Source organism: Nicotiana tomentosiformis, chromosome 2 (assembly GCF_000390325.3).
Source record: "Nicotiana tomentosiformis chromosome 2, ASM39032v3, whole genome shotgun sequence".
Taxonomy (NCBI): Eukaryota; Viridiplantae; Streptophyta; class Magnoliopsida; order Solanales; family Solanaceae; genus Nicotiana; species Nicotiana tomentosiformis.
The window spans coordinates 91167225-91237032 of record NC_090813.1 but is presented as its reverse complement, the minus strand read 5'-3'; the positions used below and the strand labels follow the sequence as shown (position 1 = coordinate 91237032).

General features: G+C 35.2%; 7 protein-coding genes and 1 pseudogene across 21 annotated transcripts in view; 3 read left to right on the top strand and 5 right to left on the bottom strand.

Moving 5' to 3' along the window:
- Positions 1 to 6438, top strand: part of LOC104116175 (CSC1-like protein HYP1) — a 10128-nt gene extending 3690 nt beyond the window's left edge. For both annotated transcript variants that reach the window (XM_009626980.4, XM_009626979.4), the window contains exons 4-11: positions 966 to 1029; positions 1115 to 1324; positions 2096 to 2281; positions 2871 to 3169; positions 3276 to 3552; positions 4106 to 4381; positions 5415 to 5648; positions 6058 to 6438. In XM_009626980.4, coding sequence (XP_009625275.1) covers positions 966 to 1029; positions 1115 to 1324; positions 2096 to 2281; positions 2871 to 3169; positions 3276 to 3552; positions 4106 to 4381; positions 5415 to 5648; positions 6058 to 6225 — 1714 coding nt within the window. In that variant the 3' untranslated portion in view covers positions 6226 to 6438. The remainder of the gene's footprint in view (positions 1 to 965; positions 1030 to 1114; positions 1325 to 2095; positions 2282 to 2870; positions 3170 to 3275; positions 3553 to 4105; positions 4382 to 5414; positions 5649 to 6057) is intronic.
- A 4715-nt stretch (positions 6439 to 11153) lies between these two features.
- Positions 11154 to 12737, top strand: LOC104116176 (ethylene-responsive transcription factor ERN1-like). Its single transcript, XM_009626982.3, has one exon. It carries the CDS (start codon positions 11208 to 11210, stop codon positions 12444 to 12446), a length of 1239 nt encoding a protein of 412 aa, XP_009625277.1. The 5' UTR covers positions 11154 to 11207; the 3' UTR covers positions 12447 to 12737.
- Positions 12738 to 12990: 253 nt separating this feature from the next.
- Positions 12991 to 21107, bottom strand: LOC104116177 (SNF1-related protein kinase catalytic subunit alpha KIN10-like). 2 transcript variants are annotated; one of them, XM_009626983.4, is made up of 11 exons: positions 20877 to 21105; positions 18999 to 19192; positions 17367 to 17551; positions 17102 to 17284; positions 16860 to 16991; positions 16207 to 16392; positions 15354 to 15443; positions 15183 to 15266; positions 14831 to 14968; positions 14272 to 14508; positions 12991 to 13472 (listed from the first exon to the last, which is right to left on the bottom strand). In XM_009626983.4, exons 2-11 carry the CDS (start codon positions 19186 to 19188, stop codon positions 13359 to 13361), a joined length of 1539 nt encoding a protein of 512 aa, XP_009625278.1. In that variant the 5' UTR covers positions 19189 to 19192; positions 20877 to 21105; the 3' UTR covers positions 12991 to 13358. The 2 variants fall into 2 exon arrangements, with proteins under 2 accessions (XP_009625278.1, XP_009625279.1); XM_009626984.4 differs by lacking the exon at positions 16207 to 16392 and having other exon boundaries at positions 20877 to 21107.
- A 7565-nt stretch (positions 21108 to 28672) lies between these two features.
- LOC104116180 (protein ENHANCED DISEASE RESISTANCE 2-like) lies at positions 28673 to 34150 on the top strand. 4 transcript variants are annotated; one of them, XM_009626985.4, is made up of 11 exons: positions 28673 to 29047; positions 29965 to 29995; positions 30596 to 30938; positions 31240 to 31323; positions 31728 to 31808; positions 32031 to 32166; positions 32257 to 32419; positions 32506 to 32634; positions 33033 to 33227; positions 33353 to 33475; positions 33825 to 34150. In XM_009626985.4, exons 3-11 carry the CDS (start codon positions 30686 to 30688, stop codon positions 33936 to 33938), a joined length of 1278 nt encoding a protein of 425 aa, XP_009625280.1. In that variant the 5' UTR covers positions 28673 to 29047; positions 29965 to 29995; positions 30596 to 30685; the 3' UTR covers positions 33939 to 34150. The 4 variants fall into 4 exon arrangements, with proteins under 4 accessions (XP_009625280.1, XP_009625282.1, XP_009625281.1 ...); XM_009626986.4 differs by having other exon boundaries at positions 28906 to 29047; positions 29965 to 29999; XM_009626987.4 differs by lacking the exon at positions 29965 to 29995 and having other exon boundaries at positions 28792 to 29047.
- Positions 34151 to 36050: 1900 nt separating this feature from the next.
- LOC104116181 (protein IMPAIRED IN BABA-INDUCED STERILITY 1-like) lies at positions 36051 to 43011 on the bottom strand. 5 transcript variants are annotated; one of them, XR_011414094.1, is made up of 10 exons: positions 42245 to 43011; positions 40567 to 40851; positions 40092 to 40409; positions 39648 to 39875; positions 39324 to 39421; positions 37886 to 37985; positions 37349 to 37804; positions 36994 to 37117; positions 36642 to 36764; positions 36051 to 36516 (listed from the first exon to the last, which is right to left on the bottom strand). XR_011414094.1 is itself a non-coding variant. In XM_009626989.4 (9 exons), exons 1-9 carry the CDS (start codon positions 42632 to 42634, stop codon positions 36757 to 36759), a joined length of 2007 nt encoding a protein of 668 aa, XP_009625284.1. In that variant the 5' UTR covers positions 42635 to 43010; the 3' UTR covers positions 36051 to 36756. The 5 variants fall into 5 exon arrangements, 1 of the variants encoding a protein (XP_009625284.1); XR_011414095.1 differs by having other exon boundaries at positions 36051 to 36488; XR_011414092.1 differs by having other exon boundaries at positions 36605 to 36764; positions 42245 to 43010.
- Positions 43012 to 44474: 1463 nt separating this feature from the next.
- LOC104116182 (probable WRKY transcription factor 3) lies at positions 44475 to 48932 on the bottom strand. 6 transcript variants are annotated; one of them, XR_011414090.1, is made up of 5 exons: positions 48612 to 48932; positions 46721 to 47268; positions 46459 to 46611; positions 45862 to 46034; positions 44736 to 44955 (listed from the first exon to the last, which is right to left on the bottom strand). XR_011414090.1 is itself a non-coding variant. In XM_070195743.1 (5 exons), the coding sequence occupies exons 2-5, from the start codon at positions 47173 to 47175 to the stop codon at positions 45302 to 45304; spliced, it is 936 nt and encodes a 311-aa protein (XP_070051844.1). In that variant the 5' UTR covers positions 47176 to 47268; positions 48612 to 48932; the 3' UTR covers positions 44883 to 45301. The 6 variants fall into 6 exon arrangements, 4 of the variants coding, with proteins under 4 accessions (XP_070051846.1, XP_070051847.1, XP_070051844.1 ...); XR_011414091.1 differs by having other exon boundaries at positions 48618 to 48911; XM_070195743.1 differs by lacking the exon at positions 45862 to 46034 and adding an exon at positions 45560 to 45725 and having other exon boundaries at positions 44883 to 45463.
- Positions 48933 to 56198: 7266 nt separating this feature from the next.
- Positions 56199 to 60129, bottom strand: LOC104098169 (probable WRKY transcription factor 3; annotated as a pseudogene).
- Positions 60130 to 62201: 2072 nt separating this feature from the next.
- LOC104098171 (uncharacterized) lies at positions 62202 to 68569 on the bottom strand. The gene is made up of 7 exons (XM_009604836.4): positions 68252 to 68569; positions 68021 to 68115; positions 64897 to 65014; positions 64647 to 64765; positions 63519 to 63705; positions 63234 to 63377; positions 62202 to 62677 (listed from the first exon to the last, which is right to left on the bottom strand). The coding sequence occupies exons 1-7, from the start codon at positions 68525 to 68527 to the stop codon at positions 62387 to 62389; spliced, it is 1230 nt and encodes a 409-aa protein (XP_009603131.1). The 5' UTR covers positions 68528 to 68569; the 3' UTR covers positions 62202 to 62386.
- Between the last annotated feature and the right edge of the window lie 1239 nt (positions 68570 to 69808).

Sequence of the window (69808 nt, the reverse complement as noted above, 5' to 3'; positions counted from 1 at the left end):
CATTGTCTAGAATTTATGGTACCCTTGATACTTGTGCATGTTTCTTGATTTTTCAATTTGGATATCAATTTCTAAAGAATTATAAAGGAATCATTTTTTTCAAAAAAAAAAATGATGAGAGTGTAGTGTACTGAAAAAGAGCCCTATATTTTTATAAATGGTCATGGAACTAGGTGGCGATTTTGTGTTTTGTCCTTTAGGAGATGCTGATAGACTAAGAAAAATTGTTCTTGTAGGTTGGTTTTGTATTAAATGTACAGGATACAGATGACGTTAATCCAATATGCTGTGAATGACCACCAGGCAAGCAGAAATCAAGCATTTCCCTTTTAATAATTTAAGGAGCAGAAGTGATAAAAAGAGACACATTAGGATTCTGCTAGAAGTAAATACTAAGTGACTTTCTTACACTAAGTGACTTTCTTGACCTTGTTAGAGGGTTAGTGAGTATCAGCCTTCAAAGTAAATGTTATGCTGTTGGGTTTCTTCTAGAAGTGCGAGCGAATAATGGCTTAAATATTGTTGGGTTAAATCGTCTTTTGTCAACTGTTAGGTTTTTTCTTGGTCATAAGAAATATCTTTTTCTTTCAGCTCTGCTCAAGATAGCACATTGCATGTCATAAATCACATACATCCTAAATTTCTCACCTGGTCACCAGTTACGCTCAGACACTTGAAGCTATACGATATTTATCTACAGAATGCTCAAAGTGGGTCCCCCAAAGAATAACATCGTTATCAGAGTGTATCAGAGTGTTCAGTAAGAGCTCCACACCTAATATTCTGCATCTTATACATCAACATTGTTATGGTGTCAATGTCTTGAACTAAATGTACCTATAAATCATTTACTAATTACTAATGGAAGTTGAGAGAGGATCACGTGATGAGTTGGAGAAATAATTTGATATTGGTAGTTGGCACTTAACTAAATTCTGAAAGAGTTATTTGTTTTGTCTTTCAAGGTTATGGATTCATTTCTCAGCTGTATATATCTTCACGGCAGTGGTCTGCTATCTTCTTTACTTTGTAAGTGATTTGCACATTCTTTCTTTTGTTTCTTGTTCATCATTGCTAAAGTTCAACTTACAATGAGATGCCACCTAATTTCCAGGAGTATGACTATATTTCATCAAAGAGAGTTTCTTACTTTTATTCATCAAAACCTCATCCACATCAGTTTACCATTTTAGTTCGAAGTATACCAGTTTCATCAGGAAGAAGCTACAGTGAAACAGTTGAAAGTTTCTTCACGGAGTACTATCCTACAACATATCTTTCACACTGGGTTGTCCGGCGAGCAAGCAAACTACAAGGTCTCATTGTAAGAATGATAGCCACTCTAACTTCAATTCAGTAACTTCAGTTATGATAGTGTAGTTTCTCATTTACCGCTTGTCATCACTTGTTAGTGATATTTTCCCTTTTGAGTTGGCATATTTCTTTTATTATTCCCTTGTTAAACAAAAGTTGTGTGTGCTTGTACCCTCTTATTGTTACCTGTTAAAACAGAGGTTGGTGTGTGCTTGTACCCTCTTATTCTTGCCCAGCCAATGCTCTTTTTTCGATTGCTGAAGTTGCTTTTTTATTTATTTTATTTTTTATTTATTATTTATAAGGTAGCTGAAGTTGCTTGACTATACCTTTATCTGATAAAGCATGGTAGAATGCGATTCATGATACAGCGGAAACACATTGGTGAATGACATGCATTCATCTATTATTAAGCCCTATGTTCCTCAAAATAAATTTCGTCCCAATTCCCAGGATTTAGGTAATATCTTTATGTGCACTCCACATTCTGTTGTACTTCACGGGTCCATATTATCATGCGTTATTTGATATTGCATTGGACAAAAAATTTCAACATGCAAGAAAAGAAGTGACGTGAATGTAGAATGCAATATTGAAAATGAAGTGATTACAGGAACAATACTTTAAACTTTATGACATTTTGATCTGTCATTATCTTAATGAGTTTGCTGTGAAGCCGAGTCTTCCACAATAGTAGTGCAAACGGAACTATAATTTGGAAGCCAGAACATATTGACCAATTTGTTGTTTGCTGTGGTGGGCTCTCCAATCTTTCGTGCAGAAAAATGCTGATAAGTTAAGAAGGCTTGTGCGATTGAAATCAGCAAACCATAATCAAGAAAGGTCCAGGCGTGCTGGTTTCATGGGTCTTTTTGGACACAGAGTTGATCTACTTGATCACTATGAAAAGAAGCTGGAAGATATAGAAGACAATGTGAGGGCCGAACAATCTTCAACTCTGGGAAAGGTAATCGTCAGGATTTACATATTCTTATTCTGTATGCAAGATGTATGTTTCACAATACGGAATTTGTATCTGGACATGGCTAGCACTCTTCTTTTAGTACTTAGTTTTTGTCTACATGAGTGTCTATTTTTCTTTATGTGTATAGAATTATCAATACATTCAACTGTATGGATTTAAGTGCAGCTGGTCATAGATGCATTTTAGAAGCAAGCTTAACCAAGTTATGTAATTAAACTACGTGATTCATCCAGCCGATAAATTTGCTAAATCCTGAGAGCATTTGGAACCAACAACACCTGCTGAAGAATTTTGAATTCAAAATGTGACAGAAGTTCCAAAAGGAGCATGTGAAGCCGTTCCACCACCCGCATGTTATTGCTTACTTCACATATATGTTGTAACAAAGAGCCTTAGGTAAATTATAGAAGAAAATTAGTTTCTTCCAATTTGTTGGTCTCTAACAATGTTAGATTTCATGCTCATCTACATCATATTATTTTTAAGTTAAGGCTTCACAAATGTCTGGTTGCCTTCAATTATTTTTTTGGGGATCAATTTGTCTTCAATTAATGCATATCCTATATAACAGGAGGTAGGAGCTGCCTTTGTATCTTTCAGGACACGTTTTGCTGCAGCTGCAGCTATACACATGCAGCAAGGTGTAAATCCCACACAATGGGTCAGTGAGCCAGCTCCTGATCCAGAGGATGTGTATTGGCCTTTCTTTTCAGCATCATTTCTAAAGAGATGGATTAGCAACTTGGTTGTCATTGTAGCATGCGTCCTCATTACAGTGTTATTTCTTATACCCGTTTTAATCGTCCAAGGGCTTACACATCTTGAGCAGTTGGAAACCTGGTTTCCCTTTTTGAAAGGTGTACTTAGAATGTAAGTGGTAAAACTGAATACTTCGGAATTTTTCTGCTTAACGAGCATGTTACTATACTTATTGATGTCTTTGCGTGGTGGTAAAATAAGTTAATGTCCCTTGCAGAGCATTTGTTAGCCAAGTGATTACCGGATATCTTCCTAGTCTTGTACTTCAGCTGTTTCTATATCTTGTTCCATCCATAATGATTATGCTCTCATCCATACAAGGGTACATTGCTTTGAGCCAGATAGAGAAAAGTGCATGCATCAAAGTTCTGTGGTTTACTATATGGAACATTTTCTTTGCAAATGTGCTCTCCGGAACAGCTCTCTATCGTGCTGAAATTTTTCTTGAGCCCAAGAAAATACCTGCTGTATTAGCTGTAGCAGTTCCTGGACAGGTGAGTGTTTCAGTTATTATGTCAATCATCTTATTGGAACAGAAGAAGTTGATCCTTAAAATGTGTTTCGGCATTTTGTACAATATCAAGAATAGCTCAATCTATTATTTTTGGCTAAATTGCTATCAACTTTTGAGTGAAAAATGGAAGGAGCCTTTTGGGACAAACAAGCTACTTTGACAAGCAACCATAATAAGATACCACTATTTTTAAGCTAAAAAAAGAGTTGGGTGAAGAGAAGATAGGAACTGTTTAACAAAGAGAAGATAGAAACCAAGTGTGTCAGTCAAGCATATGCCCTGGTTGAGAGGATAAGCTGCAAGTCCTTGCAATTCAGACAAAACAGGAAGGAAATGTAGTAGAATGCTAATTGGAAGGCAGAAAATTCTGACACCTCATATGTGTGGATCTGACATGCTTGTTTTCGTACTATTTGTTATGCTGAATGACTCTAATGGGAAAGATGACGAAGGTTCAATGTTTGAATGATACATACTCATTGAATAATCAGCAGTTACTACTAGAGAAGATTGATTTCCTATTGTTCTTGCAGGCAACTTTCTTTATTGCATATGTGGTTACATCTGGATGGACCAGCACTTCTTCAGAACTTTTTCGTCTGACGACCCTCATTTTCAATTTTATAAAGAGAAATATTTGTAGGAAATTTGATGATGAGTTTGAGGTCCCTTCAGTTCCTTACCACAGTGAGATTCCCAGGATTCTTTTATTTGGCCTCCTTGGTATAACATACTTCTTCCTCGCTCCCCTAATTCTGCCATTCCTCTTGGTTTACTACTGTCTGGGATATCTCATCTACCGGAACCAGGTTGGTTGCACATTTTCTTCTGATTCTTTGGGTACATAAAAATGATGAATTCTATATTCTGGGAACTAGGAAGTATTAAAAAGAGAAAATGAAATGTTGAGATCTTCAAAATATTTACCAAATATTCCTCTTGTAACATGCCATGTTTATGTCAATTCTCAGAGTTGATGGATTAGTTTTCCTACTAGGTCAGGACCAATTTAGTCACCTTTTCATGTTCCAATTGAACACTGTCCATTTTTTATAAGGATAAGATTATTCTCTTTACCAAACATATACGGATCCAATCACGGTCTTATATAGAAGAACAAAAGATCTTTCTTGATCAATCCCTTTGCCCCTCATTCTTCAAGAATAAGGAAGATCCTTTTCAAATTTGAATTTGTTCATTTGGAATATGGGTTCTTCTACTTCATACTTATTTAATATGAATAAATTCCCTCTCTTTTTTATATCATTCCTTAAGTCCCATAGGTTTGATCTACTGTCTTTTGAAATGATGCCAGGTTGAAGCGTATTGTTTTCAGTTGCTTTATGTTCTTTTGGATCGCCTTACACCTTATTTTGTGCTTTTTTAAGTTCAGTGCTAGTTATTTCTTTCTTTTCAATTTAAATCCACTGAAGGCGGTGAGACTTGAACTCATGACTTCTACTGCTCTGCTCTGGTACCATGTTAAATTATGTGACCACCTCATCAAAAAGTTTATGATGTTAGAGAGAGGACACATTTATTTATTTCTATTAGGTGCGACTACATTAATATGGTCACTGAAAAACTCCGTAAAACCTATTGTTAGTGTGCTGTATGTCAGGGCAAGTCATGATTAAGTGTCAGTATGTATTAAAGAGCAGAGCAGGTTGCTTGACTTTTTAGGACCTCAGAGTTCTTTGTTTTAAGAGTTTTGTCCAAGGTGACTGCCTGAAAATTACTTTTATTTGTTTTATTTTGGCTGTTGGAGAGATCTTTGTGAAGTACCAAAATTCTATTGGCCTTGCTTTGGCATTGATTATGTTTTATTATTTTTCCGAGCAGCTGCTTAATATTTATGCACCCAAGTATGAGACTGGTGGAAAGTTGTGGCCTATAGTACACGATTCGATGATCTTCTCCTTGATACTGATGCATGTTATAGCCATTGGAATATTTGGGCTAAAGAAACTTCCTCTTGCTTCAAGCTTAATAGTTCCCCTTCCAATCCTTACTCTTGTGTTCAACAGCTATTGTCGGAGACGTTTCCTACCTATGTTCAAGTCTTATTCTGTCGAGGTACATCTGCCTAGTTCAGTACTTGTTATCTAGCTCTTGTTTTTTTTAGTTTTTTTTCCTAAATCCTGTTAGTTATTAAGTAAGCAACTAGTGCGGAAGTTATTTCTTTTCTTTTAGCCATTGTTAATATGTTAGTCCTATTGGTGCCTTTATAGAAACGAGTGGACTTGACAAACTTTTCAATTTAACAATTGACTTATTCGGTAACTTTGTGATAACTAGTTGTGTTTTGCTAATGTATAGTGATGTTAAAAAAACACTACTGGCACTTAATCTGATAAGTGATTGATTCTTAACCATAGTGATCGTTGATTCTTAATGCAGTCTTCTCAGTTCTTAAAGTTCTATTGGCTCCTTACATGAGCGGTCCTTTCCTAATTCTTTATCTGCCTTTCCACAAACACTACAGAGTTTGCTAAAAAAGGATAGAGAGGAGCAAAATGATCCTACAATAGCAAGTTTTCATGATAGATTAGCCACAGCTTATCAAGATCCAGCACTAATGCGTGCCCGATATTCTGGAAATAGTGAAAGTATCAATGCTCCCCTTCTACGTACTTCTGAAGCTGATACTTAGAATGTAATTGAGGTTTTGCTAGCTGTAGTTATGTTATACTTTTAGTTGGCAAACATGTGAATTTTACAGGTTTGTAAGATGATCTGATTATGGGACTCACCAATAAGTAGTTTTGAGTTCAATCTGCTACTCTGTATAACACCATCTTTTAGTTGTGCGATTGTTCAATGATTTAGCTTGAGTAATAAATTATATAGTTTGAGATTTGTATGATACTTTGGATAAAACCATATTCTAGTTGACATTGCGCTCTATGTACCTTGAAACCATGATGTTGCAACTAATTTCTGTTTTTCACATGCTTATGTTCCTTTCAGTTTTTCCATGACCAACTCTTAACTGACCAATCATCACTTTATGGTCTTAATTTTTCTGGACATCTGGGGGGGGGGGGGGGGGGGTTTATGCCTGAAGAAAATTTTCATTTTTATTTCTTCTTTTCAGAGCTAAAACCACAATGTACCGCAAAAGCAAGCTTATGTCCGGGGAAAAATTATTCATCTTTATTTGTTCTTTCCAAGCTAGATTGATATAGTTTAAGTCGTTGGAATTAGAAACAAGTAATAAAAAAAATTGCTGCAGAAGTGTCCTACGGTAAGTGTTTATAGTATTTTTATTTATTGTCAAGAGACTTGATCAAGAATCTTCACGATGCAAGCAAGGTAGTCCCACAACTAATTGAAACAGGCTATTAAAGTTGGCAACCAACTGGAAAACCTTTTCCTTTTGAAATTAATGTTCATGTCCCATTTTTAAAATATGGACGAACTAGAAAGTGCCAAATGTGTATAACACACAAAGTTCAACTTTAGTTACTTGATTTGTCAATTGTTTGATAATTGCATTAAAAATATTCATCTTTTTGTCTGACGTCTCCGTTTGTGTGTGATTCCAGTTTTTAGCTCCAGTTCCTTTTAGTACCTTCTTTTGGAATGTTATCAGTATTTATTTGATCTTTGCCATTCTGGCGTGGAGAATTGTCCGAGTTAACCCGATCTCTCGTTGATTCCTTTGACATATGGCCTCTTGCTGATTGATTCATATATGGCTACTTTGAGTGGGACGTTTTTAGCGTTTGTGCTTAAAACAGATGGAGGAAGTCAAGGAGACCGTAGACATAGGGTAGGGGTTGAAAGAAAAAATCATAATTAACAAACTACTAAGTATACGAGAAGTTATGTCCATGTAGGTGTAGAAGTGTTATTGATTGTTTTGGAACTTCCATGTGGAGGATTCTTTTTTTTTTTTTTGGTTTCCGTCCGTTTGTTCGGTGCCATTTTAAAACCCGACTATATTCGGATTCGCGTCACGTAGGATCCCATTCGGGGAAGTACTCTCTACCTAAAAGATTTCTACATTCAGAACTCGAACCCGAGACCAAGTATTACTGATTGTTTTGGAACTTCCATGTGGAGGATTTGTGTGGCCGTTAACATCTCTTTCTTGATTTTGTTGAAAAAATCAGCCATTCTTTACTTTCTGCGCTAGTTCATAATCATTTCACCGTATGACCTTTTCTGAGGCCACTCTTTAATTAAACTCTATGCTTGTTATTTGAGTGGCTAGTTTTAACCTTTAAAAGTAGTTGGATAAATTTTGATATTTGCAGAAAAGTTTGATGCGGAAGGAATTTAAATAGTAGCCTCATAAAAGGCCATTTGTGCAAACGCGACATTCAAATATGCATAAACCCTCGTTACTGAAAGATTTTCTATGTCTGTAGTTCGAACTCAAACATCTAGTTAAAATAATTAAAAATGAAGGTATCTTAATTATTCCACCATACCTATGTATTCCACTTGGCATTCAACTACTAGTGGGAGTTTTACGGCTATTTAGCAATGAATGAAATAAATGAAACCAGACGCAAGGGACATCTTTGTCGCCTTTTAAAGCTGTTTTTTGTTTTGCCTTTTGTTGTTTGTCTATAGGCGTTAGACGCCAAAAGAAAAGATCAAAACCAAACATTGATTCAATTTTATCGGGTTTTCAGATTTTTTGTTACTTAAATATTATTTTAATTTTATTTTGTTAAATTTTTGATAAATAAATATATATTTAGTAAAAATAGAAAAAATTGACAAACATATTATCTATTAAAATATTCTTATGAGAGAATTTTCTTAATAACACATAATAGTTATTTTTAATCGTTCGATAATAATTTTTCGTTGATGCACGCTTTCATAGTTAACCAAATTAGTAATTAAACATAAAAATCAATATGATACCTAATTAATAATAATCACTTCACATTTGAAAAATATATAAGAATTTAATAGATCTTAACATATGATATGAATATGAAAGAACAAAGAGATTAACGAATTTCAGTAACACTTGATGAGAAAGCGATCATAAAACCCATTATTTAGGGTTAATAAATATGGAGCACTTCATATTCTATTAAATATTATATTCCGGAAGAGAATCACAAATATTTCTAGATATTTTTTAAAGAAAATTATATATAAAATCTTAAAAGTATATATATAAATTATATATTTATATGTCGGTTTGGTTCGAGTTTTTTTACTCAATACCAAACCAAATCAAACCAAACCTAGTCGAGTTTTTTATTGGTTTGACTTTTCGATTTGGTGAGATTTTACGGTTAGGTGTGTACACCCCTAACAAAAGGAACCATTTTCTTCATTCTTCTGTGTCTTACTTTCTTTTCTTTTTTTCCTTTCTCTATCCCTGATTTTTGAAAAGACTTTGAAGAAATCCACCAATTTGGCATCGCGTTAAGCAATTTGTATGTTTGAGTTTTAAAAAAAAGGTAGTGAACAATTTGTAATGTTTTTTTCTAACAAATTATTGGTGTATAAACTACTTAATTACCATTTGTTATAAAGAATATTGTTCAAATAAAGTTACATACACTACCTTTTAACTGATTTGGTTGTATAAATATTTTTATATTATCATTGTATAAAACTTAAACTCCAGCAGTGAACTCAAGATTGAGGCTAATGATGGGGAGGGAGTCCACTGGCTTATCGTTGGCCGCTTTGGGGAGCTCAATTTCCTTTGTCCTTACATCTGGAATTGACAAATTGCTCTTTGTTAAGTTTCTTCTTCTATTTATTTTTTCTGTAAAACATATGTTTTTGACTGTTCAGTTAATCATATACATGAATCAAAAGCAAAAGGCATAAGTAAAACTTTACTGATTTTTGTTCGGCTAGTCATACAAAGTTTAGTTATTAACCTTTCAACTTGTGGTCCCTCGGGGGCATCGATCCAACAAAAAAATCATTTTTAACTTACGCAATTTCATTCGTTTATAAGCACCTTTTAATTTATTTGCGCAATTAAAATGCAAATAAGTCATGTGCTTATAAGTCAAATCACCGAAAAACAAAAGTTGGTTACCCTAGCCTTTAACTTATGATTATTCAACTTATGACCACTTTTAATTTGCCCAAAAATTTTAACACATGATCAAAGAACTGCAATGTATCATTAGAATTAGCTTTGTGCGATTAAATTTAAAAAGCTTTATTTCCGCCGCTATTAGTTGGTAAAACATCAAGGAATTCGGTTGTTCGATTTCAAATATCTCAACATTATCTTTAACATATGATCAAGGAACTGCATGGTATCATAAGAATCATAGACAAGAGACCAGTGGCGGAGGCAGGATCTCCTGCGAAGGGGGTTCAAGAAAAAAAAGATCATAGCTAGTGGGAATCGAACCTATGACCTTTCAAAGATTTTGAACCCCTTGATCACTAACCTACACTTTTGGACTATGTCAAGGGGGTTCAAAACTTAATATATAGAGGTAAAAAATATATTTTGCCTTATATATACAGTGTAATTTTTCGACGAAGGGGGTTCGGATGAACCCCTCCGCCCCCCTAAATCCGCCCCGGCAAGAGATACATGTACAACTACTTTTATAGTTTCAGCACAAACACAACTACTACTTTTATAAGATAATTTATGAATTAATTCTTAGAATGTAGTACAATATTTTGGCCGTGAAAGTGTCACATATGTTATCTTCTCTTGAACACGTAACATAACACACAAAAATATTCCCAGTTAAAATAGAATTAATGACAAAGTATTATACAATATCATCAGTGTATACAATTATTTTTATACCATTAAGTCGTCAAAATAATGTTTATGGATAAGCCTTCTTAAAATGAAGATTTATAATCTCAACTTATGATCTGCTATAATAGGTAAAGATGACCTGATTTGTACACCGACAATGTATATTACTTAAACTCATTAAATAGGGCAAATAATAACATGAGAGCGTGCCGAAGAGTAAATGACCAAATGGCTATTTTGAGAAGATGATCAATTAAGCATCATTCTGCACCATGGTTTCCTGTGTGTTTCATGCACGGAACAATGATGCACCAAGTCTCTTTCATAACTGATAATTTCAATGTCAATCGCCTTGAAGATCAGAAACAAAAAAAATTATTAATAAATGTATTGATAAGTGACATATAATCTGAATTAATTATCTTCATGTTGTAGTTTATATAATAAGAAGACAAGTGACATATATTGTAGTGACCAACTCATGCCGCATACTTTATCCTAGAAAACAAGTTACATCTCTTAAAACATAAACAAAGAAGAAGAATCAAGAAACTGCACTCTTTGGCTGGGTCAAACTGACTATTAAATCTTATTATTTACAACTCCCTCTCCAAATTTAATCCTTTTTATTCTTGATTTCTGTATAACAAACAGAAACCCTCCATATGTTATCACAAGAAGCATAAATAATTAAAAAAAGAACAAAAAAATCCATCTTAACAAGTGCAAAGAAACTTCCTACCTCTATTTATCATTTGACAGGATCTTCCCTTCTCTCTTCATATAAATACATACCATTTCACCAACCTAGTTCTGCATAAAAACTATCACAAATCCATGACTTTAATTCACAATTCTTCACTCTTGTGATCTATCTAATTTTACTTATCCCAACACTTAACATTCGCAAAATGGCAAGGAAAAGACGGGCCAGTGTGGGACTTGGTGAAAATAAAACTCGCAATGATGATCAAGCTGGGAATGCAGCCTGGAACGAGATGGTAAAGGAAGCAGCGGCTGCAGCCGCGCTCGGGGGAGCGCGGCGAGCACGAAAAAGATTTGTGGGTGTTAGACAGAGGCCATCAGGTAGATGGGTTGCTGAAATAAAAGACACCATACAAAAGATAAGAGTATGGTTAGGGACTTTTGACACAGCTGAAGAAGCAGCAAGGGCATATGATGAAGCTGCTTGTTTACTTCGTGGAGCCAATACTCGAACAAATTTTTGGCCTAGTTCTTCATCTTCTTCTTCTACTCCAGCTCTTCCTTCAAAAATTACCAACCTTCTTCTTAATAGACTCAAAGCTAGAAATAATTCCTTAGCTGCAGCTACCTCTGCTGCTTCTTCTGAGCCTGTGGAAATTCGTGATCAGGACAAACAGTTAGAGGAATACAGAGATGAAACAGTTTATTTTTCGGATTCACAGTTTATGGAGTATCTCAAAGACCCTGAAGATCAGATAACTGATAACAACATGATAAGCAATACGAGTGCAATTAACACGAACAATTTCACAAACACCTTGGAGGCATGCTTGACTGAAAACGATTACAGCATAGTTCAGCCTGTGATGAAAAGCGATGAAATTAACTGGAGTGGTGGAGAGATTAATAATAATCTTGTGGAAGACGAAGAAGAGATTGAAGAGGAAAATGATAGTACTGATATAGGAGATGTAGAGCCAATTAATTTCCACTTTGTTGATGAAATTGGATCGTCATGTTATTATTCACCATTTGAGATAGCTGAAGAGATTAATTCAACAGACACAATGGATCAGCAGGGGATATTTTACGGAGACGAGTCATGTATAAGTGAGGCTATGAGGAGGATGAATTACGAGAGGAAATTCTCAGCATCACTTTATGCATTCAATGGGATTACAGAATGCTTAAAGTTGAAGCTGAAATCAGGAGGAGTTGTGCAGAGAGAAAGATGTGAACAATTAAGCAGACTCAGAAATGCATGCAAAAGGAATCGTAAAGAGGAGGAAGAGGATGAGAAGAAAATTAATGAAGAAGGAATTAGCACAAAAATGGGTGAAAGAAAGGAAACTGAATGCACTTCTCAAAGTTCGATTACTTATGAAAGTGAATTGTCTCTCTGGAGCTCAATTGATTTACCACCAATATGCGCCTTTTTTACTTAGAAAACAACAACCATTGTTGTAGGGATTTTCTTGATTTCTGTTCTTTTTAGTAGTTGTCTGATCAGGTAACTTTTGTTTTCACTGGGTCAAGATGAAGATTACTCTCTCTTCTCGTTTATCTTTTTCAAGATCAGTAGACACTGACTGATCTTGGTCTCGGCAAAACAAAATGCATCTTAAGCAAAATCTAGATGTTATCTTAGAATTCATACGAGTTGGTTTGTGGAATATAATGTGCGACTTATTGTCCAACTTTTGATCTCTTCAAATTTGAATTAGGTCAATTCCTCATGGTTTTCCAATGAGTTGTATGTGGATAAAAAGAAAAAGGGACATTGTTGTTTACATTTTTCGAATTAATATAATGGAAGCACATATGAAGTTCGAAAACTATTACTATGTTCTTGAAGCCTCATTTCATCTCAAAATTATCATGTTCTTACGCAACATATTGTCTAAATATTATCATAAAGTGGTTTTATCTTAGAGTGATCAAGGTCTGTAAACTTACAGATTGTCAGAACATAAAGAAAAGAAAATCCTCTGAAACCTAAAAGAATAATAAATTAAGTAGGAGAGAGGTGCACGAGAGCACACTAATAAATTAAAGCCAAACAATACAAAAGGTGTCAAATGACTCTTCATCTTGTGAATGCTTCCCATTAGTTCAGTCTGTTAACTGAACACCAGGAAACCGAGAACAATAGAACACTATAGTAAGCACGTTACAGATGGGAAAAGCTAGAACTCCTAGAGAGTCGACAAAAAGATTTGCTAGGCACCTCTGACAAAACAGGGTGGAATTTAGCAACAGAAATTTTTGCAACTGAGCTGGTATACCAATTATATACATGGACTAGCTCTCTAGGCAAGCATCAATAGTTTTCCAGGTTAGATTAAGATTGCCAGACTTTAGAGAACCCGAAGCTGAGCAAGGAAAGCAGCACAGAGATCCAAGAAAAGGAACTGTGGACCCTGTACTCTTTGAAGGTCAAGCAGGTATTTCTCCTCCCGAGTTTTATAAAGCTGCAATCGTTCACAAATTTAAAAGAACTCAGTTTAAAGGAATTTCAACAATATCCAAGCTGATTAGCTGATATTTAAAGCAGTATAAAAGAGAAAAACGGTCATCCAAACAATGTACTGTCACTCAAGCACCACAGCATAGACTAACTGGATTATAGTGTTCAAAAGAGAGAAATACTAACACAAGACCTTCAATAGAAGTCCAAGACTATATTATTCAGTAAGGTTTGTGCTTTAAGTAAAATCTATCCAGATTTGCTTCTAAAACATACTGGAATACTAACTAAAATCAAGCAAGAAATTTGAAACAATGCCACAAACATCGATTAATTCACTGAAATTCAGGGATATGCTCTAAACACACAACAGCACTCACAAAATCTGCTTCAGGACCTCCATAGTAAGCCGTCCACCGATCATGGACATTATACTTCACCATCTTTACATGGAGAAGATTTCTTTCTCACCTAATTTATTCTGTGTTGTTTGCTTATCAAAAATAAAAATAAAAATTATTTGATGCCGTTTACATCATAATTGAGCTCTAACATTCATTTGTATGCCACAACATAGACTATCCAATGACCTTCAAGATAATCATACTTTTTGTTGGGTTCTCTAACTCTTTTAAACCCTTGTATGTGGGACTTTTCACTTTTAAATCATATATTACTACATGTAAAAATATGCAAAATCTTCTTAACACAGTCTTAAAGGCTAAAGCAGCATCATACGACCATATACCGTAGCGCTTCACGGTCATATGAAATCTAGATACAGATGGCAGGATATTCATTACCTGAACTTCAAACTTCACTGCATTAGGTATAGTGACACCACCGTTCTCAATGACGGTTGAATCATCTCCAAAGAATGGATTGTGTATGGAATTATTACTCATGCCTTCATGATGGCCAGGTACGCCAGGAACCCATTGGCATTTCATGTTGTAGGGTCCGATCTTCTTCCAACGTACATTCAGTCCTTGCAGAGCTTTCAGAACCTCTGTCATTATCTCACGTGGATGCGCTCGAGACTAATGCAAAGCCAAAACAAATGGTGTAGCATATTGTTTATCAGAATAAAGACCTAGATTGAGTTAAAGGAGTTCAATTGAGAACTCATTCAATTGGCAAATGTCATAAATGGAACAATAACTGATTTTGACCGATGAATCAAGATCTTCTCGATGTTCGTAAGAATTTTGATACACGTTCCACATGAACCTATGAAGAACCAAGTTCTCAAACACTGTCTTTCCCTCCCTCCACTGGTTAACAAGAACCAATTTCCGCACATTTTTATGGTAATAACTAAATAAGATAAATGTATAGTGACTTGCTTGAAAGTCCACAAACCTGGAGTCCAAGAGCCCATTTCCTTTCGACGGGAAACTGCCTCGCACCAACTTGTTGAAAATCCATTATTCCAGGCAAGTGTTGCCCAACAGGGGAAGCAACAGCTTCACTTGAATTTATTTGATGATAACCGTATTCCTGTAATGGCATATTAAAACATCCACAAGCAAAATTGTTTCAGAGAAAAGATAGGATTAGAAAAATGCAGCTTAACTAAATAATTAGATGCTCAAAACACCATATTTTTAGGGAAGAGGTCCATTACAAATTGGTAAGAAAATGCGCTCCTTGTTTACTGAAACAGATCACAAAGATACTGCAGATTCGTTCAACAAAAACATGCAAAACGCACCATAGTCTCCTGGAATTCAGCTCCCATGTAGCCACTGGAAGCACGAAAGCGGTTGTCCAGCAGCAAATAGTACGCCACAGTACCCTGAAACATTGAAAAATGTCAAACTGGCTGTTCAGATTATTTTAACCAAAAAAAAAAGAAAGAAGATGGTTGGATCCGTAACACAACCTCATTCTGAACTCTATTGCAGAGAGAGGCAACAAGGCTGTTCCTGTCAAATCCCCTTTTGACCACCTCTTGAAGAATATCTTCATCAATCTGCAATTAAATATTTTAATTTACCAGGGAAGATTATCTGATTCATAACAGTATTTAAAGCTGTAAAATTGTGAATTGAATGCTAAGAAGACCCTAGATATCATATAACAGCCAGATGGTGAGTGAAGATTCGTAATACCAGATCACTGAAACAGCAGGAAAGGACTCTGTTCTTGTATCAAAAGATAAACGACGCTTGGATTGATAAATAAGGATATCATATTCAAGCATTTAAAGGGAATCGGGTTCAGCAAGACAAATTTGACATTTGTCCTAACAAAGTCTGATTTCCCCCCCTTTCTTTTTAGCTATTATATATTGAAAGCAGAGCAATGTGCTCTTATAACAAGAACGTTGCAAAGCAACTCTCAACTTCCCCAAGGTTCAGTTTTCCAAAACAATTGTTAAACTTATTCAAACTCAGATGCAAGACTAAATGAGCATTACCTTTCCTTTCTCTTTAACCATTCCTTCACTCTTTTTCTCTGGGAAGAAGGGCAGGGTAGATAGAATAAGGAGATAGTCTAACATCCTTAAAGGCAACAAAGATGCATAAGCAAATAGGGAAATAGAGGTTGCTTAAGTTGATCGTTTAGCTATCTGAGCATCCTAGAATGCATTCTCAACATTCCCACCATATGATGGCTCTGTCAAGATGCAAGCTCTTCATATGATAAGCACAAAACAGAACTGTAAGAAATGCAGAAAGCAAAAACTTGAAAGACTAAAACCATTAATACATTTGATGTTGGTTCCAACAAACCTTTTTCGCTTGTTGCATCGTATCTGGTGGAGGTACAGCTAAATAGCGTGGTAGATGAGCTTGGAACCAAGGGTGCATACGAATCTCAGGAATAGTCATTCGCTTCATAGGGTCAACTATAAGCATCCTTGGGATCAGATCCCTTGCACCAGCTGATAAATGGCTGGGCAGAGTATACATACCACCCTAAAGACATATAGTACACAGATAAACATGAATAGTAATTAGTTGAGAGAGAAGCTTCAACACATGAACTATGTACACTTGGACAATTCCTTTTTTTGTTTTTAATTTGGAAGGACCAAGTTTATAAATAAAATATTGGACCATAAACTGAAGTTGGGATAGAATATTAGTATGTTCTGCCAGACCAATGAAAAGTTTTGCTACACGAAAGTATCTGACTAATAACGTATTTAATACCTAAAGTAGGATATGAGGCCAAATTTTGCATTCACTTCAGTCCCACCAAAAATAATTCTGTCCAATTCAAATGTCTATACGCATTAGATATGTGGAAAATTAGCTTTGTTTCCAAGATTGGAACCTACGATTCTATGTGGTCACGCCAAGGGTCAATCATCAGCCATTTCATGAAACAACTGTATGAAGATCAACACCTAATAATAGTGGATTCCAGACAAATTGCATACCTTTATTTTCTTAAAGAGGTTGGGAATGTTTTCATCATCAAATGGAAGGGTGCCACAGAGAAGAGCATATAGAATAACACCACAGCTCCATACATCTACCTCAGGTCCAGCATATAACTTTCCTGATATCACCTACATGGAGAAATGAAGATCGTAATGAAGCAAACTTTTAAGCAGTGTACCATGATATTGGGAAGGACCTAAATAATATTATTATCAACTCATTTTAAATGCAACAGTACCTCCGGCGCAGCATAATTTGGGCTACCACAACTTGTCTTGAGAAAGTGACCATCACGCATGATATTACTCAACCCAAAATCTGCAATCTTCACATTCCATTTGGAATCCAAAAGGAGGTTCTCAGGCTTAAGATCTCTATGAACCACCATGTTCCTGTGGCAGTACTCCACACCAGAGATTATCTGTGTTTGAAGAATAAGAGTACCATTAATAATTAATAGGTAAACAGCATGAGAAAACTCAGAAAGGAGGTCATATCTCCACCTGCTGGAAGAATTTACGAGCTTCATCCTCTTGTAGTCTGCCCTTCTCCACAATGTAATCAAACAGCTCACCAGATTTCACATACTCCATCACAACATATATATCTGATGGTGTCTCTACAACCTCATACAGCCGAATGATGTGAGGATGCATGAACAATCTCAATATTTTAATTTCCCTTCTCACTGCCAAATGTCAGCATTGTACGACTCTTATTAGTCTATAGACAAAACCACTAACAAAGTAGTATCTGATAACTATGAGCCAGGTTTCAGAGAAAGTAATGACCAGTGTCAAGAGCAAAATCAATTTCCTCCATCATACACATACAAGCTACCAATTCGTATAGGAAATCATTCACAAATCTACCTTCCACTCCCTTCTAAAAGATGATCAAAAGACAGAAGGAAAGGGATAAAAGAGGAAATTTATCGAGAAAATCAGGAAGGCAACACATAGGAAACTTATTAGTTAGATAACAGTCTCCATCTGCAAAGATTGGGCTTGTCCCTCTCCACTTGCCTACTTCATGCTTCTTCCTGATAGAATATGGTAGAAAGGAAAAGAAGAGAGAACTCTCAGATCACAAACTGTTAAAGATTGACGTTATTAATTCCAACTTGTCCAGTCAATCGAATGGTTTGTTCTTAGTTGATTGTTTAGCTGCAACTCCCACACCTGGTTATTGACTTTGGATTGAGGTTGGTAAAACCAAATAGGGTATCCAGGTTTAATACCATCAACCTTCTGACTTACTTATAATATCCTCTGGGACTTTTAACAGTATATTCAAATTCTTTTGAAACTAATTCACTTTAAGGCTTTAAAGCTTATCAGTATTGTTGTTTCTCTAATTCCGTCCATTGAATATCTAGAGGTGCACCTTTGCAAGATCGAGCTATCTAAGTCAACCCTCCTCTCCATTCCCAAATAAAAACGAAAAGGCTAAAGCTTGGAAGGGCCAATGTGCAATGAACGAGGAAGTGTAAGTGCCATAACCAGCCATCACATTTTTAGTTGGTTTCACAACGCTCTTCAAAACATAAGAATGAGTAAGAAAGAGTGTTTCTAAAGGCTCGTCTGAAGTGCGCTCCAGCTCTGAAGTTGGGTGCAATGTACGCTAGGCGTTTCACTTCTCCTAGGCAGTGCTTCAACATAGGCATCAAGGTGTATAAGTACTTGTGATTATTCTCTCTTGCATTATATGTATATTTTAAAAAGAAAAAAATTCCGTATATTTGCCTTTCAGCAAACCAATGCTTTAATTGCGCTTAAAGACTCCATGTTAGATTTTATTAGCTCTCTCACTATGGCTTAAAAGCCAGTTTTTTCCTCTTGGTTTTGGTTTTGCTCCAAGCTCTGACCTAAATTTTTTGTATTAGGAGCAAACTGAACTTTTTCTTGTACTCTTTGCATCTTCTTGATGCCTTTAATGCAACATCTTACTTCATCAAAAAAAAAACTCCATAAACCATTGTACTTCTCTATGCATGCCTTTCGACAATATTAACTAGAAACCTGAGCATATTTAAGAATCAAATACAAATTCAACTTCAAGCATAAGGAGAGATTGATTTGAAACCATCAAGACCTTGTAGAGAAATGAAACATTATTTACATGTTTTCCTATACCTTTTTCTTCCATTTCCATGTTCTTGATTTTCCGACGATTGAGAATCTTGACAGCAACTTTATGCCCTGTTAAGGTATGTTCAGCTATTTTAACTTTTCCGAATGATCCAATGCCAAGAGTTTTCCCAAGCTTATAGTTCCGTAGAAATGACTCCACGCTGCTCCCACCTTGGACTGTTGATCCATCCATTTTCCTATCAATGAAGAGTAATTTGTTAGAATTAGAGCTTAATGTACACAGGCATTTATCATGATTCATTTGCAGAAAAGTATGATGCCAAAATTGTGCAAAAACAAAGCTGGTGTGACACATGAACTAGTGACAAAAAAGCTGACGTGGCATATTCATCTTATATGTGTCCTATTTAGTTTAGGGATTTTGGAACAAGGCATTAATATAGCTAAACCGCAAATACGATTGACTCAATAGGGACACGTAAGATAATACTTTTTTATCTTAACAGTTCATCTCCCAGGGGGCATAGAAACAACATCAAGAGGATCTCCACTAGGTTTGATCCTACACTATACATACATACACACATATACATAGCACCACAAAAACATAGTGCAAAATATTAGGTATAAATTTCAAAAATGTAATATGAAGATGTTGAGAGGGATGTGGGAGCATACCAAGATAGATAACTTTAGGAATAAAAATATTTGGGACAAGGCTAGCGTGGCCCCCGCGGAAGACAAGTGCGGAAGAGGCTTAGATGGTTCGGATATGTGAAGAGGTGAGGAACAGATGCCCCAATAAGGAGGTGTAAGAGGTTAGCTTGGTAGGTCTGAGGAGAGGTAGAGGTAGGCCAAAGAAGTATCGGGGAAAGGTGATTAGATAGGACATGGCGCTGCTTCAACTTACCGAGGACATGACCCCTGATAGGAGTGTGTAGAGGTCGAGAATTAGGGTAGAAGGTAAGTACGTAGTCGTATATTTTCCTTGTCCATACCAGTAATATTAAGGTTAGTTTTGTATTTTCTTATTTTTTAGATTTCTATTATTACATGTTGTATCTTTCGCTTCGGCTTTCTTGTTATCTTGCTGATGTAACTGCCTGTTGCTATTGCTTCCTTTTGCATCTTTCCTTGAGCCGAGGGTTTATCATAAATAGTCTCTGGGATAAGGTCTGCGCACATACTACTCTCCTCAGACTCTACATGTGGGATTACACTGGGTTTTTTGTTGTTGGTGGTGTTAATATGAAGACATCCAGGTGATGCTTGGATAACACATCCCATGATTGAAGAGCACCACTAGTTAATGAGCTCCTCAGCAATAACCATAAGCAATTGCCCTTCGGCAAAGTGACTACAAGCTGCATACATCAGTAGAGCCTAATCCAGGAGATGTCTCAAACCAACGGGGAAATAAGCAAGGAAAACATAACTTCAATTTGGTTATAAGTCCAAATATTTCCTAAAGGTAGGCGCCCACGGGATGTTAGATCATAGATGGCACCTTTAAATCAACATTCAAGCTTTTCTCTTACCTAGTTAAGTAAATGAGAGGAATTTCGAAACCCTAAAAGGAACCTCAACGGTAGCATAACACTAGTTTCATGGATAAATTGTTGAACTGTATGTAACTGGAATTGTCTTCCCTAAATAGCTTTAAAGAAAATCAATCAATCAACTTTCCTTAATTAAAAATTAGTCTGGGTTTTGGCTATACCAAACTCTGCTCTATTTTGGCGAATTCCATTCAAAACAAAATAAGTCTATCACAGCGAAAAGAAATCTAGAAATTCACAAATATCTTAACTGAAGAGACCACAGATCTGAGAAAATTCAAGGACGCAAAGAAGGAGATTGTACAAACACGAATTGCATAAATGCAGAGATAGCGTTGAAGCAGGAAATTGAGAAACTCACCGGCGAGGAGCGATGAAGCAGGTTGAAAAAGCAACGTAAGGAGAAGAGCTCTGCAGAAACGAAAGCAAGAGAAGCAGTGGTATGAAATTGAAGAAGAGAGGATTGGGAAAATTAAGGTATTAGGTTCGGCATTTGGGTTATGTAAAGATTGTAACTAGATTCATGGAATACAAGGGGAGGGAAGTTGAGTGCTTCCTTCTCCCTTTAATTTCCTTTTGAAGTGTGTTATATTTCCTAAATTAAGCTTAAACTTAAGTCATCCAGATATATTTTAGTTCATGAAAAGAAATCGGACCCATTTTATTCCATAAAATGTTAGTTTGGGCATTTTAACTATTCACTAGGTATTTAAAGCTTAGCAATAATTTTCGCTAATTTTATTGACCAATAGATCATACTATTCTTGGATGTACTATATAGTTTTTAGTAAGTTTTAGATATTTAGATTCGGTTAATTTTTTAAACTCTAATGTGATATCTTATTATTTTAAATTTTTTTGACTTTCACCGATAGTTATAATCTATCTATATCTATATCTATTTATATCTAAATCTATACTATATTAAAAGCACGAATACCCTTAGCGGAATATCGTTCGCTTTTTTTATCCTTTAAAAATTAATTATCTACTAGACAAAATAGTCATTTAGTTATATATCCTAATATTTAAGAATTTAAAATCAATTAAAATTTTACTTATTAAAGTTTTTCCTTATTTAAAGAACCCTAATATTTAGAAATTTAAATCAACTAAGAACTTTTATATCATTAAAAATCTGATCCTAAATAGGGGGTATCCACGTTAGTCTAGAATTCTTTTACCTCACATTGCAAGATGCAAAAGTTTGACAAAATAAAGGACTTGATATAGCTAGAAATTTTGGGGTAGCAAGTAGTAACCAGTGTTTTAAAAGACGTGGGCGTAAGACAAGACATTTTACATATGCCTCATCGAGGCCTAAGTCACGAGGCACGGGGCGTAAGCCCCATAAGTATTTAATTTTTAATATTTTATAAAATAATATAATTATAGTAAATATTTATAAACATGTAAAATTGTATAAAAATTAAAAAATATATATATGTGTGTGTGCGCGCGCGCTTCATCCCCACAAAAAACTAGTCAAAATAAATTATTATATATATATATATATATATATATATCTCCATCCCCACAAAAAACTAGTCAAAATAATCTATTATACGTTGCTTAGAAGCACAAGTAATTTAAGTCAAAAAGAATAAAATTTTCTACATGGAGTAACAAAAAGGATGACTAACCTGCAATTTGAACTTTGAACTTGCTGTTATGAAAGAGAATAGAGTTCTCTTTGTATTTGTAAAAACAATCTGAATATTTTTAGCTTTCGGGAGATATTAGCAGACTAGCGGACAAGATAAAAAATTGAGAAAGACCATGATTTAGGGCTTTAATTAATAAAAAAAGTCTTGACTTTTAAATTTAATATATTTCAGTTTCTTTTTAGAACTTTTGAGTAATTACCAAGCTGACTTTTGAGAATTTGGGTATTATACGAAGGACTTATTCAACAAATTTTATTTTAATTTGAAAAAGTCTCTGGGGCTTACACCTCAAACGTCCGGGCGTACGCCATGAACGCCCTGACGTATGCCCTGAATTGTTGAGTGTACGCCTCTTAAGACTTTCGCCTCACATCATCGCCTCAGGACATTTTTGGTGCAAGACCTCGTCCCGAAAACGTCTTTTAAAACAATGATAGCAACTATGATAAGACACTGAGAAACCAAAAAGCTTGTAAGCCATGAAATACTTTCAGCGTGCAGACGTAAGTATGCATTTTTATTCTTTCTTCCTAATTTTTAAGTTCTTTGTCTTTTTTGTTACGTGTTCGATTCTTGTTATGGTAATAGATTACTAAAATTATGTTAAAAGAACTTATGGATCATCAATAACTCCTATATTACCGGAGAACTTATCAAAGAATTATATTATATTTAAAGTACAATTTTTTTTAGTGAAATATTATTTATTTTTTATCTTTTAAAAATTAATTTTACACTAAATATGATTATAATTTAATTACTTTTTTAATATTGAAGACAACCCATAAACACAATATTTAAAGGCAACCCATAAACACAATATTTGAATTATTGAAAATAATTCATATAGTATTTCGTATTAGTTAAAGAACAAGAACAACATCTTGTAAGTTAGCTGACCTGTTATGTTTTCTGTAATTAACTTAAATACATATGAACATATAACTTTTCAAATTTTTTTTTGAAAAAAGCTCTTAAATCCTAAAAGGTTATGTGTTCTAACTAAAAACAAAAAAGAAGCATGATAATTTGTAAAGTTCAAGCAATAAAATTATTAAACTGAGATAAATTTTAAGTTGAATATATTAACCAAGATAACTGAGGATCTTTTATTGGATAAAATTTTTTTCTTTATTGAGTTAGTTAAATAGAATCAACATTTATCATTTTCAGGAACTTACATTTTCTCTTTAATTTTTATTTCTTAGTCAAACACAAATTTTTATATAATTTTATGTACTTTTCAAAAATATTATATTTGTTCAGACAGAGTTCACGCACAACACATATATGCTAAGACTAATAAATAACTAAATATGTTAAACTTTGTATTTAGCTAAACATCTTCATATAAAGGGAGAATCTTTTTCTTTTTGTGGGTTAAATTTTTTAAATTGAGAGATGTCAAGTAGGAGAAAGAGAAGGAAGAATCCGACAAGAACAATACAATTTTTCTAGCGCTGAACTACCACATAATTCACCTTAGCTACCCACTCCAAAAAGATTGAGTAGGTAAGGTAATTTTTATTCGCAAAACTAGGATTTGGTTCATAGTTCCGGCTAGCTTATATAATCAACCTTTAGAGTATTGATTACGACTTGTCATATATTACACCATGCATGTGGTCAACTTAAAGGTTAAGTGCATAGATAACTATTCTCATGATTGCTATTTAGATATTAGTCAGTATTTATTTTTTAATAAAATTTAAATTAAAAAACTTAATTTCAGGACAATTCAAGATATTTTTGTCCTGAAATTTTGAAATAAAAAATTAAAATTCAGAACACACCGGCTAATTCTTAAATAACAGCCCTTCAGAGTGGTTACATGGTGTCATTTCTACCAAGTTGATGACAATGGGCCGTTTATCAATTTTGGAAACTCTCTATTTTTGAAAGGTATCTTTGTAGAAATAGTCGCCAAACTCATTATTTATTTTTTCCTGTCGATATGCATGAATTATCTATTGAATATATATAATAATAAACATACTTTATATATATATATATATATTATCTGTCAGTTACTTTTAATTTAAGCAATTAGGTAAGCAAATATTTGGGTTAATTATATCCTATTTGGCCAAGTTTCTCCAATCCTAGAAGCACTTTATTTTTTATTTTTTCAAAAAAAGTATAAGTAACTGACAGATAATATATATATATATATATATATTATCTGTCAGTTACTTTTAATTTAAGCAATTAGGTAAGCAAATATTTGGGTTAATTATATCCTATTTGGCCAAGTTTCTCCAATCCTAGAAGCACTTTATTTTTTATTTTTTCAAAAAAAGTATTTTTTTCTTTTTCAAAGTTGAAGTGTTTGGCCAAGCTTTTGGAAGAAAAATATGATTTCGAGGAGAAGCAGAAACAATTTTGGAGAAGCAGAAAAAGTAGTTTCTCTCCAAAAATACTTTTTTGAAAAACACTTTTGAAAAAAATATACTTAGAAGCAGTTTTTAAAAATTTGGCCAAACATTAATTATTGCTGAGAAGTGTTTTTCAAATTAATTAACAAAAAAAAATTATTTCTCACCAAAATAATTTTTGAGAAAAGCACTTATGAAAAAATTATTTTTAAAAATAAATTGATTTTTGCAACGGGGTATTCTTCTTTCGGGGTGGGGGTGGGGGTGGGGGTGGGGGGAATGAAGCCACGAGTAGAAGCTGGCAGTGGAATTCAGTGTTGTTGAGCATTTCGCCCCATGGTTTCCATTTTGGTATAGATTTCCAAACTTATTCCAGCTGGTCTTATTTTCACGTATGTAATGATCTAATCCATCTTAAGCCATTTCGCCCCATCGTTAATATACGAATCAACGAGATGATGGATCTAAATTTTTAAAAGAAAGTTATTATATATATATATATATATATATATATATATATATATATATATTATCTAACAATTATATTCTTCTAGTTTTTTGAGATACAAAGTTGTTATTAATTTTTTTATAATTGATTTCCTTTGATAATTCATTTTCAATTAATAATATAGCCAACTCATTTAATATTTTATGATACATTATTGTTCTTAGATTAAACTTTATAGAACAACAAAAGTATAAAACTATTGGAAGCTTAAAAAGTACTGTTGAATACTTGAACAAATAAAATCTTAGAAAAAGAAGGTTAATAAGAATATCAAAGAGAAAGACCGAAAAAATATAAAATTAAGGAAGAGGAAGTAAATGTTTTATACATTATCTAATAAAGGAGTAAAAAGTGATATTGTCAAATCAACTCAAATTGAAACGACGGGAAAAATATTTATCTACCAATTTTTAAGTAGATCAAATTGTTACTTTATATATACTAAAAAAATTTCTTTCCTTTTATATGAAAAACTTTACTTTTATATTAAAAGTACTATGTTTGTTTTTAAAATACCTATAAACTAATTATTATTTTTCTGAAAAAAGGCACAAGCTTTACTACTAATAACATTCAGGGCCGCCCCTGCCCATGATTCACTATCAATAGAGCAACCACTAAAAGTTTTTTTTTGGTTAACAACAGCTAACATCGAATAAAGTTAATTGTATAGTTGATAGATTAGGAAAAACTATCCAGGTGTTGTGTAATAAAAGCTCAGATAGCCAATATCCATCGGGTACAGAATGCATATAGCATATAGAAACATTTGCAAGAAGCAATAATGCTTAATTTAACTTGTAGTGGAAGAAGTATGTTATTGAAGCACCCTTAAGAAACAATTCAACTAATGTAAATGAATAGAGTCCAAAAGTCAATAATATTCTAGCGTTTAATTGCAGCGGACGAATACGAGTCATAATTAAGAGGTTCCACATCTAAAGATATAAAGAATAAACAAGTAATAACATAAAGTTCGTTGTTTATAATTTAGATGACCAACGTATAATATGAGAGATTTAAGGAAGCTCGCTAAGGTTTGAAATTAACAAATGGGAGCTTCAAAATTTTCAACTCATTGGATGGCGATTTTCTCTGCACTTTTTATTTTAACTATGTTAATCTGGATCCTGTTCAATGCTTCTCTGATCATATTTTATGTTATCATACATTGAAGTCATGAGCAAATGGACTAGACACTAAAATTTACAAAACAGTACAACCTTGTTGTTTATAATATATTAAGCAGATTTTGTACATAATTAACCTGTCTCTAGCTGGTCAACTTCAATGGTCTCTTTTTTCCCATCTCATTAAAGATCTCATATTGTTCAGGTAAACATCCCGTTACCAATTACAAATTATGGATTATTTATAAACAATTAATCAACATCTCCTCAGTGAATAAGTTTTTTGGCGAATTCTTTTAACATTTTTAGGGTTAATTTTTTTCTTAATGGAGTTTTGAATTAATATGTATTGTCGCTTTTGTCGAAGTATATATTGGTGATAGCTTTGAAAAAGTTGAAGGACCAACTTCTACATGTGGTATTTTGTACAAAATAAGTTAGACTACATAAGGGCCATAAAAAGGTATTTTATTGTTGAAAGGATAAGTGGTGAGGCTCCAAAGATATGAGTGATTAATAAAGGAAATGAAATCAAGGTAATAATAAGCAGGCAATGCACATGACAAGAAAGCATATTAAAATACTGCTTTATTATCCAGTGATATAATGAGGCTTTGAGAAGATTGCATTATATAATCCATCGATCACATGCATCTGTTTTTCCTTCGATAATTCCCAAATATTCCCTTCCTTTCCTATATGCTACGACGGATATCTTCACTCCATCAATTAAATCGTTAAATATCTAGCTAGCATACACTATATATATATATATATATATAGTACCAAATTTTTATTTTATTTTGTGCCTCACACAATAGTTGTATATGAGGCTTTGTTTTATCTCACAATAAAGTGGGGCCGGAGTTTAGTTTATTCAAATATTTCCGACATCAAATATATATATATATATATAGTGCAAGTGAAAACTCATGAAAATTTTATGTAATAATACATATTAGTTCTTAACCTATATTTTTAAAAGTGCAATGAGTTTAGTGATAAACACTTTTAAGGTCGAAATCAATAACAACAACAATCCAGTATAATCTCACAAGTGGGGTCTGTGGAGGATAGAATGTACGTAACCTTACCCCTATCCTGAAAGTTGGAAAGACAGAAAAACTATTTCCGATAGGCCCTCGACTTTAAAAGTCAAAATCATAAAAAATTAAATCTTGAATTCGCTTTTGAATTACTACCTATCAAGACAGGAATTTAAAACAATCATCAAGTCAGTCTTCTCTTTATTCTGTTCAAGACGATTTCGTGAGCAGAGTGGGATTAATCGATCAATATAAAAAAATATGGATTTTTTTTTCTTCTCATGAGAGAATCTAAATATTAAAGTGAGTATTCAGTCAAAATAGCATAATTTCTTTTGAGACAATGGGGGCAAAAGACAGTACCACCAATTAACAAGAGAGTAGCTAGTAATTAAACGTTCCTCTCTCGTTTGGAGAAGAAGGTTTTTGTGCTTCTAATAAATGACTAGCTAGCAAATCTTCGACGACAGCTTCATACTTGAAACTTGAAAGTAAGATATATTTTTGTTTAAACTATGAGTTAGCTGTTATGCCTCTCTTATGAGGTGACACAATGAAGTAAATTATACCTTTCTCTACTTTTCCCGTGTCTTGAAACAATTGATTAAGACATCTTGTTTGCTTATGCTCTCGATAATATTTATTGCTTTATCTTGATTCATATATACAAATATGATAAAAGTAAGAAAACTGTATGCTAGAGAAGTAATAAAATCTTACTCACTCTTAATTGACCAATCTTCAAATCTAAATCTGTCTTTAAATAAAAGCGTAGAACTTTTCAATCTCTTTAATACCCGTATTTGGTTTTATTCTTATCACAAAACCTGTAACATGCATGGCTTTGATTTTCGTCGTGTTTGGTGAGTAGTATAAGACGAAATTAATTCATCTAAATTTCGTGGAAAATCAATTACTAGAAAAAACAAATTACCAAACTGGTTTGGTAGAAACTTTTAATGATGTAAGCGAGCTTACCAACTAATGACCGTGAAAGTTAATGAAGTGGTCGACGGACAATACAATCAAATTAAATGTAAAGCATTGGTTTCTAAAATTTTCAAATTTTGTTTTGCATTGGGAAAGGATCTCTACCAAAAATATATTTTAGTGACCAAAATGCACGGACGGAGCTAGTCTTTCGAATCGGGTTCGGTTATACCTAATAACTCTTTCAAACTTTATATTTGTCTTAAAAAAATATTAAAATATATACAATCTGTTAATTTAAAATCCAATAATTTACAAAAATTAAAATATTAAACCCACAAATTTTAAATTATAGATCCGACTATGCAAAAATGTTATATAATTCAAATTTAAATAGAAAAAGGAAAAAAGAGAATAGAAATGGAGGGAGGCAAGTAATTAAATGATTTGGTGGGGAAGAGCCAGTAGTAACAAAATAAACAAACACAAATTAATCATGAAAGGACGTTTGCGTCCCTCCTCCTCTTCCTCTTCATCTTCCTTGTCTTCCTCCTGTTTTTTCTCATTCCTCTGTGTAAGTTTCTCTATCTATATATTCACTCTATCAAATCCTAACACCAATACATATATATACCCAACAAAAAATTCCAAAAAAATAATACATATACAGTATATATATATAAATATATAGCACAAGAGCTAGCAACTTGTAAACAGAGAAGGTTCGGAAGTGTGTTTGGATCCGAGACGTATCGGACCCACACTTCCTCCTCCCTCTATCTTCTCTGTGTTCCTCTATTTTTTCTTCTTCTTCATCTTCAGGGGGAGCCGACGCTACGCCTCTTCATTTTTTCTTCAGCATCCCACCGGGTTAAGGTACCTTGTTTTTTTTTTTTGTCGAATGAAAAAATATTTATTTTTTATATTTATATATTGCTTCTTCATTTTCTGTTCGTGTTTTCCTTCTGCTTAAAGATGGGTGCTTTTGAATTTCATGGTTTCACATAGGAGTTTATTTCCTTCGGTTGACTCTTGTTTCCAAAGTCTGCTGATTCATAGATTGTTGCCATTTTGGTTTTTTGTTTTCATCTTGGTTACCTATTTTCATTTAGTATCTGTTTTTCAAAATAAAAAAATTCTTCCTATTTGGCGTTTTCTGCTTTCACTTTCATCTCATCTTATTCTCTCCGCATAATGCATATTTTTTTTCTTCCTATTCTAAGAATTAAGGAGTTTTATTTATTTATTTGTCCGCTTGGGTGCGCTACATCCATTACCTTTATGGATTTTGTCCTCCTCTGCTAATTATGATGTGACCCATTTGCTTCTTTTCTATCTTTTTCTTAGTGTATCTGATTTGACATATATTTTATTTGAATCAGTCTCGGAAAGTGAACACAATCTCATATTCATTAGTTCCACCTCTCTTTTTCCTGCATATAACGTTTTGGAAAAGGCAAGGCAAATGATTAAAATGAAAGGAAAAAAGTGGAAGAAAGCAGCTTTATCTTGTCATTTATATTTAATACGGAATAGTAGTAAATTAGTAATCTTGTTTCTATGTCCTCACTTTTTCAGTAATCTCTCCGTTTTCTTTTTAGTTATGCTATCTGCAATCACATGAAACGACTCATGAAGTGAAGCTTTTTTCATAGGATTTGTTTAGTTGTCTTTTGGGTTTCACTGCTTTTAAGCCAGAAATAAAGTTTCTTTTTTTCCTGTCTTAAAGAGATATTTGGAACTGCCAAATAAAGACCAAGTAATGTTTGGTTTTATTGAATGCTTATTTGCAGACGGGTGATGCACAATTTTGGAACTTTTACTGTGAGTAAGAATGACACTTCTTTTGCTTTGTTCACTTTTCTGAAACTGGCCATTTTACATATCCTGCTATTAGTTCAAGATTCTAATACTCTTTTAACTTTCTTAGTCCACTAGAGCAAAATTATGTGCTCAGTACAGATAATTAAATTTTTCTATATATTTCAGAATCGTTATATTTTGGCCCCAAATTCAACTCTTATGTCTCCTTTCAACTTTAGTAATTATGTGAATGTCATGCATATACCTGTGATTGATAATTATTGTCACTTAAGTACTAAATTTCATGCTTTGGGATATAATAGTACTACAAGCCACATGGTCAGTGAGAATTCATATGGGCAGTGGCGGAGGCAGAAACCAAAAATATAAAGAAGTAAACATTCGAAAAAGTCAAGCGATTCAACATCTACTATATATACATAAAAAATAATGTTGACCTAATAATTTGCAAGCGAAGGGGGTTCCGATGAGCCCCCTTCAGCTCTCCTGGCACCGGCCATGCATATAGGCACCACAACTTGTGTGAGATTGAGGCGTAGTAATCTGTTGGAGTACTAGTACTATAGTCACACATTTCAAATTTTCCATTACACGTGCCAGGTATCCTTATTTCTCGTGTTCCACTTGGAAGTGGCGTCTCGCATGGAATAGTATCAAGTGACAGAGAGATTTGTTATCTGAGTCAGAGGAATGGGTGCTTGTGTATCGACTCCAGCAATACCTATCAAAGTGAGAAAGAAGTTTCCTGGTCGCCCTAGAAAGTACCACGGAAAGAATTCAAGCTCTGTTCCGAAAAGAAACAGTGATGCAGGAGCACGGGTAACAGATATTGCTGTTAGTGAGTTTGTACACAAAACCACAACCTGCAGAAGATCTGAGTGCTCCAGTTCTAAATTCCATGTTACTCAGTTGGAATGGCACCATAGTCAAATAGATTCCAATGGTATGCAATCTCTCTGCATTTATTTTGAACCTTATTACATGTTTATGATTGATAGGAAGTTTTTCTTATAAACCATATCAACTGCGAGTTCTTATTTTGTTGATGGACAAATATATAGTTCATTGACCGATAGCTGTAGTGTCTGAATAATATATCCTGCTGTAAGTATATTTTGGTGCTTTGACAAAGTGAATGTTCATTGTCTCCAACGCATTTCGAAAGGAGTTTAGTTGGTTTGAGCAACTGGCAATCAGATCATTTAACTAAGACTTGTAATAATAAAAGGTTTACCTGTTTGCAGTTCTTTGCCAGGAAGATGCATGGTTTGACACAGTCAGCATTTTTGAGTCTGACTCAGATGATGAATTCAGTAGTGTTCATGGAGGTAAGCACTTCAGTATCTTTGCTTTTTACTTGTAGTCAATGACTTGTCCAGTGTAAGGAGTAATAATACATCTTATTATTTACCCCTGGCTTAATTATGAATAGATAGTTTGATAATTAACTAGTTCTTGTCCCTTTCTTTTAGCTTTCATGATTCATGGGACGGGCTTTTTCGTCTTATCTTTTGTGGAAATTTCTGTATGATTAATATCCTTGGGATTACTTTTGCTACACAAACTTTAGCTCCCAAAGTTTTCTTATAATCATTTAGATCAATATATCTAATTTAGTCTATACCCTTCTCAATCTTATGTACATATGTTCACTCTCTCTGTTGCATATCATAGTCTGCAAATCTGATTACTTCATGCATTTCAATGACGATCATTAGTGCATCAAATTCAGGTCGAGTTTCTCAAGTAAAGAAATCAACAATTATAAGGCTCTCTCTGAGAACATCTGTTGAAGAAGAAAAAAGTGGATTTCGTAAGTACCTCGTGACTTTCCATTAGTCATTATTCTGCTGTATTTGAATTGAGCCCGTTTTGAAACTTCACATTTTCGGTATTTGAATCCTGATTATTTTGTAGTCTAAGAACCGTACTTACATGATACTGTCGTGTTTAATTTCCTTTTCTGGAATGTAAAGAAAGATGGAAAAACTAATGCAAAGGTAACGATTCATTAATCATAATGGTATTCTTGTAGGCGCACCAAGAAAATATCTTTTGCGTCCCAGAGCTGGGCTCATTATTCCTCGTTGTACAGAAGAAAAGCCAATAGCAGGAAGTTGGTCTGAGATTGAGCCCTCTACCTTTAAGCTTCGCAGCGATAGTTTTTTCACGTATGCTCTTAACTTGCATTTTTTGTCAATTAACTAGTGCCAAGGCAATTTCATAATTGAATGTTATACATTTGTTCCTTTGCATTGCAGAGATAAGAAAAAATCACCTGCTCCAAATGCGTCTCCTTATACTCCAATTGGGGTTGATTTATTTTTGTGCTCAAGAAAGATCAGTCACATTGCCCAACATATTGAACTTCCTTCTATAAAGGGAGATGGAAAATTACCTGCTCTACTGATTGTCAACATTCAGGTATATGACAGAACGCACTCCCCCCCAAAGGAAAGAAAATATCTATTGATATGCTATGCTAATGAAATAAATTTGCTCCTGTACAGTTACCTACTTATCCTGCTCCAATGTTCATTGGTGATGCTGACGGTGAAGGCCTGAGCCTTGTATTATATTTTAAACTTTCTGAAACATTAGAGAAAGACATCTCTCCCCAGTTTCAGGACAGCATTAAGGTTGGTTATGTCAACTTTTTCAAGCAAAATCTCCACCATAACAAAATATTAGTTCTTGGATTTCCTTAAAGCAAAATTTAATTGACATGGGGCGGAGCCAGGATTGGAAACTTATTGGTTCAGTATTCTAATTCTTTTAAGTTACTGGGTTCTAAATTAATAATTTGTGCATAATTCAATAATTTTTTTAAGACAAATACAAGGTTTGGACAAAAGTTACTGGGTTCAACCAAACCCATATCCGAAGGGCTAGCTCCGCCCCTACATGGGTTATTCTTTTCCTGAAAATGTGGTGACCCTCTAAGCCGTTTATTTTCTAGTGGAACTGGGCGATAGGGAGAGAAACACTGCAACTTGCTTCCTGATTTAATTTTCCTTTCTACTGGCTTGTGTGACAGAGATTCATTGATGATGATACCGAGAAGGTTAAAGGATTTGCAAAAGATTCAATAGTTCCTTTCAGAGAGAGGTTGAAAATAATGGTTGGGGTGGTTAATCCAGAAGAGCTTGTTTCCAGTTCAACTGAAAGGAAGCTCTTGAATAGTTACAACGAGAAGCCTGTGCTTTCCCGCCCTCAACACAGCTTTTATCAGGTGGATATTCTGTGATTTGCTTAGTCTATCGCTTTAGTTTATAAGTCAGTTTAGCAATGTCCAGCTAGCTGTTCTTGAACAGCAGAATTAATGAATTCTATTTATCTGTTCTCTGTTAATTGCAGGGCCCGAATTACTTTGAGATTGATCTTGACATTCATCGCTTCAGCTACATAGCAAGAAGGGGACTCGATGCTTTCAGAGATCGTTTACAGCATGGAATACTGGATCTTGGTCTAACAATTCAGGTTTCTTGCTATTCTACGTTAAGTTGAGTTTATATTCCATATGATGGCAGTGTAAACGAAGTCTACACAATCAGGTCACATATAAGGTAATTAAAAGTGAATCTATATGATAAACATTAATCGAAAACCTCGAATCCAGTTACTAACACTTGAGGTCAATGTCCTAGAATTCAAATTCTGGCTCTGCCTCCGCTAACATGCTATCACATACTGAGCATACTCTGATCGTGAATGTCACTGTATTTAACTTAAAACCTTCTAGTTTCTTGTTCTTTAAAAATAGAAAATGAGCTGATGCTTTTACCTTATAAATGATGTGCTCTCATCGCGTATTCACTAAATCTCACAGGCACAAAAGCCAGAGGAACTGCCAGAGAAAGTGCTAGCTTGTGTGAGGTTAAACAAGATTGATTTTGTTGATCATGGACAAATTCCAACACTTATGAGCGTTGAGGAAGATTAATGTCCATAATAATACAATCAATTGTGAAGAGGGTTTTCACGTTATATATCGATACCTGCATGCATGTTGTATGGGGGAGTTTTCAAATGGTCCCTTTATGATCAAGCAATTCGAACTTTGTATATTAAGACAAGAAAGAATATTGTATAAGAAAAGAATAAGAATTGTATTCTGAAAGATGAAATTAAAAGGTGATCATGTTGATTCTGTAACTCTGTAAGATACCAGATTTTTTTAACTGATCATCTCCATAAACAGACTTTTACATTTACCTTAAACATAATTTGATAATATAAACCACTATCACGTACGTTTACTTTGATATACTGTACATATTTGAGAAGGCAATTGAGTGTTCTAAAATCCAAGTCTATTGTTTGTGTGCTTACCAAGAGAATTAACCATTCATTATATCTTAGGACTAGTACAACTACAAACTATTTGCACTTAAATAGGATGTTAATCTACTTTGTTTAATTGATTTAGACACGCCTCAAAACAGAGTCTACCCTTTAACTCTATTTATTTATTTATCCTACCTTAGAAACTTTTTAGAATCGAACTCATAACATAAAACATTATAATTCGACTTGTGCCCTCATATGGTTACCAAGTTTTCAAAAAAGATGGTTTTCATTTCAATCTCAGTAGCCTAATTTTTTTTTTTGAAGAATTAATCCAAATAGCAGCCCACCCAACAATTAAACAAAAAATAGCCAGTTGAGGTGTAATATATGCATAATTTGTGTATTCTATGTGCATAATTGTGTACAATCAACGTTAAAAAAAAGTAAACAGTAAATATGGCCAGCTATTTGCGTAAAGATCCCAAAAAACAGAACTTGCATTTTTTAAAATTTTATTGCTAAGAGGCATTAAGACAGTTGATGAACATGAAAAACTAAACAAAAATGAGCGTCATCTGCTTTCTTTCTTTCTCTTCCCGACAGCTCTAGCATACAAATAGGGATGAGAAAACCAAAATTCAGAATATTGATAAACTTTTGACATTGCCAATATAATGAGGTATTGCCTATTATCTTGAAAAAAAACATTTTATGCTTTAAAAGAGGTTGATTACCTGTTGAAATTCTAACTTTTGATAAGAGAAAACGTGAGTCGAAGCCATTTGAGGTTTCCTTTTGTGTTAATATTTTGGATTCTATATGTAGAAGATTGTCCATCTTTGCTAGGTATGAAAATATGAGGACCTAGTCTTGCCATCAATTAATTTTGAATTTTCATTTTTTTTACTTTTCCCCTTAAGAGGCCTACAACGTGCAGATTCTTTTCTTTATGCTATTTTTTTTAACCCAAAGAAGCACCTTTTGGTATTCAGAAATACATGAGAGGAGGGTAACGAGAAGAATACAATTACAATTTCTAATTAAAATGAACATCACTTCCGTAGATATAATGATACAAATGGTACTATATTATGTGAAATGATACATCAAAAAGTCATTTTTGACAAACTAAAAGTATGTGATCTATTGAGTAAAATAAACATAAGTCTATAAACTTAAGTTTTTCTAGTTTTACAAGGCCAACTGATGACGGACACTATTATGTCAAAATATTAGTCGATCTGTCATAAAGTTATCAATTTTTTTAAAACATGATATGGTATATTTCGTAGTAATTATGACTAAGTTATAAAAAGTTGAAAACGTGAATAAATGAATACTATGTGACATAATGACTTTATATAATCAAACTTGGTACTGTTTAAAATTAAATATATCATAATCTAATTGCTGCCGTAGTCGACTCAAAAGTAATATTATTTAAAATTGAAGTTGATTGACATGAGTTCGATTAAAAATATAAGATTTTGCGCACTAGACTATACAAGATCCTCCAATGCCTTTTATTTTTTCTATTTTCTATCCTATGTCCGGTACCTATCTATCAAGTAAGACGAAAAATCATGGGAATTAAACAAACAAATAAATAAATAAAATGCAGTAGATACTAGATCGTTAGCATGAACTAGAACTTCCCCAAAATTCAATTATGAATTCGCAAATATTGGTTATTTAGAGAACTACAAATTAAACAATAGATAACATATCCACATATAATGCGTGTAAGTTTCAAACGCAGAATGTGTAAGAGGTTTATAAACATCCTTTTTTGTTGCACTATTTTTTCATTTTCTTCTTGGGAGTATGCATATGTACAGAGATAGTATAGAATATAAACACTTTATATAACATTCCCTCTAAGCCCAAGGCATCTATACACAAGATAAAAAATAAAGAACAAAAAAACGTGAATGCTGATAACAAATGAGCTAAACGTGTAAAATAAAAATTACAAAAAAAAAAAAAGAATAAAAGGAAAAGTTAAAAGAAAAACAAGGAGAATTATAAAATCAGGTTGGATATTAATAGGGGAGCATGTTAATGTTCTCCAACCTGTTAATGAAATCTCCAAATTCGCAAACCACTCTGAGCATCAATATTCTGGCTATTCCATCTGAATTCTGATCTCTATGATGTGAACTTGCATTTATATTTCTTATGCATGATTTTTTCGCCGGATTCCCTGAAGATTTTGTGAGAAAAATAACTGCCTGTATCATAGTACAGAAACAAGAAACCTCAAAAATGTTGCATCAAAATGGTATGTAGACAGTAAGCAGGTATTTCAGGAGACGGTACATATAAAAATGGGGACCCGGAGATAGTATTTCTCAACTGTCTATCAACTTGTGAGCACGAAACAGATAATCCAAGGAGGTACTGATAAGAGAGAGCTACAAAGTCAGTCTACCCTCAAAATTCACTAGTTAAGCCATGCCGGATCATTCCATTTATAAATCTGCAGCAACAAAAAACAAACCCGGTATAAGTTCTACAGAAAACAACAACAACAACAAAAAACCCAGTATAATCCCACCAGTGGGGTCTGAGGAGGGTAGTATGAGGCAAGTTCTGCAGAAAGCAATGTTCTATTATAGTAGGTGACTGGAAAATGTCTAGTTGATGCAACGGAAAATAGTTTCTCGACATTTATAAAGAGAATTTGCCAGATGCAGGATTTAATTTACCTCTATAAAACCGGGACCTATGACCGGCTTTTCGAGATTGACTATCCTGCTTGGTATCAAACTTCTGGGACTGATATAACAAGGGCCCCGAGTACGCAACCCTACCTTGTTGGCCATTGTAATCCTGGTCCATTTCAGAGAGATCACCGACCATAACACCAAGATGTAAACAAAAGTTGACGAACAGATATTTTCACTAAGTCATATTTTTATATGTGGATGTTGAAAAACGAAAATACTAAAAGTTGCAAAAAAATAGAAGAGAACCCCTCCTATGGGCATTAAGAAGCAAGCACAAAAAGTTTTAGCCAGCACCACTTATTTGAAGTAGCTAAGTTAGAGGAAGGATACTAACCACTGACGGTTCCTGATCAGACGAGTCAAACGAATCTGATCGTTCATGAAGACCATGTTGCCTATGGATAGAATGTTTGACAGTGTGGGCCCTACTTAAAAGCTCATAATTATCCTGCATGTTTGAGTCCCAGGTATCCTCAGCGTGCAGTACACCAGAAGGATCTACGGTACTTAACTTTTGACTTGTTGAATTGGCAGGTGGATATAGCCTTGTCGTTGCAGAATCCTGCTTTCCTCTTTTGGCCCATGCAAAACCACTCGATTCTGGCATTTGCACAGGGACAGAAAGAATGGTGCTGTCCCCTTGAGATTCATCAGTCATTTGAGAAACTTCTGACACTGTGTCATACAATGGTTTCATTGATATCCGTGAGATGGTAGCTCGTCTTCCTTTAGAAATGTGAACACTACCACCGTGGTTTCTACGAGAACCATGAACATTGGCCTCAACTTCCTTCAAAAGTACAAAGAAGACTTTCTCAATATACCATCAAAGAGGAAATGTGAATGAGTGTCTGTGAGATGAGACAGAAACCTCTGATGGAACCACTTTGCAGAAACTGCTTGGTTCTTGGAGAGCTTTCCGGGATTTTCTTGAAGTTTCAGATGCTTGTGCAGTGGAACTGGCTCTCTTTCTGAAAATGAAACACTCCTTCAAATTAAGCTTTTAAAGATGGTAAGAGAAATGCAAAGTCATGAAAGGTGCACTGTTACAAAAATATATAGGAGATGGATGAGATGTACAAATTTAATTCGTTAGATCTAGCCAACTCACTTAAAGCCCGTTAATGATATGTTTGGTTAGGTTGTCGAGATAACTTTGAAATACAGCATTTAACTAATGCTCAAAGCAGTGAATGACAGACAAACATCATGCTCTTTTTTTTTTTTTTCTTTTCTTTAAGTTTTATCGACTAGTGCAAGCAAATGCAGATATTGTTATTTGGCCTTTATTGTCTTTCTGTCCCATCCAGGGACTAGGTGCCCGTTGGATTAGCTGATTATAAATAGCTGATAAGTTTGAAGTGCTGAAAAACATTTCTAAGTGCTGAAACTGATATTTTAAATAAGCATTTACGTGTTTGGATAGACGTGCTGAAACTAACAATAAGCAGTTGATGTGTTTGGTAGAAAAGTGTTGATAAGCTGCTAATTCAGTGATGTCAAAGGCGCGCTTAAAGCGCGCTTACGCCTTGAAGCGAGGCTCAAAATATGTTGGGCGCTTCGCCTCGCTTTGGGTGCATCAGTGTCACGTCAAGGCTCTAAGGCATACTTTTCCTTACTCATGAGTGTAATCCTGAAAATGTGACACTAAACAATTGATATTTTACTTTATCGTAATTTTTTTCAATTTCTTTGTCCATATATTTGTTATTCATGTTTATAATTATTGGTCTTGGATTGCATATACATATTTTTATTTTTTCTCCAATTGCGCCTTTTTCATTAAAGCCCATGCTTTAATTGCTCTTTGCGCTTAAAGCCCCAACGGACCTTAGAGCTTTTTTACGCTTTTCGCCTTTGATAACACGCGTTGTTATGTTTGTTAAAATGACTAAAATATCCTTAAAACTTCACAAAAGATTATAATTTAAAAAGTTCATTTGTAAAGAAAAGGATGAACAACGAATATGAAATGAAGGGAAAGTTAGGAAATTTATTTTGGGAAAAATATTTTGTGAATTAAAAAATATTATTAACGATAAACTAGTAAAAACTTTGGTCAAACTAAAAGTGCTTATAAGCTAAAAAGCCATAAGTTGGGGGTGACCAACTTATGATTATGGCTGATTTTGGCTTATAAGCACTTGGCTTGTAAGCACTCGGATATTTACCAAACGCGTAGATAAGCCAAAATATGCTTATAAGCAAGTTTGACCAGCTTATAAGCTTGGCCAAACACCCTCTAGGCAATGATTTTATGCAACCACATGCAGTAAAATCCTTTCTAATAATAATAATAAAGAATTCACCTTCGCGCTTCTTCTCGGAACTTGGCATCAATTTCCTTGTTCGGTGGGTACTTAGGCAGGCTTGACGGGTCACAAGCATAAGGCTTTGTATTGAAATACTAAAAAAAGGTGAATGTTGAACCAGGAAGTTAGCAATTAAAGAACCAGGTTAAAAATTGATATGCTTAAGAACTAAACTGAAAATACTCAAAGTAGAAACTTCATTAATACCAAAGAGGAACAAAATACTAAAAGAAAAAAAAAAACAAAAAAGGTGACTCAGTCAAAATGGAAATTTTCCAGTGAGATAAAAACTCATATACTGCTGTCTTTGTTAAAGCTTACCTCAGAATTGAGAGCAGATGAAGCAGTTCCACGTTTATAAGGATCTATTGAAAGAAGTGTTTCAATAAGGTTCACGGCAGTTTTTGGTAATTCTTTACATCTATCTCGGAGGGTACTGTCATATGGTTGCTTGGGCTTAAACATAGTTGCAAGTGGAAGTTTAGACTTTTTCCAGTAATCATCAGGGGGGGTACCACAGAGTTTGAAAATTTTGTGCAGTTGCTCTACCTGAAGGATAAACAAAAACAGAAACTTTTCACAATTGACCAGAAACAGTGATATTACAAGGCATTCGATATAGGAGAACTTTTTAATCATTTTATATCATTTTGGGAGACTTCAGCCATATTTATTTAACACTATTTATTAGTCATGTCCCATTTTGCAACTTCCACAGAGATGTATATTATCAAATTCAAAAGAAGATTTTTGAAAACTACTGACCTCGGTCCTCCCTTTCAGGAGAGGCCTTCCAAAAAAGAGTTCTGCAAAAACACAACCGACACTCCACAAATCCACGGTGACCCCATAATTTGTTGATCCCAACAGAAGTTCAGGAGGTCGATACCATAATGTAACCACACGACTGGTCAGTGGTTGCTTGTGCCTCGAACTAAGGAAATTTGCAAGACCAAAATCTGCTATTTTCAGAATTCCTTCATTGTTTACCAAAATGTTGGAAACTTTAATATCCCGATGCATTATGCCTCGTGAATGGCAATGCTCTAGTCCGCTCAGTAGCTGCTGCATGTAGCATTTGATCTACTTCCATGCAAAATATAAATTCAGAGATAAACAAGCAGAATCTTCTTACAATTCTGTTTTTTCTTTTTTCCTTTTTGAAAGACAAGATATAGACACAAACAGTGATCTTAACACCGAATTAATGCTAGAGAGACATCATCAAAGATGAACAAACCTGTGAATCAGTAAATTTGATGTCAGGACATGATAATAATCCAGAGAGGTCATGTTCCATATACTCAAATACAAGGTAGATGCTACATGATAACCGAGAAGTGATTATCCCCTCCAGCTTCATGATGTTTGGATGGTCAAGTTTGCGGAGAATTGCAATTTCTCGTGCCATAAATCTGACACTATCCGGTTGGAAATTGTCAAATCGCACCTTCTTTAGGGCGACCATTTTACCACTTTCGATATCACGTGCTCGGTAAACACTGCTATATGTACCTTGTCCAATCTATAGATGTTGAAAGCAGAAAAAATCTTCGTAAGAAGAAAATAATTTACATTAGTAGGGTGATGATATACAATTACAAATTACCAGTCCTAATGCCAGTGACAAAGCTAATCTCAAACTAGACAGTCAAGGCCTAAATAGGCAGTTAAATCCCTCAATATAAACCATATCACCTAAATCCCAACTCAGAGTCGAATCTATCTCTCTCCGGTTTTCTTTCAGATTTAACAACTCTGACTATAAGCTTTTCTTTCTTCAGAGGTAACATATAATCAAATTTAAAGGCTGAAGATTGAGTATGAACTAATGATTAAGCATGAGGTGGCACAGCATTTCTCTCAGAAAATTATTCTTCCAAAATCACCTCGATGGAACAGCCGCGAAGTTTCAATTAATCTACTATGCCTTCCCGAATTAGTTAACATTGACCATAAGAATCCTCTGTATCCAACTGCTCCTTTTCCCAATAGTAGATAACCTTACCTATGTGAGTTTGAAAACACACCAAATCTTAAACCCAAATAAAGGAGGAGGATAATGATAGGATGACACCAGCATAAACATAGTCAAAGTACGATGAAGCTGAGAAATTTTTAGTCTTGAAATAAATGCGAGTCGTTCATTACTATTTATTAAAAGAATAGGGCTATTACTTCAGGTTCTTATCAATAAGTACAAGAATCAGTAATTTCTAGATAGTTTCTTCCAGGGGGTTCTATTCCTTTTACCGCAACATGGCTATCTAGCAGTCTAACTTCATTAGTGATGCCTAAGAGTTCATCATTATTTCTTAGAGCTGAATCCATTAGCTTCCTTACATGATTGATTGCAGTAAAGTAGGAGACAATGACTTGAACTAATACCTAATCTATAATTGGCATATGCCAGAGTTGCTTGAAGATACTGAAAGGATAACTCTTTTATGCTGCATACACAAACATGAATACAAATGCGTATGATGAAAAATTATCATAAACTATTTGCACTTCTTAATATATCCAATGAAGCTAAAATTTGCAAGTTCAACTAGGATTTGTGCTAGTTTTTTTAACTATCAAAACCTTCAAAAAGCTGGGAACTTGGCCACATAACAAAAGAAACTACAAGAAGAATAAGGATCATAAAATAACAACAAACAACAACTACCCTCAGTCACAAAACAAGCTCCATTTAAACTCATTCAAAACCAGAAAAAAATTGGGGGGGGGGGGGGGGGGGGGGGGGGGGGTTTACCTGGATATTAAAAAATTAGAAAGTCATTCTTGGTAAATGATTAATGTAGTAGCATTTAAGGAATGTAAAAATTGCCCAACATATAATACCGGAAATTTTGTTTTTTTGTTTTTATGGCATTGCCGATTGCGCCTTTCCGTTGAAGCTATAATTGATTTACCTTTTCTAATTTCTGGAACATGTTCGATCGAAGAGGCATCCATCCCTCAATGGCTTCACCAGCAACGGCAGTAAGCCAAGCTGGCCAACCGGCAGCCAAATGTTCACCTTCATTTAACCTCCCAAATTTAATGCTAAAAGTAGCCCTTTTTTCAGAATTAGCCCCTTTTTTGGAGGAGGAGGAGGCTCTCCTCAAATTCCCAGAGAATCGGCTGCGGTGGACAGAATTATCCTCCCCTTCTTTATCAGGCTCCTCTTTGATCTTCTCCAATGGGGCAAATCCAGCTGCCTTTATATGCAATAAATGATCGCCATTGTCTACAACAGTCACCGACGATGAATCGTGGACCGGGGAATGGGACGTGGCTTGCTTGGAGCTGACGCAACCCATGACCCATAACCCGGATAGAGAAAATGGGTCAAAGGGAGGTGAAAATAGTAATAAAAAAAAGGATCTCTACATTAGCTCATTGGGTCTGCGTAAAAAGATTGTTCATTTGGAAAAGAGTTCAAAGATTTGCGGAGGAGGAAATTCTATTCATCAAATGGGGAATTTTAATTTTGCGAGATATGCGGAGAGGAGGAAAAAAGGGATTTTTTTTGAAAGCCAAGAAATTAGAGTTGGTGCGGAGAGGTGCGAAAGCAGGGGAACAACAGAGAAAGGAGAAAGAGAAAACATCAGTAGTACAATTAACATTTGTGTGGGTTGTGTTTGTGGGTCCAAATAAGAATCATCATCTGCTTTTTCTTTTTGTTTTTCAGTTTTGTCTTTGTGTTTTCTGTTGCGACCAATTCATATACGCCATTTTACGAAACTGAGATTTATTTACATGCAGAGAGAAAGAGGCAAATTGGCGCGTAGGTGAAATGTAGCCGTTAGGAGTTCGTTTTCTTTTTCTTTAGGAGGGAGATGGGGTCGTGTGCTGGTGAGCTGCTGGTTCAAGAAGAGTGTGAACAAACAAAGCCAACTAACTGCTCAACCACTCATCTCTATCTTCAGATTATTGAGTAATCATTTGTACAAAATAATTTTTCAGACTTGGACGAAAGACAGAAAGGCATGACGCTCTTACTATATTTCTTTCCAACTACGGGTGGTTTGGAAAGGATTTATGTAATATACAAGGACAATACTATTTTTTTACTCTCAGTATAATTTTAACTGGTTGTAGCAAATTATTTTTCTATTTTCTAGATTATCATATTATTTTTTAGTATGAAGTTACATAATGTTGCTATAGGTTAATTTAACCTTATTGTGTAGAAGAATTCTTGCACTTCCGATACATAAAACTTATTTAATTTTTTGAAAATGAAGCGATATACCACCATGTTACAAGGTATCTACACTGATATAACACTCTTCCAAGCAATTATTTCCCAGTAATTAATTAAATTCACACATCATAACCCGGCTGGTATACACTCCACAAAGGAAATCAAGCAATGAGGTGATTCAACAACCATATGCCAACATCGTTACTAAGTCCTATTAAGTAAAGGAAATGTGTTTAGTCCCAAGCATCTTCGTTCATTTGGCACCGCATGGGGTTAAAGGGGAGGATGTCAAAACCTTACTCGGGAGAATTACAATATAATACGCGCCATGACACGGATGTATGAATTTAGCTAATGAGCTACACAAACAATATTGCATATATCAAGGATATTACTTCGTTATATAGACTGAATGAATAAACCCTCCTTTTTCAACTTGTTTGTTCTTTTCTCATGTGTGCTATCTATCAAAGGCAAATCTGTCTTAGAGGTTGACCATGATCTTAGGCCTCGCATAGGAATAAGTTTCCCACGTTTCAGGACCCAGGATATGTACATCTTTTTTGTACGATAGAGCACTGAGAAAAGTAAAAGCATACTCGCACCTGATGGTTATACAAATCATATTAATTAATCCACCATTGTTAAGTGATAATTTTAAGGTGAGAATATGTAATAATTAACTGGAGTTGAGTCACAAACGTGTATATGAAAAAACATGTTTTGCATTCACTGGGGTGTATAAACACCAGGTGGCTTCTCTGGTCAAACCACGACCAGGCAGATTTCTTGGTTATAAAATTAGAAAGCATATTATATCCCTTCTGAGAGGCAAAGCCCACAACTTTAAGAGACCCATAATTTTGCTCGTAGATATACTTGGTTCCATGACATTCTCATCCTTACGCGGAATAACTGAAAAGCAAAAATAGAATCAGCTATTAATAAAGAGATGCAAACCAAATATAAGTTCATATTTAAATGGTATCAAAAGTTGGCAACTTTGCTTGAATCAGCTCCTGTACTCTGCTGGTCTAGAGTTTGAAGCTGACCTCAAGAAGCTTCAATGACAAGGACAAACTATACTACCCTTTTTTACTCTAACAATATAATAATAGACAGCTTTTCTTACTAAAGTTAGAAGTTCAAACAACATCCTTTATTACTTTAATTTGGTAATGCTACTTACGCTGCAATCCTTTCACACACGGGTATTTCATTGTTGTTTCCGAAACCCAAAATATTTGTGAACTGAAGGCCTCCAAAATAACCATTCCTTACTTTCTCAACGCTAAGTATCTTTGCTGGGTTTTATAAGCGGGAGTATCATGATTATGCTCGCCTTTGTAGGTTGTTATTGCTTTTGGATCAGTTGAAGCCCTCAAGACTTGTTTGCGTACTTTGCATTTAGGATATGTGCACCGATAATAATCCCTGTATATCATGTTTGGAAGCATAAGGGGATACGTCAAATAAGCGAACAGTTCAGGAGAAGACGTATGTTTTAAAAATGTTCAACAGTAACAAGTGAAATCATATGATGAGAGGACAAAGAACTAGCAGGTGCTTAAACGAGATATTGCGGCTGACGGTAGCACCTAATTCTAATCTCCAAAAGATCTTATAACACTTGTTTGTTTCTATCGGATCCATATATAAGGATTTCTAAATTCTGCCACATGCTTTCGCATACAAAATTCATACATCCAGTACTTCCTGTTTCGTACAGAAACTTGTCAGTGTTAATTTTTCCTCTGGTGACTCTAGCCACATAATACACTCAGGATTCAAGAGCGCTAAATCCCGACTCTACACCATTAAATTTACATGTGATGGTATTTTCACAGAATACAAAATAAAACAAACATATTCCCCAGAACAGGGAAAAGGAAGTATTATGGTAATTTTTCCACGGCCCTATCCTATAGTGCATGGCATAATCCTGTAACCAGACATAGCAGATTATCTTTCATTGACCAATATGTTTCAACAACAAAAGCCAAGTTAATAATCACAAAAACCAATATTGAAATATTACCATCAAATTCTTCAAGTTCAAAATTAAAATAGCATCATGAGCGGGCAAATCAGATGGGCTTCTTACAACCAGGATCCACTTTCTTATTATTTCCATCTGAACCGCACTTACATTTTCTATTTCTTGATGCCGACCAGATTTTCTGGATAAGAGTTTGTAATAGCAACTAGGACACATGAAAAAAGGAAAGAGAAACAAGCAAAAGCAAATAATTAGCTTAGAAGGGACAGTTATCATCCATGTCATAAACATGAGCTCAAGAATCAAGAAATCTAGTTTGGTGAACAGGAAGCAAACCTAACCTTTAGGATACTAGGACTGTGTTAGCCCAGACGTCATTAAAAACATCACATAATGTTTACAAGCATCAAATCCATGAATTCAAAAAAAATTGATGATCCACAACTTCAAAGAGAACTATATTTACAGCTTCCCTTTAGTATTATTTGAAAAAGGATTGTCCTACAACTTGCCCCTGCAGATCCAATGTGTTCATATTATTAGCGTTATGCTGTAAATATTCATGACGCAATGTAAAAATTCGAAGCATTATTCAGTAATATTATACATCAGAGCCAGAAAACATGGCCTGATTGATTGCAAGTGATGTTCTTAACTACAGGGTGGAAGTTTTATCTTCTGTCAGACTTCATACTGTATCTATTTCAGAACTATAGTTTGTAAAATCCTGATAGGCAAATTATAAACTATGGGTTTTGGCATATTAGAAAATGACAAGGAGATAAACTAGCATCATTTCCTGGACATTTACCAAAATACATGATGCAAGCACACACAAGTTCTTTAGTATAATAAAACATTACGCAAAACAAATTCCATAAAGAACAGCAATTAACATTAAATTGAAGAAAATCTTGCAGTCGAAGATATATAAGTACCTTAGGTTCTGATTTCCCTTTACCACCTTCTGCCCATATTTTCGCCAATTGTACCCGTCCTTTACAACATCAACTTCACTTCTCGTCGGCAGAACAATCTTGGATCCAGCTACTGTGCCATGTGATGAAGCTAGTGTCTTAACTGCTTTCTTCCTGCGTCACAGTAACTGAATTAGGTACCTACTTTTGTTGCTCTACATTTTCTCTTCTTGTTTTATAACAGAAGGATAGGGCACTAATTGCTCATGAAAGGAGAACTCACTTTCTCTTCGCATCTGGTTCATCATGTCCCTCGTCTACTTCTATCAAATAGTTTTTGGTTTCAGCACGTTTTCTTTTCACAAGAAGTAGAGATGCCAATTGGGTTGAAACCTGGTCAGGACGAGAAGGGGAAGACACATCTGAGCTATTCACTACTGTCCTATCATGCGTGCGAATGTCAGGCCGAACTTCCGAGCAGTCTGTACCATTCAAAGCAGAACCATCCTTTCTTTTTTTGCTTGGTTGAGGAAGTTCATGGTTGTGCCAGCCATTATATGTGATCTCAGTTATGTGACCATCAACGGATCGCTCAACCTTCTTCTTCGCTAGACATTTGAGATGTGTGCACTTATAGTAGCTCCGAGGGCATTCACTGGCCTTACCCATCTTCTGGCCATATTTTCTCCAGTTATAACCATCACAAGCTGGTTTATGGAGAGCACCAAAGGATGTCATGTTCTCAGATTGAGAAACCTCCGGCAGTTCAAACTGCTTACTTTGCTTGTCTGATGGTTTGTTATCCAACCTAGTTTGCAGAGGTCCCTTTACCTGCAAAGAAGATTCCTTTGGATCAGTCGACAACTCATGTCCTAATGCTTCTGCTGAAGCCACCTGAGAGGAACACTGATCTTCGGCTTGCATGTGCATGTAAGAACTAGAAAATGCAGGCTTTGCTGTAACATGTGCTAGAGCCTGCTGGTGTCACATTCCATAGGGACACTGCAAAGCCTTGAAATATCATAAGTAACAACATGATGCCAATGTAATTAGATGACTTTTAGTTAACTATTTCTATAACCAACCATTGGGTGCATCGTAATTCATAGACTATTTATGTAGGAATAGTCTCTTCTAACAATGGAAAAGCCCAAAACTGGGACATCCCAAAATTTAGGTGTCGAACAATGAAGAAAATTTTGCTAGGAATCTAAAATATCTTCTCCCATTTTTTTTGGATATATGGGTGATGGCGAGATTTGAACTCAAGACCTTTGTCTACTCTAAGACTATGTCGACTTATTTTAGACATGCCAATTACCAGGGGCGCATTCAGTGTTTTGCCGTCGACGCAGAGTATGGATATTTATGTGAAAACCCACCAAAATTTAAACAAATATTATATCTAAAGTCATAATTTTAAATGAGTTGAATGCGAACAACCTTAAATGTTGAACCTATCAAGTTAACATCCTAGATCTACATCTGCCAATTACAAGCTAAATAGTTTGGAGTGCAACTCTTTTAAAACTTAAAGATTATGATAACTTATGAGAAAGGTACAAAATTCAAACTATTGAATATCATTAGTTTAGTACAAATATAACAAAAGTACATCATCTATTCATACTTGAGCTCGACAGGCTTTCATTTTCTAAAAATGGTAAAAAACAGTATGATTGCTTGGATTTGCAATTACTTCCATCTCGATGTATCAAAATAAACAATCATTTAAAAATGCATCACTAATACTATTTCGCAGTTCATTTTTTATGTGCTCCCTTAATGAGAATGCTCTTTCTACCGTAGCAGTAGCAACAAATAAAGTCAGACTGTTAGAGTAAACTTCACAAGTAAATAAGACATTGAATTCTAAATTGTAGTAATAATGCTATAGGATTTAGTACTAAGAGAATATGATTATTAATTAAATTAATCCCATAAAATTGACAATGGCAGTCCAAAGAGAGATGCTTCCATGTTTGTTTAATACAATTATACAAATAAATACTTAATTATCATTATTAGTGGTAGTATTTATAATTGAGCTCACATAAATAGGAATCCTAGGTCCTACTAATTTGTGAAAAACAGAAATCATAAACGAATCAAAGTCAAAGTATGCTTGAAATAAATCGAATCTATATTAGTCAATAGAAAGAGGTGAAGAAGACCTTTACAGTTAACGGAGTTATAGAGATAGGTCTACAAAGTGCCGCTGCCGAGGGGTGACGGAGGTTGGATCTCGCCGGACTCCGGTCGCTGGACGCCGGCTGCTTTCCGTAGTTGAGTATGACTGAGATAAGAGTGCGTTAGGAACTAGGTAAGGGTTTCTGGATATGGTTAAAAGCAAAAGGGGGGAAACAAATGTTTGACTATACTATTAACTTGTTGAAAACAAGCTAACTGCTCAACCACTCATCTCCATCTTCAGATTTTCCAGTTAATTATTCTTGTAATATGATACCAATAATTGTTCTGACTTGGAGGGAAAGACGGAATATAAGTAAATTATTATTCTATACTAGTTTCTAGATTACAATATTAAATTTGCAATAAAGAGTTACAGGGAGAAATTCAAAAATAGTCAGATTTACAAGTAATAATTAAAAAATAGTTACAGTTTCAAATATAATTGAAATTTAGTCATTTTTTATGTAAAGATGAATTTGGACGAAAATACTGTTCAAAATCCGAAAAATATTCCAGCATAACATACTCCAGTTTCAGTATAATATATCGGTCCAGTATAATATGATGGAAGTTCATACATAGGTGCTTTAATCTCCAATATATTATGCTGAAACTTTTCGCGTGTTGAAGTTCCAGCATAATATGCTGGAAGTTCATACACAGGTGCACCAATCTCCAGTATATTATGCTGGACCGGTCCGTGTTGCACCAAAATAGTGGCTATTTTTCAATGACTTTGCAAACGCTGCCTATTTTTGAATTATCAGTCCGAAAACTGGCTAGCATATGCTATTTTTACAGAGTCCTTATATGTTGTTATTCTAATAAGAGCCCGTTTGACCATGAAATTTTTTTCATTTTTTCTCGAAAAAATTTCACTTAAAATTTTCAATTTTCATTTGAAGATGAATTTTGAAATTTTTTGAATATTTGAAAAACTCTAAAAAATTATTTTTCAAAAATTTCACTCATATCAATCACAAGAATTCAAAAACAACCCAAAATTTTATTTGTGTCCACACACCACTGATTTTCAAATACTATTTTCACTTGAAAAAAAATCACTTTTTTAAAAAAAATTTACAATTCTTATGTCCAAACGCCCACTTAATTTAACCTTATTGTGTAATACATTTATGCATTTCTCGTAAAACTTAAACTCTTTAAAAATAATGGGATATACCACGATGTTACAACTTACAAGGCTCATCCACTCGATCTAACACTCTTCCAAGCAATTATTTCTCGATGATTAACTAAATTCATACCTCACGAGCTATATAACAATATTGGAAGAGATTTATAAAATGCACCATCACACCAATGTATGAATTTAGTTAATGAGCTATATAATTGTTTACCCTCAAAATCGGATAACAATTAAATTTGTAAGTGGTTTTAAGGATACGCGAATTAATTTGATACAAAGCGATATATTAAGTCAAATTGAACAAACAAAGATAAGATGGATTCAAACCACACAAGGAGGATAGTTTCAGCCTTAGTGAATAGTTTCAGCCTTAGTAAAATATTCGCCCTCGATCCCGGCTCGCTATGGCCAGCACTGATGAACAAGAGAAGGAGCTAATAATAGAGAAAATAATAATATATTGCTTTAGAATGCGTGTTACAGTTACTTAATGAATTATCATACCCACTTTATATAGTAGGGGAATTCTACTCTAGGTACAACTCTATAAAAGGTAAAAAATCCTCTAATTAACTAATTGTCGGTTCTTCACCGATACGTGCCGAGATCTCCGCCGTGATATCCGACTGGTCACGGATATTATGACCTTCGTTGGTTGTGCTCGGTTGCCTGACAATGTTCTTCGAAGTCGTTCAAGGCTAAAACCGATTCCAAACCATGACCCCGATATTCTCGAGGGCGGGCGTCATGCCCCCGGATTCTGACTCGATGAGACTTTTGCCTCGATTTCGGTCCCCTGTCAGCATGTCTCGAGCTTGGCTATTTTATTGGAGACCGGGATATATCATGAGCCCGGTTTTACCCGTATACAGATAGTCCCCTCGTTTTTCGGTGAGTAAATGACGAGAAACTACATGAGCTCCCGATTCTTACTTTGACACATCGCGGCAGAAACGACAAAACACTCGAAACATCTCGTCAGTCATGTCATAATGGAATTAAATGCATGTCAGCCGCCGGTCGGTCGATCGTTCCTGGACGAAAAACGTCGCTGAACTCCTATAAATACCTCCTCCTCCGTCCATTTTTCACTTTACACCAAATCTTCTACCTTCGTACCTTCAGGATTTCAATACTTTCTAGTGTTTTTACCTCCGTTACTCAAGATTCTTCAGTACTTTGCAAAAACTTTTACTCATCTCCTACTCAATCCAACAAGTTTGATCTTTCAACTTTCAATCTTTCTCCATCTTTTCCAAGCTTTTTCTTCCATAACAATGGCAAAAACCTCAAAATTTGCTCCTCAGAAGGATGCTCCTTCCTCTTCGAGACTGACCACTAAGATCGAGGAGATCGTCCCCGATACAGTTATTGATGAGCCGGCGGAAAAGCCCCCCTTGAAGATGTTCATTCCCGGTGGTTATTCGGTCACCGACGACTTCAAGGTTGAGAAGCCTTCTTCTATACAGGGTCGGCGTGAAGAGGCCTCGAGATACATCTGCTCAATTACCGAAGATGTCCTCCCCACGGTCCGAAAAGATTGCAATTGGGCCGACAAAGACATAGTGGTCCCCGACCCCGAATAGGTCATTACCACCCATATCGAGGGATATCTAAGTGTTTACATTTATCCCTTTACATTGGGCCCGATAGACCTGGTCATCTTAGACTTTTGCAGGAGGTATAATGTATGCCTTGGACAGATCCATCCATCACTGTAGAGGATCGTGATCCTCCTCCGATTCTTTATGAACAAAATTTATGGATGCTCGTTTACCATCGATCATCTACTCTGCTTGTATAGTCCCCGAATCTTTCGGGGTGGGGGTGGGGGGGGGGGGAATGATAAAGCTAGTACGCCGGGCCAGCAAAGCCTCGTTCTCGAGCATCGGCGAAGACCAGGATCAGGGTTAGCAAGGACGTTTTGTTCGAGTGAGGACCATCGACCTGGTACCTGCCGAGTGGAGGTCGTTCCCCGAAAAGTGTAATGCATCACGTAAGCATTCCCTTTAAGTATCGATTTTATGCCTTATCTTCCTTTTTCTTATCGGTGCTTGTTATGTTGTAGCCCTTGCTCGGGTTCCGAATGCTATCCCTCAACTCAAGGAGTGGGTCGACGACATTGTGTCACAGATGCCCTATTCCGAGCGCTCATGGAACAAACTTTCAAAAGGCCGTTGGGAGGCCCGTTCCCATGGTAAAGTTCATTTCCCAAACAAGTCGTATTGAACTTTTTCTTCTAACATCGCGTCCTTATCTCCTTTACTTTATTTTGCAGGTTTGCCTAAGAATGTCGAGCTTAGGCCTCCGGTCGGGGACGAGGACTTGCCTGTTGAGTCTCTTGCTCCGGGGCAAGCCGGATAGCGGAAAAGGATGAGGGCTCCAAGTTCCCCGAGCTCAGAGAAAAAAAAACAAGGAGAAGACTTGATGCGCAAGCCAAAGGAAAACACCAGCTCCTGAGCACCAGCTTCGGACTTGCTCTATCGGCTTAGGGACGAGTCCGATGGGGAAGAGCCTTTTGTTTTTATGGCCTACGAGCCGTCGCCCCGCGAAGAGCAGGTGGCCGTTGAACCACAGACCCACGAGGCCAATCTTCCTCAGGCTAGGGAGGCCAAGGAGGAGGCCGTCGCTGAGGCTTCCCGGGATGCGGGGAGGCACTTGGTGTGATAGACATCACCGAGTCACCCTCGTCTACCGAGTCTATTTACAACGAGGCCCAAACGGTGAAAGAACGACCCAATGAGGGGGTCCGCGGAGCAATTGATCCCCTCCGCTACTTTTTTTACGGCATGGATTCCACCGCCATGAAAGATGCCACCAGGTTAGGTGACTTAGAGGTACCGAAGAAAAGTTCAGCCTCGGAGTCAGGTGGGCCTAACTCGAGCCCGAGACTGGTCAACCGGTTCCCTGCCCCGAGTGCGGATCCTGGTCGGAAGTGGTCAATTATCATCACCATTCCGGAGGATGTCCGGGTTCTTTTTTCCCCTGTTAGGGTAGCTAGTTACCTTCGGTGCCTAGTAACCGACGAAGACCAGGAAATAATAAATGAGGTGGATGCGCCATGCCTGTTCAACGAGGCACAACAGGCGATGAACCGGGTACGGTGTTGCCAAACTTTTTCATTTTTCAGATTTAGTTCTTGATTATTCTAATATTTCTTCTCATATTTGCAGGGCTCGGTGCTTCACCATGAAACCTTCCTAAAGTATCGGGATGAGCTGAGCCAACTCGAGGCCGAAGTCCAAGAGCTTGGTGAGAAGAGAGACATGTACAAACTTCTCAATGAGCAACGTGAAGGAGAGGCTAAGAGCCTTCGAGCCGAGTTGGACGCGGCTCAGAAAGTACACGCCGACCTGGTGGAACAGGTAAAAATCTTTGAAGTTAGTGATGATGAGCTAGACATGGTGACTAATGGTCAGAACCCGCAGGTCCAACAGAAGATTGATCGGATAGACCAACTGCGGGCCGAGATGGATGTAATCAAGGTCGAGGCCGAAGAGTGGAAGGGCAAGATGGATTGCCTCGCCTTGGAAAAGGAGACTGCCCGGGCACAATTGGCCTCGACGGAGGCTCAACTTCGAGCGATGAGGGAGAAAGCTGAGGCCGGATCCCAAAATATTAAGGAGCTCTGGTCTCAACTGAGCTCGGTTGTTGCCGATCGAGAGACCCTGGCCAAGGAGCTTAAAGCAGCCAAGTCAGTGGATGAAATAGCCAAGGCCGATGCCAATGAGATGGTGGCCCAGTACAAAGTTGATGCTGAGGCAGCCCAAGACCGCCTGAAAGACATTGTTGAATATGTGAAGTGACAGTCCCGAAGAGAGGCCCTCGAGGAGGTTCACGCTCGAGGTTTTGATTTATCGGGCGAGATCAAAAATGTTAAGGGGCTTGAAGCCGAGGCCAAAAAGTTGGCATATCCCGAGGACGAAGAAGCCTTTGAGGTTTCCGGCGGATCCGGGGGCGGAGAAGACCGTGATGGTCTTGGTGATGAGACGAGCTCTGGTGAGGATCAGGCTTCTTAGGTGCCTTGTAATTTTTGGCTTTTGTACTTTTGCATTTTGTTGATGCCGTTTGACCTTTGTAAAAAATTATATATATATATATATATATATATATATATATATATATATATATATAAGGATTTTTCCCTTAGATAATTTTCAAGCTTGTTTCGTTTTGCTTTTTTCTATATGATTGCAAAGATTTTGTATGCCTTAGCACGTAATAATTAGGTCTTATTCGGAGGTTCGAACATTGTTCATTTTCGATATTATTTTGCTTAAGACTCGTGGGAGGCTTGGTATGACCGGAATCTTTCCCCGAAATGTTTACTTAGAATTTTTTATAATTTTACCGAGGGCAGCCTTCGAACCGGTTTAGAAATTTTGAAGGCCTTGTGTTTTGATTACGGATCTTGGACGTCTCCGAGTCGTTCTAAGATGACCGTAGCCTTTTAAGTTCGGGTGTTTCCCAATGGGCTTATTACCCTGAGCCATCCGGGCTTGCCCGGGACAATAGTCCCCGAATAAAGATGGTCATAACCTTTGAAGTTCGGGCACTGCCTAATAGGTTTTGTTCCCCCGGGCTTCGTAGCCCGAGCTGTCCAGGTTTGTCATTGGACGACAGTCCCCAGTGAGAGTGATTCCTTAGACCCGGATAGAGGTGGCCTTTGGGCTCGATGTCTTAAGGGAACAGAAATTAATAATTTTCATTTGAAGATGGATTTTGAATTTTTTTGATTATTTGAAAACCTCTAAAAAATTATTTTTCAAAAATTTTACTCATATCACTCACAAGAATTCAAAAACAATCCAAAATTTTATTCGTGTCCACACACCACTGATTTTTAAATACTATTTTCACTTGAAAAAAATTACTTTTTAAAATTTTTTTTACAATTCTTATGTCCAAACGCCCACTTAATTTAACCTTATTGTGTAATACATTTATGCATTTCTCGTAAAACTTAAACTCTTTAAAAATAATGGGATATACCACGATGTTACAACTTACAAGGCTCATCCACTCGATCTAACACTCTTCCAAGCAATTATTTCTCGATGATTAACTAAATTCATACCTCACGAGCTATATAACAATATTGGAAGAGATTTATAAAATGCACCATCACACCAATGTATGAATTTAGTTAATGAGCTATATAATTGTTTACCCTCAAAATCGGATAGCAATTAAATTTGTAAGTGGTTTTAAGGATACGCGGATTAATTTGATACAAAGTGATAAATTAAGTCAAATTGAACAAACAAAGATAAGATGGATTCAAACCACACAAGTTGGATAGTTTCAGCCTTAAGTAAAATATTCGCCCTCGATGCGGGCTCGCTATGGCCAACACTGATGAATAAGAGAAAGAGCTAATAATAGAGAAAATAATAATATATTGCTTTAGAATGCGTGTTATAGTGTACTTAATGAATTATTAGACCCCCCTTTATGGAGTAGGAAAATTTTACTATAGGTACAACTTTATAAAAGATAAAAAATCCTTCAAATTAACTGGTTGCCGATTCTTCACCGATACGTTCCGAGATCTCCGCCGTGATATCCGGCCGGTCACGGATATTACGGCCTTCCGTTGGCTATGCTCGGTTGCCTGACAATGTTCTTCGAAGTCGTTCAAGGCTAAGACCGATTCCGAACCATGACCCCGATATTCTCGAGGGCGGGCTTCCTGCCCCCGATTCTGACTCGATGAGACTTTTGCCTCGATTTCGGTTCCCTGTCATCATGTCTCGAGCTTGACTTATTTTGTCAGAGATTGGGATGTACCATGAGCCCGATTTTACCCGTATACAATGGCAATGTCGCATACATCAAGGATATTACTCCGTTATATATAGACTAAACGAATAAATCCTCCAATTTCAACTTCTTTCGTTTTTTTCTTATTGGTGCCCTATCAAGGCAAATTTGTCGAAGAGGTAGAGATGATCTGAGGCCTCACATAGGAATAAGTTTTCCAATTTAAGGACGGAGGATATATCACGCTGTACTTCCTAGTTGTACAATAGACAAATTAGTCTCTATTGTGGTAAGAATGCATATTAATTAACTACATTTGAGTGATAAAAGTGTAAATAAAGATAAATGTTGTAGATTCATTGAGTTGGTCTAAACACCAGGTATAAATAATTCTTTTCTTTCTCAGCTTCTTTGGTCAAACCATCAAGAACCAATAATAATAATAATAATAATAATAATAGTAATAGTAATAGTAATTCTTTGGTCAGATCTCTTAGTTATCAAATAATAATAATAATAATAATAATAGAAATTTTGATCGTCCTTCCGAGAGGTTAAGCCATAATCTTTTTCTTGTAGTTAGAGTTCAAAATTATCATAACTGCCAACAAACCTAATAAACAAGCTATAAAGTGATAACTAAAATAGACTCAGCTTTAAGGAGGATCGTTAAGAGATGCAAACTATATATAAGTTATAATTTACAAGGTAAAAATATGGTATCAAAAGTTGACAACTTTGCTTGAATAAGCTTATGTACTCTGCTGGTCTAGAAGCTTAAATGGCAAGGACAAGCTATTACAACCTTCTTTATTAGACATCTTCAGAAAGTAGTATCGAATTTATAAATACTTATTGAGAACTACCAACAGATTCATGGGTACCAAGCATGAGGTTTTCGAAAGAAAAGACCGACTATTTGGTACAAAAGTTAGCAGCTCAATCCTGTATCCTTTCACTCTTTTACCTTTGGTAATGCTACTTATGCTGCAATCTCAGTATCCTTTCACCCTTTTTTGGTAATGCAACTTATGCTGCAATCCTTTCACACACGGTTATTTCATTGTTGTGTCCAAAATCAATATCTTTGTGAAATAAAGGCCTCGAAGTCACCATCTTTTACTTTGGAACGCTGAGTACTATCTTTGGCTGTTTCTATTCCTAACAGTGGGAATGTCATGATTATGCTTGCCTTCATAGGTTGTTATGACAGTTTTTGGATCACTTGAAGCCCTCTCGACTTGTTTGCGGACATTGCATCCAGGATATGTGCACCGATAATAACTCCTGTATATCAAGTTTGGATGCATAAGGGGATGATACGTTCAACTTAAGAAAAGAACCGTAATCAAATAAATGACCAGTTCCAGCACATATTTTAACACATGTTTTAAAAATGTTCAACAGTAACATGTGAAATCATATTCTGAAAAACAAAGAACTACCAAGTGCTCAAACTAGATATTGCAAACTGATTGTAGCAGTTAATTCTAATCGCGAAAGGATGTTATAACACTTGTCTATTTTATCAGATGCATATAAAAAACTTTCTCAACTCTGCCACGTGCTTTCACATAAAAATACATACATTGTAATTTTTCCACTGCCCTATCAGATTCCAATATCTTGCATTGTCCAAGAGGTTTCAAAAACAAAGTCTGACAGGCCAAATTAATAATCACGAAAGCCATTATTGAATTATTACCATCAAATTCTTCATTGTTCAAAACTAACAAAGGATTATGAGCCGGCAAACTAGATGTTCATTTTACAACCAAGATCCACTTTTCTATTTATTTTCCAGCTGAACCAGACTTACATTTTGTCTCTCTTGATTCTGAACAGATTTATCAGGATGAAAGTTTGTCATAGCTACTTGGACTCGTAAAAGAAAAGAAAAGAAAGGCGACACAGGCAAAAGCAAACGAGTAGCTTAGAAAGGAAACCCCCCCCCCCCCCGCGTCTTTTGTGATTTATTATCCCCTATCATAAACATGAGATCTAGTTTGGTGATCTGAAACCAAGAGATCTAGTTTGGTGATCAGGTAGCAAATAAAACCTTTAAAAGACTATGGCTGTCTTTGCCCACACGTCACTAAAAATAGCACATCATATTAACAAGAATGAAATCCATGAATTAAGAAAAAAAATTGATGACCCATAACTTCAAATAACTATATTTTACAGTCTTCCTTATTATATTATTTGAAAAAAGTTGGTCCTACAACTTGCATTTGCAGTTCCAGAGTGGTCGTCATTAGTCATGCTCATCAACAAAATTACTATAATTCAGCGCCAGAAAACATGGCCTGATTGATTGATAAGCGCAGTATAAAGTTTCCTCTTCTATCAGACTTCACACTGTATCCATTTCAGAACTATAGTAGTTTGTAAAATCCTGATAGACAAAGTTTCTAAACTATGGGTTTTGGCATATTTCAATAGGACAAGGAGATAAGCTAGCGTCATTTCCTGGAAATTAGCAAGCACACACAAGTTCTTCAGTATAATAAACATTATGCAATATAAGATTCATATACAGAACAGCGACTAACGTAAGATTGAGAAGAATCTTGCAGCGGAAGATATGTAAGTACCTTGGGTGCTGATTCCCCTTTACCACCTTCTGCCCATACTTCCGCCATTTGTACCCGTCATCTAAGAAATCAACTTCACTTCTTGTCTGCAGAACAATCTTGGATTCAGCAACTGTGCCATGTGATGAAGGTAGTGTCTTAACTGCCGTCTTCCTGCATCACAGTAACTGAATTAGATCATACTTTTGTTGCTCTACAGTTTTTCTTCTTGTTTTAGATCAGAAGGATGGGGCATTCTTTACTCATGAAAGGAGGACTCACGTTCTCTTTGCATTTGGTCCATCATGCCCCTCATCTACTGCTACTAAAACATTTTTGGTTTCATCATATTCGCTTTTCACAAGAAGTTCAGATACCATTTGGTTTGAAACCCGGTCAGAACGTGTATGGGAAGACCCATCTGAGCTATTCATAACTGGTGAATCATGCTCAGGTCGAACTTCGGAGCAGTCTGTACCAACCAAAGCGGAACCATCTTTCCTTTGTTTGTTTGGTTGAGGAAGTTCATGGTTGTGCCGGCCATTATATGTGATCTCAGTTATGTGACCATCAACAGATCGCTCGACTTTCTTCTTCACTGGACATTTGAGATGTGTGCACTTATAGTAGCTCCGAGGGCATTCACTAGCCTTTACTTTCTTCTCGCCATATTTTCTCCAGTTGTAACCATCACAAGCTGGTTTTTCGATAGCAACAAAAGACGGCTTGTTCTCAGATTGAGAAAACTCTTGCAGTTCAAATTTCTTACCCTGCTTGTCCGACGGTTCGCTGTCCATTCTAGTTTGTGAAGGTTCCTTTAGCTGCAAAGAAGCTTCCTTTAGCTCAGTTGTCAACTCATGTCCTAATGCTTCTGCTGAAGCCACCTGAGACGAACATTGATCTTCGGCTTGCATTTGCATGTAAGAATTAGAAAATGCAGCCTGTGCTGTAACATGTGCTAGAGCCTGTTGATGTGACATTCCAAAAGGACTCTGCAAACAAATTGAAATACCATTGGATGCATCATAATTCACAGACTCTAGCTTACTTATGTAGCAAAAGTCCCTTCTAATAGTGGAAACGCCCAAAAGTGGGATGTTTCAAAATTTAGGCAGAACAATGAAGAAAATTTTGCTAGGAATCTAAAATCTATTTTTTCATATATGGGTGGCAGTGAGATTTGAATTACTAATAAGATTAATCCAGCAAAAAAAAACTTTTTTTTTCGCACTCTGGAAGCAGTTTACCAGCTGTAGACTGTAACAAAAGTATAATATTACAAAAGACTTGGCATAGCATTAGTTGAATTACAGAAGTATCAACACCACTAAATTAAAACAGAAAAAGGCGAAATCTTTGGCTATTTTTGCAAGTGAAAATGTACAATTGAGTGGATAATTACCTGAAGTGGAGGAAGAAACCCAGGTGAATTAAGCAATCCAGAAGGACTCAAACCAGGTGGAATCATGAACAAAGGAGATTGGGCCAACACAAGGTCCATGGGCCGATTCTGCTTATACCCTGAGTTCTTTTGACTTCCTTCTCCAGAATTATCCGGCAAAAAGGCCGGCTTTGCAAGTGGAGAAGCCATAGCTCCGGCAAGAAGTTGGGAGAAAGAAGGATAATCAGATGAATCAGGGCTCTGATCGGAGAAGAAACTGGAAACTAGGGACATTGGGCCTGGGCTGAAAGAAGGCATGTTACTAAAAAAGGATTCGAACGACGGCCGAGGTGGGATTGTTAACGCCGGAAACGACATCGCTGAAGCTCCCCCTGTTTCCCCCATTTTTAGTCTTCACAAAAAACAATTAGCTCTGCTCTTATAATTTGGAGTTGCTTTTTCTGTTATCCCTTTTAGCTTTTGGCTGTGACGTTTATATATTGGCTAATCGTAGCGCATATGAAGGGGGACTGCAGTCGTCATTCGTCAATGGCGTAATTACTGCTGGGACCTGCTTATTGTACCTTTCTTTTCCCGCTGTGCTTCTGCCTTCTTTGCATTTCGTATCTTGTACCAATCCTAAATTGGCTGCTTATTATTCCTCACTAATATCTTAATTTACTTAAAAATATATTTATAACAATATATACATTATTTTTCCTTAGGTAAAAACACCCACTATTTAAAAAGATATTTATTTTAAAGGCAACTCGGCTCTTGAATCTAAGATATGGTTAAAGGATTAAAAAAGCGTAGTCCAGTGCACTAAGCTTTCGCTATGCACGAGATTCGGGAAAGTATCGGACCACAAGGCTCTATTGTACGTAGCTTTATCTTGCATCTCTGGTTAAGGATGAATTTTTTTAAAAAATTATATAGATCATTTATTGAAGCAAGGATAAATTTGAAAGGAAAAGAATTAATGTGGTTACCAAAAATGAAATACTTATTTTTGACCAATTTTTTTGTTGTTGCTAAAACAACATTAGAAAAGAATCGGAAAGAGTAATTTTATTGAAGTTGTTTTTCTTCTCACAAACACTCATGAAAATTCTTTTTAAAAGAATAAAATAGGAAGAAAACTATAACAATCCCAAAACATTTTTTTTTCACAAAAACTTTAAATAATTCTTGAAAAACTGTTTATTTGTCCAAATTGTTTCTAATAGTAGTGTTTGGCAGCCTAGCTAATTTTCATTTGGTGGGAGTTGGCACAACTATTAGTAGCGCAGGATTTACTATCTTACATAGGTTAACTGCAATTCTAGATTTATAGGTTTTAAAAAGTTTTTAGCCAAATCCAAATTAGGTGCTCGGACTAATTTCTTCTGCCCAAAAAAGAACACATCAAATTACTGAGCAATACAAGATCCTTGAAATTCTAAGTCATGCTATATTACTGAACTTCTCATATTTATGTTATTGAAATCTATAACAACTAAAATTTAGCCAGAAAATATAAAGGAAGAAATTGATTGAGAAATATAGATTATTAAAGTAAATCCTTTGAATTGTTCACTAGACTAAGATTTTAGATATATTAGAGGAGAAGAATAAATAACTACTGAAGTATTTTGCAACTTGTTAATAAACGGATAAGAATATCAGGCGAGTGGGCAAAACACATCTGCACTACATCAGTGTATATACAATGAATTGTTTACCTACCAACTGCTACTTGGGAGAAGTGGATTACTCCAAGTAGATTATTAATATTTTACTACGTACTAGTTTGCAATTTAGACAAGAATTTACCTTATATATATACATAAAAGCTTAAACAATTTTATACTATAAACGTGATTTTATTTGCTGTAATAAATCATTTACCATCTTTTATAGGTTACAGACAATGTTTGCTATCAAATATTACTTGTATTTAGTTTTTAATTAACTTGACAGTTAAAAAATATTTGAAATTGTCCGTGCATAGAAGTTAATTTGTTAAGAAAAAGCAAATGATTTCTATTTGGGGAGTAAGAATTGGAAAATTATCAAGAAGAGAGTCGGCTGATTCAAAAGAAAATCTGGGATATGAATATCATGAAATTCGTTAAAAAAGAATTACTATAGTTTTTTCTTCTCTGATTAATTTTATGAAACAAAAAAGAAAAACATGTCGGCTACATGTTACTCTAGCTCTGATCGAAATTCGAGGGGTCAAATAACGTACACGTGGCCCAACTGCAAAAGTATCTTAATAAATAAGGCAAAAAGATGCAAGCAAGTTGCAGTTCAATAAAATAAAGTGATATTCTGTCCTTGCTACAACAACTCAAATAAGTTGTTTATGACAAAAGGCAAGTTGCCAACTTGAGGAGTCATTCACCATCAAATACCTTTCAGCTTAAAGTCTTGAGAAGCCAAATCTAGTAAAAGTAAAATCTTTTCCATCCCCAAGTTCAAATGGAAGTATTTATTTAACTTAGACAAGTCATAGCCAATCCATTGAGCTCAATGAACAAAGTTATATATCAATGACCCTTCCATGTGCATTTGGCTCTCTTGAGAAAAGGATGGAAGTTTGTGAGATAGAATATTGCAGTCGACTGTACAACAACAGTTTTTCAAGGTTAACGCAAATGGCTTACATGGATATTTTTAAAAATAGTGAATGCAATTCTTCGTTATCCTGTCCAAGACGCAAAATATTCACTGAACCCTCTATTGCTCAATTCTATATACATTGGGTAGTAGAGTATTTGTCAGCACCAATCAATAAAAATAACGTGACACAATTACTCTATCTTCCGTAATAATTGATACAAATTGGAAAAAGATTCATGTAGGAGCAAAATCAGCTCTCTTTGAATCAGGAAAAGCAACTCAGATTTTGGACTCAATGAAATATGTAGATGAAACAGCCAGGCCCTCTACATCATAAGTGCGGATGAGTCTTTGTCTCTTGCCAGGCGATTCAAGCCAACAAAACTCCAGATGAAATGACCTGGATTCTTGCACACTCTTGGCCACATCAGATGGGTATCCCATGTAAATGCCTCCAGGTAACAAACTCAGCTGGAAACCACCGTCGAATGTCACTAGGTTTTTCGACATGGTACCCGTCCAATGTACATTGGTTGTAATTTTACTCGTACCAGAAGTAGACGTGATATCCTTCATTCAAGAAGAAAATAAAAGGAAAGTAAATTGGCAGCCAAAAGCTAAGACATTAAATATATTCATTTCAGACACCATATAGCCTAAAACAAAAATAAAATAATTAAAGCAAAATGAAAAGATCAGAACCTTCCCCACCCTCCGGATTATTTTGGATAATTAACTTGAGAGATACCGAAAAGAGTTATACAGTGAGAATTGAAAACAAAAGATCATAAGAGAGTTGTGAACCATTAGTTAGTAGTATTAGTTATCCTCCTTCAGGAGCAACGGCAAAATGACATCAAAGATGCTCTCTCTCCATATTTGAGCTTAGCCTATGGTGACAATTCCATTCTACCAAGAAATACATGCTTCATAAGGAGCAGAGGATCCAATCATAAAGCATATACAAATATCACTAAACTATTTTAGATTTGTTTCTCAAAGAATGTGCAGGAGAGACTCCATCAGTGTCACAAGGAAACTGGGCAGTGTGACTCATTTAATAGTATGGTCACCATTACATTCTAACCTTTGCATAGAAGGAATTTGTTGCAAGGAGCTAACAAACCTGAACTAGCTGGCCATCCTTGTTCATTTCAAGAACAGCAGTAGTATCTGCTTCAGTAATTGTTGCTCCATAAACACCAGTACGCTTTGTTAGCGAATGACCTTTCCAAGTTCCAAGATGAGGCAGAAGCCTTTCGGAATCCTCCTACAAGATGAACATAGAACGCAATGGCTACACATAAGAACAATCATTTGGTTTAGGTAACTAACATGTCGAATTAAACTATGTTTAGTAGTCTAATGGAAGAATAGAAGGGCAACCCTTCCCCTTTCAAGTCAAAAGTACCTTGAAATTGTCAAAGGATGGAGGAATGACCTCTCCGTTACCTCTTTCTTCAAGGAAAACTAGAATCATTTCCAAAATCCCTTTTGGGTCCATTATATGAAAGGCTCTCACTCGCTTATCTTTCTCCAGTGAATAAAGACAATTTTCACATACAATAGAAGGCCGTTTAGAGGGAAGCTTCAGATTTCTGTGAAGGAAAAGAATTAATTATATGTATCAGTCCTTTATGGGAAAAGATCCCAGCGTCCATAACCTATGCAATTGGATATTAAAAGATGGTCTACAATTTCTACGTGAATGTGACAGGCAATAAGTATGATAGTTGATTTCATCTGATAAAGCTTACGACAAGTCCTATCTCTTAACTCCAAGTTTGGAACTTTTGTTCCTGTGTGCATTCAAGCAATAGAATGCAAGGAAGCATGTTCCAAAAAAATCACGCATATTTCAACAGGGGATCAAATAATAGGACAAACACAGGAAGTACCGAATACATCTATATCCACATACACAACTTCAACCCCCCCAAAAAAAAAATCCAACCAACATATTGCATGTAATTCGTCCTCTTTTGTGAAGTTTACAATATCCGCATCATTTTCATCTGCTCAACTAAAATTTAACTAAACCATTATTTAATCAAAACAACTTAATGATTCTGTAATAAATTTAAGGTTAAAATATAGTAATAGGAAAATATCCAAAATATTATTTAACAGTCAGCTAGATATCTACACGGCCCTTGAATGCCCTCACTCAACTTGCAAGAGAATGTCGTAATTTTCAAGAATATTATGATAGTTGTTACATTGCCCTCTCTGATATGTTAAACAAAATAACTAGTAGCCATGATTCATTAGGAGCAAAATTATTTGGCGAAAATTAGAGAGTATGTCTTTTGGAATTCAGCAGATACCATTCACAAGGGACAAAAACACCAATCTAAACACAAAAGAGACAAGGCGAAAACATCCAAGATAAGCTAGAAGCAGCAACATTCAGACCACACAGGGTATTATTTCCAAAATAGAGCTTGAAGCAAAATATGTGCATAATTTCAACCGCTGATTTCATCAGAACTGATACTTCAGCTTATCCATTGAGTCATCTCCACTTAAGAACAGTTACCTTGGTGATTCTTCTCCAATATCATCTTCACCAAGCACTCCCTGTCTTAACACTGTCTCTAACATGCCAGCAGTCTGATATCTTAGTGCATACGCCTTCTCCTTGGGGAAGAAGCCAATCTGCAAACTACTTTTAGTGGTACCTCAAATGCAATAAAGTCTGAAAAGCAAAGAAAATTGTAGATAACAGTCTCAATTAAGCATGACCAGTGAGTGGATGTAAGTTAGTTCTCTGTCTTAGTGAAGCTCACCTGTTGATATTTGTCCACAGTAAACATGTTGGTCTCTTTGATTTTGTATTCAAACCACTCCGGTTCAGAATCATCACCAGAAAATGAAGTGGTAGATTGAGGCTGTTTGATGTACAACCTAAAGTTTGAACCCAATTAGTTTACTTGTCTTCCAAACCATACAGTGGACAAACATTACAGTATCCGAGGTTATAGAGGATACCCTACATTACTGACCAGTGACCACTGTTAACTAATTTTATATGGATGGAAGGTAAACATCTAGAAAGTAAAGGGGCTTATGAATCAGAAAGGCATGTGGGACTTTGGCCTTCCTAATAAAGGCTTCAAATTTACTGTATTTAAAACAGCGGAAAATTTTGGTTTTTGTGCTCGCAAAAGCTACTTGTACTTATAGATATGCACGACGCTGAATGAAAAATTTCTCAAAATTCACAAACAAGAAAAAGAGAAAGGCACGTCGATTTCTATCTATATTATTATAAAAGCATGAATACAATGTCGGTTTACAAAAATAACCTTATAATATTAAGCATAATAACTCATAATAAAAGGACATAACCGAAATTCTTGATATTAGTCTTATAATCCTATTAGTTTTAGGGCATAATACTACACATTGGGAATCCTCCATGATTACCTTTAGGAATCCTATTAGTATAATTACTTTCGGGCTGCCTAATTCATATAAAATTGAACAAGTAAATATCTTTAGTCATGTAATCCTATTACTTTTAGGATATACTTTTTAAAAATTCCTATTACTAATTTAATTCGAAAACGTATTATAATGTCCTATTACTAATTTAATTTGAGAATGTATTATATTGTCCTAATCCATTCAGAAAAAGGAGAGCATATTTATTATAAAAGCATAATTAAATACAATATTAATATACCAAAATAGCCCTAAAATATTAAGCGAAAAAACTCATAGGGAAAGGACATAACTGCAATAACCTATTTTTGGACTATAATACGTTCTTTGCTAATTTTTAATATTTACGATTTTAAAGTTAATAAAATTTTGTCTATTAAATTCTTATTAAAAATATGTAGGAAGGTTTAATGAAATCAATTCCATAAGAATCCTCCGTATTGACAATACATTACTACTCCATAATGTCCAATACCTAAAAAAAAAAAGTAATATTAAATGGATTGCATAAAGAGTTGAAATTGAGAAAAAAATACCCCCGCGATAATATATTTTTGCATTATATTTGAACTATTTTCCTACTCAAATAATGTTATTTTATCAATTTTTCGTGTAATATTGAAAAATATCCAATTATTAAACAACAACTATGAAAATATTTAAGAATATAAATGTGTGAGAAAGAGAAAAAAATGGTTGGTAAGAGTCAATACCACTAATGATTCTACAAACATAAAGATCTAAAAGTGAAATGTCATATCAATCTTATACTCTTTGAAAATAAAATTTATAGTGGATAAAATTATAATTAAGAATAAATATTCAAAACAAGAGATGAACTAATATTAAGATCTGAATCAACATAGAATAAATTATTTTTATGTTAAAACCAAATAATTAAATATTTTAATTAATTATTTATCAAGAGAATCCAATTCAATTATTTTTTAAATTCATCATATGAGTAAAATTTTTATTCAAGTTAAAAAAAAAAATCTTAGTGAACAGATCCAGTATTCAGTGTCTTCTTGCTTCGTGTCGGAAACGAAGAAAAGCATCCAATAAAAGATGATTTGATTTTTCCTGAACACTTGGTGTTCAATCCCAGTGATAATAATAGTGCATTTAATAAGAGAAATATTTCTATCATTAGATTAAAACACAATTTGTGCAAATCGCATGATAGAATTAAAAAGATATCGTAGCTAGCAGAAATGAATATGTTGATCAACTAAATAAAAGATTAATTGCAAAATTTTATAATAAAATAAAATATTTTTCAGTTTTTGACTTAGCAGAAAATGATACCAATAATTAATACCAAGAAGAACTTGAATACTTTAATACCAAATGGCCTTCTACCATACATGTTTGTTGTCAAGTTTATTATTTCTTACGTATGTTAGTGTCACCGTATATATAATAGATTAAGTTAAAATTGATCTTTCATTGTATATAGGTTAATTTTGAAAAAGAATATGTCTGTCATGCTACTGAAAAACTTAGATGCGCCGAATAGCTTATGTAATAGCACACAGATGGTATATAGAAGTTTTGACAATAACGTCACACATGCAGAAATTATGATACTGGTCAATGTGCTTCTAAGTATATTCTTATCCCTGAATTCAACTTTCGTCTTCCGAAACTAAGGAATATCTTTTTAAATTTGTGTGAAAATAATTTTTAGTATATTTATGTTTTGCAAATATAACAAATAAAGCACAAGGACAAACATCCTAAATATTGGACTATATTTACCGCAATATGTTTTCTTGTACGAACAACTGTATGTTGCATTTTCAAGAGAGATGTCAAGATCGACAACAAGAATTTTGGTTAAGGCGGAGCAACCAAAGCATTAGGAGGAAACATACACAAAAAAATATTGTCCACAAATAAGTGTCCGTTAAGATACCATCACATTAAATACTTTTAAACTATAATACATAATTATCTAACTAACATGACAAAATTGATCATTTGTGTAAGTTTTGACGATGTCCTTTTATTTTAAATTCATGTATTATGCTATTGTAATAATATTTTTCGGCATTTAGATGATTGTTGTATTATTATACATAAAATTCTCTCATTAATTAAATTTTATTGTTCCTTCATATAAATAAATATTTAAATCATCATGTGTCATTATCACGTTCATAGATACTAGTATACTAAAGTTCACCTACATATCATTTTACTATAACCTAACATGAAGTGTATACATTGTAATCTCTATGGCATTCGAAGTTAGAAAACATATATACTCGGGAAGGAGCTACAAAATTGTTACGGATAATTAACCTAAGTTCCAATGTAGTTCTTTCTACTTTCTAGCAATTACATTCTGATTTTCATCGGAAACATAGCAAGGTGGAGACATAAAGAATTACTAGTAGCCTGTAGCTCGGTACCAACAGTTATCTACGACAGAAAAAGTGAAGAATGGAAGTAGGAGCTCACGTTTGTAGTAAACTCATCAGTTCATCTTCACCATAAGAGCCCACCGCAAGCTTCGTTGTAATTTTATGCATCAAATTGCCATGACCATCAAATTGCTGCAAATTAAATTAAGCAGATCACGGAATCAAAGGCCACGTAACTTCAAATGAGGCTCATCCAGCAGAAAGACATTTGAAAAAAGTACTTATAAAAACATTTCAACAGAGTAAGTTGGAAAGAGGTAATGCTAACATGGAAAGAGCCGGTCCAGTTGCCCAAATTGAGGCGAATGAAACGCTGAAGAGCGTCGACACTTATTGGTAGTTCGCTTGTATTTCGACTACTTTGGACCGCCGCGCCATTGGAACTGGAGCATGACGGCGGTTTCCTAAACTGGTAATTCGGAGACCGGAATGGAAATATTTGCGGAATAACAAATTTGTCATTCCCTGAACTTAGATTTATCTTTCGTGTGACGGAGGGCGAAGTGGGAGGCACAAAAATGGCTGACATAGACGTTGTTGCCATGGAGAGAATTTGGGACGCTTCTTCCTAATATTGCCACCATTTGTAAATTATCTTATCCGATTATCTAGGAAGCTAGCCCCATTTCCCCTAACCCGACCCGCCATAAGAAAGTCCTTCCTTGTGATTCAATAAAAGGGACAAGTGCACATGTAGCCGTTCTAAAATTTTAAATTAAAAATTTTAACTTAAGAATAACTCAGAATATTTTTATCCTGAAAAATTAAAATTTAGTATACATTGGCTAATTCTTAAATAGTAGCTCTTTAGAGTGACTACCTTGTGTCATTTCTATTTAAAATAAAATGATTAATAGGCCTTTAAGCACAAAAATATGTTTTATCATGGACAGAGTCAGAATTTGAGATTTTAATCTTTTCGAATTATTGATTTAATTAATAACTTAATATATTTAATATAAATCTAATGGATTTAGCCGTTGTCTCTTTTATTTTAGTAGTTAAAATTGCGTTTCCATTTTTTTTTACACCGAAAAACTAAAGTCTGAAATAATAGCAATTTATACTTTAAAATTACAATCTATGTTTCAATTTATGCGTAATGATTTATTATTTTAGTTATCGGTACTCAACTGTCACTCAAAAATATGAGTGTATACGGTCGAAATAGATTTCGGCCTTGGCACGTCCGATCGAGTTCGAACGGTGATTTATCGAAGTAAGATCCCGAAGGGGGAACAAACTAACCTCGAACCCGGGGAGGCCGATCCGTGTCGAGTTCGATATCATTATCAAGCTCGAATCAAAATCGAACCATGATGCAGAGTAGACCTATCATGCTGATAATCCAGAGACCAACCAACATTGACCTCGAATCAATTCGAGGGCTCGAACCAAGTTCACAAGTTCGAGCCGAAATCAAGCTCAAACCAAAATCGAGGGTTCTAAGCAAGATCGAGCTCGCAGACAAAAGCCGTTGCAATCCTACTAGAGAGAATCTTGGCAGAAATTATGAAAAAGCTGACTTATCATGAGTCTCCCACTGAATATTTATTTTATTATGCTTAGAGCCAAATCCCTCCACTATAAAAGGGCTTGGTTATCATTTCTGTAGTACAAGTTTTTTCTAAGGCTTATATTGTAATAAAAGTGTTATATTCTTCTACAGTAAAAAATCGCTCTTTCAGACTCCTTAGATTGATTCTATTTGTTGAATCCTAAGATTCATTGTTCCTGATAACCTTATCTATTTTGCATTCTCTCCAATCTATATTTACATTTTTAATCGAGCACTGGCCCGAGCGAAAGGTATACTTGGGAACGG

What these genes read in the sequence shown, in the direction of transcription:
- LOC104116176 (XM_009626982.3), top strand. Translation starts at nt 11,208, where the DNA reads ATGGCAAGGAAAAGACGGGCCAGTGTGGGACTTGGTGAAAATAAAACT.
- LOC104116177 (XM_009626983.4), bottom strand. Translation starts at nt 19,188, where the DNA reads ATGGATGGATCAACAGTCCAAGGTGGGAGCAGCGTGGAGTCATTTCTA. An exon ending in CTGAATTCCAGGAGACTATG is followed by an intron (nt 14,969 to 15,182) that starts GTGCGTTTTGCA and finishes ATGCCATTACAG; the next exon opens with GAATACGGTTATCATCAAAT. An exon ending in AATGGGCTCTTGGACTCCAG is followed by an intron (nt 14,509 to 14,830) that starts GTTTGTGGACTT and finishes GCTTTGCATTAG; the next exon opens with TCTCGAGCGCATCCACGTGA.
- LOC104116180 (XM_009626985.4), top strand. Translation starts at nt 30,686, where the DNA reads ATGGGTGCTTGTGTATCGACTCCAGCAATACCTATCAAAGTGAGAAAG. An exon ending in ATTCAGTAGTGTTCATGGAG is followed by an intron (nt 31,324 to 31,727) that starts GTAAGCACTTCA and finishes CATCAAATTCAG; the next exon opens with GTCGAGTTTCTCAAGTAAAG. An exon ending in TACTGATTGTCAACATTCAG is followed by an intron (nt 32,420 to 32,505) that starts GTATATGACAGA and finishes GCTCCTGTACAG; the next exon opens with TTACCTACTTATCCTGCTCC.
- LOC104116181 (XM_009626989.4), bottom strand. Translation starts at nt 42,634, where the DNA reads ATGGGTTGCGTCAGCTCCAAGCAAGCCACGTCCCATTCCCCGGTCCAC. An exon ending in CATCTGCTCTCAATTCTGAG is followed by an intron (nt 39,422 to 39,647) that starts GTAAGCTTTAAC and finishes ACCTTTTTTTAG; the next exon opens with TATTTCAATACAAAGCCTTA. An exon ending in TTCCGAGAAGAAGCGCGAAG is followed by an intron (nt 37,986 to 39,323) that starts GTGAATTCTTTA and finishes TTTCATTTTCAG; the next exon opens with AAAGAGAGCCAGTTCCACTG.
- LOC104116182 (XM_070195743.1), bottom strand. Translation starts at nt 47,175, where the DNA reads ATGACATCCTTTGGTGCTCTCCATAAACCAGCTTGTGATGGTTATAAC. An exon ending in GAACCAGATGCGAAGAGAAA is followed by an intron (nt 46,612 to 46,720) that starts GTGAGTTCTCCT and finishes ACTGTGACGCAG; the next exon opens with GAAGAAAGCAGTTAAGACAC. An exon ending in AAGGGAAATCAGAACCTAAG is followed by an intron (nt 45,726 to 46,458) that starts GTACTTATATAT and finishes CATGTGTCCTAG; the next exon opens with TTGCTATTACAAACTCTTAT.
- LOC104098171 (XM_009604836.4), bottom strand. Translation starts at nt 68,527, where the DNA reads ATGGCAACAACGTCTATGTCAGCCATTTTTGTGCCTCCCACTTCGCCC. An exon ending in CTGTGGACAAATATCAACAG is followed by an intron (nt 64,766 to 64,896) that starts GTGAGCTTCACT and finishes AGTAGTTTGCAG; the next exon opens with ATTGGCTTCTTCCCCAAGGA. An exon ending in ATTGGAGAAGAATCACCAAG is followed by an intron (nt 63,706 to 64,646) that starts GTAACTGTTCTT and finishes TTTCCTTCACAG; the next exon opens with AAATCTGAAGCTTCCCTCTA.